Source organism: Pteropus medius, unplaced genomic scaffold, assembly GCF_902729225.1.
Source record: "Pteropus medius unplaced genomic scaffold, Ma_sr-lr_union100, whole genome shotgun sequence".
NCBI lineage: Eukaryota > Metazoa > Chordata > Mammalia > Chiroptera > Pteropodidae > Pteropus > Pteropus medius.
The window spans coordinates 4720708-4792796 of NW_024342471.1; the positions used below are offsets into that span (position 1 = coordinate 4720708).

Genomic DNA, 72089 nt, shown 5'->3' on the forward strand with positions numbered 1-72089 from the left:
TCATAGATTCTTAAATGGAATTCGAACTTCATCTTTTCATCTATAATGACCATAGCGGAAAGAAAGTAAAGATTAGGTGGCTTTCATCTTTCCATTTGTTCTTATGCATGCATGCATCCATCCAAGCACGCATTCACTCATGTGTTCACACTGTCATTTATCGTGCATTTATTTATGCATGCATCAGTTAACCAATACCTAAATCCTCCTCTGTGGTAGGTGCTGGGCAGATGACCTCATACTCAAGGAGCTCCCAAGCTCCCACAGTGGACTTCCTATACTGATTTTTGTTTTTTTATGGGCTGTGTCAGTTCCCCCTGCAGTGACAGTATCCCAGTCTTCACCCTCCTCGTACTTGGTGGCCATTACTTGTCATGTGCAGAGGTTCTACCCACAGAGTGTACATCTCACCTGGCTGGAGAACTGCCGTATGTTCCAGGGAGCTGAGAAACCTACATCCAAGCAGAATAGTGATGGGACTTACACCCTGGAAAGCTTGCAGTTGGTGAATGCGTCATTGCAGGGGTCTGAACGGGTGTTCACCTGTAAGGTGCAACATGAGGCACGGCCTCCCATCCAGGCCAACCTCATACTGTCTGCAACAGCCCACGCCACATACAAACCCACTGGGAGCCCAGGTGAGCTCACCTCCACTCCTGGGATCAATTGGGTACCTTTTGTCTCCAGAGTAGATTCCAGAAGGCATTGGGGGAAGGAATTGGTAATCATTAAAGTCTTGCCCAACTTAAGAGTCTGTGATTCCTTGAATAACCAGAATGTTTTCTGGCCTGTGGCTTCCTTTAGATGTGGCCATCCTGAAAGATTCTTTCCTTTTTGAGGAAAGAGCGAACTCCCAGCTCAACCTCCATGAAAATTACAGAGAGTGTTCAGCTTAGGATGCTCACTTACTGGCAATTGTGCGGTGACCTTTAGCAATGCTCTCTTGTCAAAATAGTGTTTTGGGTTATATGGAGAGACTTTTCCACAACCATATGTAACCATATAAGCAAGTCTATAAGACAGTCTTACCCTGGAGACCCAACGATGTCTGCTCCAATGACAGAGCAGGATCTTCCACTTAATTCTTACATAGGTACTTAACCTCCCTGTGCTTCAGTTTATTCATCTGTAGATGAGCCTAATGTAGTAGAGATCAGTCTAATGAAATTCCAAACTCATAGAGTCCTTATGAGGATTAAATGAGTTAATATATGAAAACTCTACATACATGTCTACAATAAATGTCAGCTGCAATTATTATTTGAATTCAGACAAAGTTATTTTAAAATTTACTTCACGGTAATTATAGCTTTTAAACTCAGACAACTGAGTCAATTATCCTCTCAGAGCCTCAGTTTATTCATCTATAAAATGGTGTTAATGATACTAGCCTCCTAAGATTGTATTAAAGGTAAAGTGAAATGACCAGAAGGTCTGAGGACACTGAGCTGATTGTCCAGGTTTGTACCCCTAGAATCTGGCACATTGGCTGGTGTGTAAAATATGTTCTAAATCAATATTTGTTGAGTCAAATTCAAGGCGGAGCTAAAAGTTCAAGATCATTGCTTATCTCTAAGAGAAAGCTGAGTATAGAGAAAAGAACACGGGCTTGATTGGAATCAGATAGATTTGGGTGCATTTAGTGGCTCTGAAAATTCCTGACCACAAAACATCAGAAAAGGTATTTAAACTCACAGAGTCCCAGTCAATGTCTCCTTCTGCCTATTGGTATTTAGGGCCAGAGATGCCTGCCATTATCTTTGTGATGTTCCTCCTGGGCTTCAAGGTGATGCTGCTGATGAGTTTCACAGTCACTTACATCCATAGGTGGTGGAACATTTAACGGGTAAGTTGAGAGTAGGCCTTAGTCCTTAGGAAGGGAGATCAGGGCCATTGTCATAGGTCTCTACCCTCATGACGCTTCCCTGGACACATATATACAGCCAGGAGAACTCACTCGTGACTGGAATGAGGTATCTGAGCTTCTCTATTATTTTATTGGTCTTTTCCACCCTCTTGAGCCCATGACACTTGCTTGGTGGACTGTTCTCCATGGGCAGCACCCCAGTTACCAGGCCTTCATCCACAATGTCACGTGGTGCCACAAGGGTACTCCAGCCTCAAGAGAAGGTTATGAATACTTATTTCCTCCAATGTCTCTTGGAATTCTAAGAGCTTGCAACACTCACACATTGTGTAGTGCCTTGGAATTTGAAGGTTTTCAAATTAAGTTCTCTGGGACCCTGGACCAAGGGATTGGCGGGGGGGGGGGGGGGTTCAAGGTGTGGAGGTGGGGTGAAGGTCAAAGCTGTGAGACTCAAACTCCAAAGACTACTATATAATTCAGTTTTTATATGATATATCTTTGTAATGAATAAGAAAGTATTGGCAAAATCAACTGTTAGAACCTATGTGAGGGATGTGGAGATGCTATCTAGTGACAAAGATGAATGTATTAAGGAAGGGAGTTCAGATCTCAGAAAGAGGTGTTGATGTATAGTAAGTAAGGGCTTCATTTCTTATCAGTACCATGAGCTCAGGCCAAGCAGAATGCCTGCCACATAGTAGGTGTTCAATAAGTATTCATGGATTTAATACATAAATGAATAAATGAATGCATGATTTCTCCCATAGCTCCTGCATGCCCTGTGATAAACTGCCTCTTGCCCTCTCCAAGGGGCTCAAGTGGGGAGAAGAAGCTGCAAGGACCTGCAGGTTACCCAAGACCACTGTCCTTCACTCTGTCAGCCCCATCTCCACCATGGACATGCTCCCTCCACACACTTGCCTTCTTTCTGATAATAAAGCTGAGTCAAGGATAAACTTTGGTCATGGGGACTTGGGATTCTGGACCCTACTCATGAGCTTCAGGCTGGCCCTGCTCACTCAAAAGAGAACCAAGCAGATCAAGACAACAGGTTTTCATCTCTCTTGATCATGAACAACCCTAAATATTCAGAGCAGATTTTACTTTTTCCAGAGCTTTTGCAAGTAAGATTTCATTATAACACAAATGTATTTTGAAATTACTAAGTTAAAAAAGGATTTTTCTATTCTGAAATATATAGAGAATAAATAAAACTATTCGTGGACCTACCATCCTACCTTTGCAAAATATTAACATTGATACTTTTATAATATATGCATAAATCTTTAAGCAATATTTAATATTACTTTGCATGTTTTAATTTTTATATGAATACTATTATACTGTGTACAGCACTTTGGAACTTGTTTTTTTTATGCTTAACACAGTTTGTGTGACTTAATCATGTGATATATATAGTTCCATTTTTATTAATTTTTCACCGATGTATAGTTTTCTATTGTAAGACTATCCTACAATTTACTGAATCTTCTCACGATAGATATTGAAGCTTTATCTAATATTTTGCTAGCACAGCTTTAGAACAAACAGTATATCCTTGCTTCCTTGGCACGTATGGGAGAGGCCCTCCTGTTCCTCTAATGTGGTCCACAAAGTAACAGTCCTGATATCATTTGGGAGATTTTCTTATACAAACAGAAGTGTTCAATTTTTAAAAAAGTTTTGTTCTTTCCATTTGTGCCTTTGATCTAGCTATATTTTCCTTATGTGTGTTGTGTGTGTGTGTGTGTGTGTGTGTGTGTGTGTGTGTGTGTGTGTGTCTGTGTCTGTGTCTGTGTCTGTGTCTGTGTTTATTATAAGTGGTGGGAAATTTTCTTTTTTCCTCCACAGAGACAAATCATCCAGGATTTAATGGTCTGCACTGCCACTTTTACCATACATCAAGTTACCATAAAAATGTGGTTCTCTTCATGAGCTCTTTGTTCCAATGAGCTATTTGTCTCTTTGTCAGAATTGCCCTGTCTTAATTAGGATAGCTTTATAATAATTCTGATACTTCTTTTGGGTGAAACTTCCCACCATTTTTTGTTGTTCAAAATTGTCATGCTCTTCTTGGCCCAAACTCATTTTAGAATGATTTCGTTAAGTTCCAAGAAAAACTCTTTTAGAATTTTATTTGATTGCACCAAACTTATATATTTATTCAGGCAAATTGATATATTTTCAATATTGAGTTTTCTTATTCATATATAAATATACCTCTATTTATTTAGGTTTTCCTTTATGACTTTCCATTTATAATTTTACATGTTTTTCCCCATAATGTTCTTATATATCCCTAGTTAGAAATATCTTTAACACTTTTTAGTTTATGGAAACTTTTAAAATTATAATTAGTGTTTTCAGTGGTTTTTTTACTACTGCTTAGGATGGTAATTCATTTTGATCATCAATCTTATATCCAGCAAGCTTATAAAACTCTTACTAGTGCTAATACTATGGACATTCTTTCTATTTGCAATGTTTAAAACATTAATTATCTAACATTATTTTTTATCTTTATCAAAGTTACTCATACATATCATTAAAGAGTCAAATAGTTCTACAAGTTCTACATATGACAACACGTCTCCCTAATCGCACACCATTTTCTGCCTCTCATAGGCAACAATTTTCAACTCTTTTAACTGATTATTTTAGATTTTAATGCCGTACTACATAGAGCATGCTTATGTTACCACTTCTTGATTTCTCACTCTTAGGCATTATTATTGACTCCCCACTAAGGAAAATGGGTATGCAGATTCTGTTCCTCCTCACCTCATGCCACACTTCGCTAATCCCCATCATCCTTATATTATTATATCGGAATTTTGGATAACTGAATAGGCAGTGCCTATGTCATAATGACCATGAGACTGCTATTTACAGCTGAATCTTGTAACATTCCCAGCTTTGCTCATGTTCATCTCTCAGGTGTGTGCCTATGTAACCACCACCGTGACCAGGACACAGACCAACCCCATGATCACAGAGGTCTCCTTGTGCTAGCCCTTTATAGTGACCCCATCCCTACCATACCCAACCTCTGCCAATGCCAGTCTACTCTCTATTCTATAGTTTCCAGAATGTGATATGAGTGGAATCATACAACGTGTTGTGTTTTGAGAATGACTTTGTTCACTTTATATAACGTGACCAAGAAACTTACAAGTTGTTGCACATGTAAATAATTCATTCTTTTTTATCACTGAGTAGCATTGCCTTGCATGGAGGCACCACGGTTTATCGAACTGTTCACTTTATTGGACCTTTTCGGTTGTTTCCAGTTTTTTGCTATTACAAAGAAAACTGCAATAAACATTCATACACAGATTTTTGTGGACACAAGTTTTCTTTTTTTTTTTTTTGAAGTAAATGTCTGGGAGTGTAATTTAATGGGTCTTATAACACACCTTCTCTCCTGAAAGAAGAGCAGATATGATTATTTTTGTTGGAGAAACATACAAATTCTAGGTCCACACTGCACTGTGCATTTCACTGTGGTATACCAGTTCCATCAGTAAAGGGTTGGAACAGCGAATCATTTCAGGAGCAGACCTGATTCCATCCCAACACTGAGAAGACCTGCTGAACCCTAGTCCTTCCACCATTTGAGTAGCTCTTGGTGAGTCTGGTGCAGATGAGACCCAAGCTGGCCACATCCTAGGGTCTTGGCTTTTGGAGTTTGAGACATAGCACACAACCCTTCTTGGCCTAGGTTCCCTAATGGGGCATCACCATGATAACCTCAGATGGGGTGAGGGGCACAATGGACAGAAGAGGCCCCAGGCCGGGAGGGAGCACCACTTTCTGTAGGCCTGTCTAAGTTTCTCTGAAACTGTAAGATGAATAACTCCACTTTGCAACCACCTCTACCACCCAGTTCTATTTCACAATCTAAAAGCAGGAACTGTTTAGTTTCTAGAAGCATAATACTGACTCACAGCTATTTCACCCATCCTAGGCCCTTCCTCTTATATCATGGGAGGCAGGGCTTCACTCCCCTCACAGAGCAGAGTCCAGATTTTCCAGCACACATTTGGACAGAGCAGGCTCCTCAGGTGTCCAGGATGCCTGTCCCTGCCTCCTGGACCCATCCTCCTCCTTGCCTGCTGCTGATTCTACTGCTGGGACTCACAGGTGAGCACTCCTTGGGGTAGAATCCCCTCTCCATGCCCCTGGACCTTCCCCTGTCCCTCGACTTTTAGGGCCTCATGGTAAACAAGAGTGAGCCATCCAGGGCTGCCACAGAAGAACAATACTGGGTGTTATCTGAAAGCACGAAATCAGGGGTCTGAGCAATTTTCTGTGGATTCAGTGCCTGAACCTGTTACCAGAGGCACCAAAACAATGATGCTTCAAAGCATAACAGTGACATTGTATGTGTATTAACTCATCTAATCCTCACAACATCCCTGTATGAGTACGATGATTCTTATCCCAGATTTGTCGATGCGGAAACTGAGGCAGAGACAGTGACTTGTCCAATGTCACCTACATAAGGCAGTTGCTCAGCTGCGTTTATTCCAGGCCGACCAGTTCCAGAGTTCATTCTTTAACCATGTTATGCTGCTTGGCTTCTCAGAGGAGGCTGATTGCAGAATAATCAGAAAATACAGTGAAGCAAAGAGAAGAAAGTCTTCATTCATCAGGTCACTCAGAGTCAGCAGAGTTAAAATTGTGCTGTGTACTCATGAACTTTTGTTAATGATGTGTTGGATGGTTCCTGTATGCCATTGTTTTTACTGAGCATTTAATATGTATTATTTCATTTAATCCTCAAGACAGCCTCTATACCAGCATGTTAGACCACATTTATATATATATTTGTGAATGTATGTATCTACACGTGAGTATGTGCATTCAGTGGGTGTGAGGAAATGCACACACACGCACGCACAGGATTTTTGATTAGGTCTTTCCTTATTGTTTCTTCAAATCATTTTCAGTCCACATGAAATGTACATGAACAGATGTTTAGATCTCTGTCTCTCAAACACCGTCCTTTTTCCTACTTCTCAAAATTACCGCTTACCTTCCCACTAACTTAAAACAAAGTTCTCTCTTCATAAAATGAGTAGAATTGTGTGCATTAATATCTTGTTCTTCGTCCATGTGGGATAAGGGTAAGGAGGAAAAAAGGGGATAAAAGATAAAGAGACTCCTTCCTGTATGACCTGTATCTGCAATTGTAATTGTATTTGTATATCTACATCTATATTATCTATATCTATATCTTCTATATCTATATCTTCTATATCTACATCTATATCTATATCTATATCTATATCTATATCTATATCTGTATCTGTATCTGTATCTGTATCTGTATCTGTATCTGTATCTGTATCTGTATCTGTATCTGTCTGTATCTAAATCTATTTCATCTAATACCAATTGAAGCTTCAAGGCTTTAGGAAAATCATGAGTAATGACTTTTCAATTTCGTGAATACCCACCTTGTGTAGATGCTATAGAAAATGCCAGGGCTGTTTACTCATATGACCATTATATCCAAGGTAGATCCTCTTTTCATTCTTACCTACATGTAAGAAACCAAAACGGAAACACATAGAGGTTCAAGGTCACTCAATGGTAAATGGTAGAGCTATGATTTGAACTCGGTTCTAGACTTCATGGGTTTAACCATTGCTTATCTCAAATGCCTGTGGCCCCACTTGAGATTTCTGCCGCTTCTGCCAATGGGGGTGGGCAAAGGTGAGTGTGGGTATCAGGCCTTGTGGTTTTCTACTGGGTTCTTCTGCTTCCTCAATATGCACAACGTACTTTTGTTTTTCACCAAGTCATCTCCATGAGAAACTCAGTTTCTGAGGTAATTTTCACAGAGATTACCCACTTAAAAGACACTTCCGGTTCTCAGTGAGCTGTTGCACTGGGCAATTCAAACATCATACAAAAACTTCCTGGATACATACTAGATGCCAGGAACTGTATCACTAATTTGGGGTGTACTGGTGAATAAAGAAGACAAAGTACCTGGCCTCATGAAGCTTATTACCTAGTGGGGGAAATGAGAGTTAATAATAGACATCATATAGTATATTTAAAAAGTGATAAGTGTAAGAAAAAGATTAATGTATTGCTGGATAAGAGAATTGGGGGGATCTGTAAGGTGCGAGGTCTTTTAGACAGAGTAGTCTGTGTGGACATCACTGAGAGTGGGAAGTTTGAGCAAAGACAAAAAGAGAGTTGGAAGAGAGCCATGTGATGAGACGGGGAAGAAGCCTTCCTGAGAGCAAACAGCAGGTGCAAGGGCCCTGAGACTAGACTCGTCCTCTTGTGTTCAGGGATTTAAGCATTTGCTCTGAGTGGAAAGGTTGCCATTGCAAGATTTTGAAGAAAGAAGCGCCATGGACAGACATGAGTTTTAAATTATTCTAGCATTTGGTTGAAAACAAACTACCACAGGACAAAGAGAGAAGCCGCCAGAGCATTTCAGAGGTCATTTCATTTATGCAAGCAAAAAAAGTGCCTTGCATCAGGCAATATCTAGTAGAGAGAGGGGAAAGATGAAAATTTGAGTCATGCGAAAGTGGAGCCACTGGATTTCCTGATGCATAGGATTCGGGGTGGGAGAGCAAGAAGCAAAATCTTTGGGACCTGAGTACCTAAAAGATTAAAGGTGCCACAGCTAAGAAATAGAGGGCCATGGGAAAATTTAGGACTTAAGTTTTGTACATGTTAACAGTGAAATATTGATTTCCATCCAAGGAAAATGTGAGTAGACAGTTGAACATGCAAATCCAGAGTTTAGGGGAGAGCCCTGGGCCAGAGATGTAAATATGAGAAATAGAGATACACAGATGGTAGATTTTTTGCCATTTCCTGCCCCTCTCAGCCCTCCGATTTCTCTTCTCTCCTCCCTTCTCTATTCCTTCCACTTCTCCCTCCGAGGTTCATTCCTACTTCTTCCCCTTTTTGTCTTATCACTTCAACTTCCCCACCCCCAAGAGACTCCAGACTTAAAACCCAAACCACCGATGTTCTTGGCACCAAAACACCTGCCCTGTGACAGCGTGTGGCCTCTTTAAGAGGCATGTGTGGTTACAAGTGTTGCTAAGTGGGTAGGTTTCACTAGCTCACACCTTGCAAAGGTAACCCACAAATTTTCTCCCTGAGGAGAAGCTAAGTAATAGAAAAGAACAGAGGATTAACTGATGGAGTCACAGCTGCATCTTCCTCTAAGTTATATCCCTGCCACCAGAACCCATGCCTACTTTTTCAGATGCTTCAATTAAGAAGGAAAGTTTTTGTGTTTCTCCGTGTCTCCAGAAACCGGCTAGTAACTGAAGCAGTGAAATCAAAGTGAGAATTTTGCCCCTGCAGTTAAACAGTTGGCTCAACCGTAAACTTATGTCCTTTCAACTTGTAACTCATAGTCTAAACATGGTGAACCACCCACAATTCTTTTCAAAACCCAAGTTCCGTGTCTGATGTTTCTTTGCTTGCTTCTCATGATTCTATTTCCCCATTCCAGTGCAGGCTCTGAGATCTGCCCGCATAAGGTTTATCTTTTTCCTTCAGTCATTTAGTCCAATTTAAACCTCTACATGGCACAATGTGCATGTTTCAATACATACATTTTTGTGGTAAAATATATACAATATGAAATTTACAATTTTGACCACTTTTAAGAATACATTCAGTGGTGTCACGTACACTCACAAGGTTGTGTGTAACCATAAGCACTAAACACTGCCAGAACTTTTCAACAGCCAGAACTTTTCAACATCCTCGGAGGAAATTCTATACCCATTAAAAGTAAATCCCTGTTCTTCCTTCCACCCCAGCACCTGGTAACTTCTATTCTACTTTTTGTACCTATGAATTTGACTTTTCTAGGAACTTCATATAAGGGAACACATATTTGTCTATTTCTATGAGGCATTTTTCACTTAGCATGTTATTTTAAAGGCTTATCTATGTTATAGGACCTATCAGAATGTCATTGCTTTCCTCAGCTGAATAATATTTTATTATGTGTATATATGCACCACATTTTTTTATCCATTCCTCTGTTGATGGATATTTGGATTGTTTCTACTACCTTTTGGTATTGTGAACTGCTGCTATGAACATTGATGTACAAGTATGAGTTTGAATCCTTGTCTGAATTTGGGAAAGAAATATAGCTAAGAGTGACATTGTTGGAAATATGGTATGATTAAGCATTTAAGACACTACCATCATTTTCAATAATGGCTGCACCATTTTTATATTTCTACCAGGAATACGCAAGGGTTTCAATGTCTTTGCATCTTTGCCAACATTTATTTTCTCTATTTATTTTTATTTTTATTTTTTGATGGTAGCCATCCTAAGGAATGTGAATAGGTATCTCATTGTGGTTTCCCTAATTACTAGTTAGATCAAGCATCTTTTCATATGCTTACTGACCAGTTGTATATCTTCTGTGGAGAAATGTCTATTCATTTGTCCATTTTTAGTTGAGTAGCTAGTTATTTTTGTTGAATTGTCGGAGTTCTTTATATATTCTGAATATTTATCCTTCATGAGTATATGCTTTGCAATTTTTTTCTCCCATTCTGTGAGTCGTCTGATCACTCTCTTGATAGTGTCCTCTGATGTACAAAAGTTTTTAATTTTTATAAAGCTTAATTTACATATATGTTTTTCCCTTTTGTCATCTGTGCTTTTGGTGTCATATCCAAGAAATCATTGTCAAATCCAAAGTCATGAAGAATTGCACCTATGGTGTTCTAAGAACTTTATAGTTTTAGCACTAGTATTTAGGTCCTTGATCCATAACGAATTTATTTTTGTATGTGATGTAATATTAGGGCTAACTTTTTCTTTTGCATGTAGCTACCCTCGCATCATATGTTAAAAGACTGTCCTTTCCAATATATACAATATCGTTTCACTTACTTATATGCAGAATCTAAGGAACAAAAAGAATAAATTAATCAAAAACAGACTCACAAATATAGAGGACAGTTTGGTGACAGACAGAGGGTTGAGGGGCTGGGAGGATGGGTTGAAGGGTTAAAGAACTACATATTATAATAGATCGGCTAGGTGGAAAACAATAGGAAAGAAGGAGCAATTAGGGAGATTCTTTTATAAACTATATAAATGTCTATCCAATGTACCTTATACTTGAAACTAATAAAATAAAATAAAATAAAATAAAATAAAATAAAATAAAATAAAATAAAATAAAATAAAATAAAAGACTGTGGTTTCCCCCATGGAATGTTCTTAGCTCCCTTGTTGAAAATCGTTTGACCATATATGTGAGGGGTTTTTTGACAAGCTCCCTATATTCTAGTCATCAGTCTATATATCCGTTTTAATACCAGTACCACACTTTTATTACTGTAGGTTTTTAGTAAATTTTTAGATCAGAGCGTGTGACTCTCCCAATTTGTTCTTTTTCAAGATCATTTCATTATTTGGGTCCCCTTGAGATTTCACATGAACGTTAAAATAGGCTTTTCCATTTCTATAAAAAGACAATTGGGATTTTGATATGTATTTTATTCCATCCGTCAATTGCTTTAGGTACAATTGACCTCTTTACAATATTAACTCTTCCAGTCCATGAATGTGAGATGTTTTTCCATTTATGTCTGTTTAAATTTCTTTCAGCAATGTTTTGTACATTTCAGTGTACAAGTCTTTCATCTCAATGGTTAAATTAAGTCCTAAGTATTTTACATTACCTGATGTAAAAGAAAATTGTTTGCTTTGTTTTCCTTTTGGATTGTTTGGTACCAGTGTATGGAAATGCAGCTGAGTTCTGTGTGTTGATTTGTATCCCACAAGATTATGGAAATCATTTGTTAGTTCTAACAGCTGTATGTGTTTGCATGCATGCCTATGTGTGGAATCTTGAGAGTTGCTACATATAAAATCATATCATGGGTGCCCAGACCTAGTTTTATTGATTCCTTTCAAATTTAAATATTTTATTTACGTTTCTTGTCTAAATGCTTTGTCTGGGAATTGCATTATTGGAAATTGTGTATTAGGAGCAAAAGTGGACATCCCTGTCTTGATCGTGATCTCAGGGGAAAAGCTTTAGATTTTCACCATCAAGTGTGATAGTAGCGATGGGTTTTACACATATGATTTTATCATTTTGTGTTTGTTTCCATCTATTCCTATTTTCTTGATCATTTTTTTGTCATGAAAAATGCTGAGTTTCACTGTCAGATGTTTTTTCTGCATCAAATGAGAATATCACGTTGTTTTCTCCCTTCATCCTATTAATATGGTATATTATATTGTTTGATTTTCATATGTTGAACCATCCTTGCATTCCAGGAATACATCCCAGTTGGTCGTGGTGTATAACTGTTTCAGTAAGCTGTTGAATTCAGTTTGCTACTTTTTTTTTTGAGGTTTACTGCATCCTTATTTATAAAAGATATTGATCTGTAGTTTTCTTCTAATGCTTTTGTGTGGCGTTATCATCAGCATAATGCTGATCTGAGAATGAGTCTCAGAATGACTGAATAAGTGAAGAAGTCTTCCTTTCTCTTGAATTTAAAAAAGAAAAAATTGAAGAGGATTAGTGTTAGTTCTTCTTTAAATGTTTGGTAGAATTCACCAGTAAAGCCACGTGGTCTTGGGCTTTCTTTTGTTGGGAGGTTTTTGAATATTGATTTAATATCCTTGTTATTTATAGGACTGTTCAGGTTTTCTATTTCTTCATGATTCAGTTAAGCATTTCTAGAAATTTGTCCATTTTATGTATGTTATCCAATTTATTACTGTACAATTATTCATACCAACTTTTATAAGCCTTTTATTTCAGTAAAATTTTTAGGATTGCCCTTCTTTCTGATTTTACATATTTGGATTCTCTCACTTTTTCTTTGTCAATCTAACTAAAGGTTTTTCAGTTGTACTGATCTTTTTTAAGGATCTCCTTTGGTTTTGTTGATTTATCCATTGTTTTTCTTTTTATATTTTATTTATTGCTGCACCAATCTTTATGATGTTTTTCTTTCAGCTACCTTCGGTTTTAGGTTTGTTTTAATCTTCTAATTTCTTAAGGTAGAGTTATCGACTTATGACATTTTCTCTTTTTAAATGTATACATTTGCAGCTATAAATTTGCTTCTAGCACCGCTCTTGCTGCATCATTAGTTTTTGTATGTTATGTTTTCATTCATTTGCCTTAAGGTGTTCTTTAATTTTTTTGTGATTTTTTTTCGTTGACCTCTTGATTTTTTAAGAGTGTAGTTTGATTTCTTTGTATTTCTCAATACTTGATTTTCCTTCTCTGACTGCATTCCAATTTTATTTTTCAAACTGTTTCACCAGTGCAATACTTGAATGGTTCTTTATCAGATTTTCATCAGTTGCCTTCTCGTTCATATTGTGTGAAAAGGCCATATATATAGGTGTTTTTACTTACGGCCACTGGTTTCTGTAACAGTCAGAAGAGATTTGTGTGGTGAACAGAACAATGTCCCTTCCCCTCAAACAAGTCCATATCTTAAGACCCAGAACGTGTGAATATATTACTTTATATGAAAATAAGATTTAGGAGAAATGATTTTGTTAAGACTCTTGATATTGAAAGGTTAGCCTAGATTATCAGGTGGACATAATATAATCACAAGAGTCATTATTAAAACGAGGTAGAAATGTCAAATTTAGAGAAGGGCAAATGACACCAGAAGCAAGAGTTTGCAGAGGAAGAAGATGGAAACCATAAGAAAAGACACATGGGCAGCCACTAGATTTTGGAAAGGCAAGGAAGAGAGTCTCCGAAAGCTGGGCTGATACTTTGAATTTATCCAAGTAACACAAATTTGGACTTCTGACCTCCAGACAATATATAAGACAATTTTCTGCTGTCTTAAGCCATTAAGATTTTGGCATTTTCTTAAAGCAGCATCAAGAAACAATATAACATGATTATGCTATGGGAAACAATCTCAGGAACTAGAGCAATGTTTAACTTCTTGTTTACACTACATATTTATTGTGTATTGTGAGCTCTGCAAGAAACTGTCACACCAGTCTCCAGGCCCTTGGAGCAGACTCCATCATGACATGTGGGCTCTGTGGAAACGGAAGTTGACCACAGAGTTTCTTGCAGAAATGTATATCCTAGAAAATATATTCATCAGCTCTTCTCACAACCCAGTTATCTAAAGAAGCCTCATGGTTCCACCAAAAGCAACTTTCAGAAGTGCGTCTTTCCATAAAGCCAGAAAGTGAACAAACAGTTATATTTGGGGAAACGTGACACTTCCGGAGAGGGCTCAGCCCTCACAACCACGTTCTACCAAATCACTTAACCTCTCTGCGCCTCAGTTTTCTCATTTGTAACAAAGTCTCACTTACACAGACTGATTGTTAGGATTACTCATGATGACACATGCAATGTGCTGAGCTCAAGGCCTGTTCATGGTTCAGCTCAGTCAATGGGCTGTTGTTGATAGATAGCTGAAGAAACTTAGAGGATCAACAATGGATGGAAAACTAACTTCTGTGTGTTACCCTCCAGGAGAGGCTGCTGAGAAGGAGCTGCAGGTGATTCAGCGTGACAAGTCGGTGTCAGTCGCAGCTGGAGAGACGGCCACTCTGAACTGCACCCTGACCTCCCTGCACCCCGTGGGGCCCATCCAGTGGTTCAGGGGGACAGGGCCAGGCCGGGAGTTAATCTACAGTTTCAGAGTAGGTCACTTTCCCCGAATAACAACTGCTGCAGACATCACAAAGAGAAACACCACGGACTATTCCATCCGCATCAGTAACATCACCCCAGCAGACACCGGGACCTACTACTGTGTGAAGTTCCGGAAAGGATACCCTGACTCCGTGCTGTTTAGGTCTGGTCCTGGCACTCAGCTCATTGTGAGTGGTAAGTGCTTTGTGGGTCCTTCGTCCCTGGTGTGTGACAAGTCAATAAGAACATCATTCATTCTCTGAGCAGCAACTAAGAATCAGGGGCACAGTGAGTGCTTACGGTCATGATCTGATTCACAATCCGATTTCACCTCTTCTACAGATCAGGGACATTGAGGCCAGGAGAGGTCATACTGTTTACTCAGGTCCCACAGCTGGTAAATAGTGGGAAAAGTCTGGAATCCATGTCTGCCTGGCTCCCCAGCCCTTGCCTTTTCTAAACCAGTCCAGCCCCTTGTTCCCAGGGAGGAGGGAGCTGAGAGTCTGAGCGACTTGCCTGTCACAAGGCCAGACCTCACTCATGTCTCCAGAGAGTGCCCCCCTCAGTGCGCCGAGGCTTCTCCTCACTGACACTTACTGAGCACCTGCTGTGCCAGGCTCTGCTCCGGGTGCTGTGGCAGCAGCAGTGAACAAAGCAGGCGTAGACTTCTCCCATAAAGCTTCGTTCTCTTCCCTCTGGTGAGGAGAAACCCATCCAGGGCAGGAAAGAGGAGAACGTGTTTTTTATTTCACCTTCAGAAACATCAGACTGAGAAGAAATTCCTAAGAGGCACAGACTCACTGTTTACTCTTGACAGCCCTGATGGGAGGAAGTGCCTGTGGGGGGTCACTGTGGGTCTGTCTGGGAAACCCTCCTGCGGTTCAGGGACCAACTCACATAGTCACTGAAGGTTCTAGGCAGAGCTAGGTCATCTCAGAATGCCCCTCACCCGCGGAAGAGGTTAAGGGTCACCCCACTGAGGCGGCAAAGTTGTTTTTGCCAGAGGCCAAGGATCCTGAATCTTGGAATGAAAGCACATGAAGGACCTTTAGACCATCCAGCCCGATCATCAATCTGTGTGGTCTTGGCCCAGTTTCCATGAGGTCCTGTTTCCCCATTCAGGTTTCTGTGAGGATAGGAGAGAATGTCTAGAAAGCCTTAAATCTGGTGCTATCAGGGTATTACCGAGCATGTAGCAGTTGAGAGCATGGGCCCAGCTGACCGCCTGGGTCACATCCCAGCTCTGTCGCTTTCCAGCTCTGCTATGTCTGGCCAGTCACTCTCCACATTGGGCCTCAGTGTCCTCATCTGTCAGTGACAGCACTGACCTCACAGAGCAGCTGCAAGGACTGAGTGAGTGAACATGTGAAGTGCTTAGAGCAGTGCCCAGCATGTAGTAAATGTGAGCTATGATGTGCCAAAGCCATAGGACCTTGGCCGGGTCATGTTCTTCCCCAGGCCTCGAGTATTAATGGGTTGAGAGTTGAGTTCGGTGCCTTTAACCTTGGCTGCTAACTAAAATCACCTGGGAAACATTGACAGGGTACCTAGACTCTGGTTCCACTCTAGAAATTCTGATTTAATTGCCCAGATATGGGCCTGGCAGCTGAATTTTTTAAATATTTAGAGGACTTGAAGGCACAACCGGGGCAGAGAGCCCTGAGCTAGTTGCTCCCTGACGTCACAGAGGAAAAGTTGTATATTTTTTTTCCCTTGGCAGAGGCGGCTCCCCCTGCTGCTGGGGCCGCAATGACAACGTTTAGGGCTTTCAGTGCTTCAGAATAGCACGTGCCTGAGATAGCTCATGGGAGCCCAGGAAAATGAGCCCAGTGGAGTGTCAAGGACACCGTCCAACAGAGCAGACCTGGACTGAGAGTGACTTCCTGTCCTCTCCAGCCCCAAAGAGGGGCAGCCTGGACACCTGTGCGGATCTGAATTCTAGTGCGGGGGATGCCTTCCCATCTTTAAACATATATGTGTCTAAACAGGCACTAGGATCCCTGCAAATACTCACCGCTCAGCCCCAGAGCCCTCTCTGCCGCAACACACCAAAACGCCACTGCTGAAACCCGTCCTCCCTCCTTTCAAAATGCTCCCAGATTCTTTAAAGAGCTAATCTGCACAGAAATACCTGCGATCTCATGTGTGTTTTGAAAGCCAATTCACCAAACCTGTTTCCTGAGGAGATTATTAAAAAAGGAGGGAGAGAACCATAATTTGGTGGTTTCTCTGCTTTTTTCATTGGGGTTTTTGTATGGGAGCTGCAGGGAGCAGGATTCGAGACTTTCCTTGGTGTGTCTACTGTGCATTTACGTTGCCTTCTTACAGCCTAAAGAACAACCAAGTTGTTTCAGAACAAGTAAGACCAGGTCTTATGATAACAATGATAGGCGTTATTTATTAAGCACCCACTATATGCTAGGCTCTGTTTTATACACATCTTCACTCCGCTTACTGGGGTGGTGTTTTGACACACACTTTGTACAGAAACAGACATAGGTTCAAGGATAAAGAATAGAGATGCTAAAATCAATCAGTCCTGTGTACGGTGAGATGAGCTCTATCCTTTACTCACTGCGTGCCCTTGGCCAAGTGGCATTCCTCCCTGAGCCTCCTCGCATAAGAGGGACCACACAGTGCCTCTCTCACAGGGATCAGCCCAGCATCAGGTTCCCAAGACGCTCTCAATAAGTGGTAACTGATCCCAGCATCTCATCCCTGTAGGGGCATCCAGCTACTGGTGTTCTTACGACTCGTCTTATTCAAGTGGCACACTTATATCCTCAAAATGTTTGATGACTTTTAGGACATAAGTTAAGTATTTAAAAATGCAAATATTTGTCATATTCGCTGCATGCCCATTGTTACAGAAGGTGTTGGATAATAATTAACAATTTATAAACACCCTTAGGACACTTCTATAGGGAAAAACTGCCTTCACTTTAATTCACGGGTGTGTGGATGCGTTCAGGACACAAAAGAAGTCCTGCCTGCTTCATAGGCCTGTGTCTGTGTCTCTTCTAATTGAATAACAATTAAGAAATGAACCACATTTGGCTTTCTCAGCGCTCAGTGATCTTTGTTTTCAACCCACAACTGAACCCAGATTCAGAGAACATCCCTTCACCCCTTCTCTCTTAAACTCAGTGATTGGCTCAAATTAGCCCCTACTGGAATATCTGTGGAAAGAATGAAAACTATGAAGTAAATCGATAAATTCCAGAAGGCAGAGCTCTGGATACAAATGAACTCTGGATTCCAGATAGATCTGTGTTTGTTTATTTTCGTGAAGCACCTTCTGTTTTACTCAAAGCAAAAATGCTTCTGTTGCCTGATTTAACCCTTACTGCAGGCCCAGGAATGAAAAATGCCTACTATCCCATTTCACAGATGGGACTGGGATTGTGCCCCAGTCACACCTCTGGTTGACTGGCCAGCCTGGTTCTAGCTTTCACAGCAGTCCCACTGTGCCACCGCTTCCCCAGCATTCACTTCCATAAACACTTTCTCTGAAGTTGAGTTCTCCTAGGGAGGTCACCTAGGAACAATTAATACGAAGAGTGAGACCAATCAGTAATTTTGTTCCTGTGCTCGGCTTGGTGGGAAATCGCCTGGCAGAGGAGAGGAAGTAGACTTTGAACTCAGGCCTGGAATTGCCTCGTTGCCCTGCTGCTACTCAGAGTTCGCCTCTAGGGACCTGTGTATCCTGCTATGTAAGATGAGGATGATGACCCCACCCTCCCAGCATTATTAGAGATTTAAAAAAATAATATATGAGAAGGTCCTTAACAGTGTTGCATGCTTATCCTTAGTGGTGATCATCACAAACATGTTTATTGCTTATTATGCTCCTTTTGTAGCCAAACCCTCTCCCCCCGTGGTATCGGGCCCCACAATGAGGGCGCAGCCTGGGCAGACAGTGAGCTTCACCTGCGAGTCCCACGGCTTCTCCCCCAGAAACATCATCCTGAAATGGTTCAAAGATGGGAATGAGCTCCCAGCCTCCCAGACCACCGTGGACCCAGAGGGAGACAGTGCTTCCTACAGCCTCTCCAGCACAGCCAAGGTGTCGATGGTCCCGGGGGATGTTCGCTCCCAAGTCATCTGCCAGGTGGAACATGTCACCCTGCAGGGGGGCCCTCCTCTTCGTGGGACTGCCAACCTGTCTGAGACCATCCGAGGTAGATGCCCCTCACAACCAGGCCCAGCCCATACCTGGCCCCCGCCCTCCAGGCCTGCTCCTCCCCCTGCTCTTTGCTCCAGGCCTGGAATTGCCTAGAATCTATTTCCTGACACTCCTTTCCATCATCGGGTACCTGAATGTGCTGTCACTCACTACTGTTTAATGGCAGCTGCCAAGTGAACACCTACCATTCTGTAGGTAGTTTCATTTACTTTACAATAGCCACTCCAATTATCGAGCACCTACTGTAAGCGAAGCCCCTGTTCTTGGTCATTTCATTTATTTTGCTACAGTTAGTATGTTCCCACTGCATGCCAGGGGCTGTGTTTGTTGATTTTGTCACATTACCCTAATAGAAGCTACTGGTTCTTGAGCACCTACTGTGTGCAGGGCACTGTGCTTAGTGATTTTATTCCTATGCAAAGAGCACTCTCAGTGTCCGAGGGCCTGCTGCCTGCCTAGCTGTGTCCTGGGTGACCCCTTTGCTGTGGTTGGGGGGAGCTAAGTTATGGAGCCCCCGCCCCTGTGATCTGTCTGTTCCACGAGGTCAGAGCTTCTGCGCTGTGCTGTTTCAGTTCCGCCCACCGTGGATGTTACCCAACACCCCTTGTCAGAGAACCAGGTGAACATCACCTGTCAGGCGAAGAAGTTCTACCCCCAGCGCCTACAGCTGACCTGGTTGGAGAATGGGAACGTGTCCCGAACAGAAACAGCCTCGGCCCCCACAGAGAATAAGGACGGAACCTTTAACCGGATGAGCTGGCTCCTGGTGAATTTATCTGCCCATAGAGAGAATGTGATGCTCACCTGCCAGGTGGAGCACGATGGGCAGCCAGCAGTCACCAAAAACCATACCGTGGAGATCTCTGCTCACCAGAAGAACCAAAGCACAAATGGACCCCCTGGTGAGGCTTCCACTACACTGACCCAGCTTTTTAAATTTTATCTTTATTTTTAATGTTAAAAGTAGTAATTCATGCTTATTGTAGAATGGTCTAGAAGTCTATAGATAGAACGCAGAAGCTCAAAGTGAGCTCCCATCCCCCAAATCCCACACTCCAAGAGTGGCCACAGGTAGAAGTTTGGTACACATTTTTATAGATTTTTGACATCAATACACATTCAAGGCAGAGAGAAGGGAGGAGGGAGATGATCTGTTCACAGCGTCCTGCCTCGTGCTTTCTTCACCAGCTACTGCGTTCACCGTTCCATGTCTGCCCCACCCGCCTCCTTGCTCTTTCTAACCGCTTCCTAGTGTCCCTGGCTGCCACTGCAAGCCTGTCCCACTGGGAATGGGGCAGGGGTTGGAAATGGGGCAGGGGCTTCAGGATGTTTGTACTTTTCTCTAGTATAATCACTGCTGCAATAAATGTCGTTGTACATATTCTGTTACATGTGCAGCTATTTCTGTGGGACCATTTCCCGAAGAGCATTTCTAGGCCAAAGTGCATGCCCATTTAAGATGATGTAATGCTGCCACTCTCATGGGAGAGTAAAAGGTGTCAGAGTTTCATTTTCTCAGCCCCCTTCCAACCTGTTGTCAATATATCTCTCTTCTTCCTTCAAAACGGCAGCACTGTTTGGCATTTCGATGCCACTGTGGAATGCTCCATCACTGTCATTAGCATGGCTATGCCTTATACAGCAGACCCTTTAAACGGATTAGAATAGAGGCGTTTCTTTTCTTCATGCAACCTTCAAGGGAATAGGGAAGCTCTAAAGAAGACTTGGGACCTTGTCAAGGTGTCCCTTTGATGTCACCAATGCTAGTTTTCATAGGAGAAGCACTGCACTGGGAGACAGGATGCGTGGATAAATCTCTGGCTCGGTCACAGATTTGCTGGATGACTTTGGACAAGTCATTGTCTCCCTCTGGCCTCTCCACTTGCTCATGGCAGTGTTGAAGGAAATGGGCTTTCTGACTCTCAGCTTCGAGTCTCAGCTACTAGGGACCATGGCTGTCTTCTGTAGCATTGTAGCTTCAGGACCTGGCACACAGCCCGGCATATAGTAGGCACTCAGGAAATATCTTTGGAAAGGATGAAAGTAGGTTGGTTGGTTGATTAGTTAGTGAGTGTGTTAATCCTCAGAGCTATCCAATGAGGTAGAGATTATTCTTGGCCGCAATAACACGAGAGGAAGCCTGCGTGTAGAGTGAGATTTAAATTACTTGCTCATGGTCACTCAACAACTAGGGGCATTGATTTGAACTCCCGTTTTCATAGCTCAGAACCCTGGTCCCGACTATCCACTATGCTCTAGTGTGGGATCCCCTACCTGTGCCCTGGAGCCAGCCAAGTCCCCATCTCCATTTCATGTGTCCTGGGTTCAGAGTTCCTATGCCCAGGTCCCAGGCACAGATCAGCGGACAGCCCCGAGAGCTCTGCAGTGTCCATTAGTCAGCTGCATGTCTGCTATTCCTCACTGTCCCTCTCTCTGCCCCCTGGCTACTGTGTGATACCCAGTCACAGTTCCGGGTTTTGGATGGGCCTGTGTTGACATGGTGGCCATTCTGGTTCACTCATTTGAGGAGGATGTTTATGTTCCAAGGGAATGAGATTTCTGCCCGCATTCTACAGATCGAGTTCCAGGTGGAGCACGATGGGCAGCCAGCAGTCACCAAAAGCAGTACTATAGAGGCCTCTGCTTACCAGCAGGATCACAGGACAGATATAAACAGTGGTGGGGCCTCCACTCTAACTGAGCTGGCTTTTTAAATTTTATCTTTTTTTAATGTTAAAAGTACTAATTCATGCTTATCATCTAGAATTATCTAGAAGTCGAAAAATAGAAAGTGGAATTTTGAGGTGAGCTCCCCACACTCCCAGATGACCACTAGTAAGAGTTTGGTACATATCCTTACAGATGCCCTGACATCAATACACAATAAAGAAAGGAGGGAGAGGGAGAGATCATCTGTTCACAGCGTCCTGCCTCGTGCTCTCTTCACCGAACAATTACTGCCTTCGTCCTTCCATGTCTGCCCCACCCGCCTCCTCGCTCTTTCTAATCTCTGGCTAGTCTCTATTCTATGCTAGACTTTTCCATTGGGTCCATCAGATGACAGTGACTGGCCACAGCATGGACCTCCTTTGTCCCCTGATTTATGACAATGAACCAGTAATAATCACAATCGCTCCCTGCACATTTACCATATGAAAATTGCATTTCATCTGCGATCTTTCCTGCTTTGACGAGCCTGTGAGTTTTGGAGTCTTACAGAGGGAACTCACAGAGCAATAGTGGTATGTGAAGACTTCTTGTCATCACACCAGGTGATCGGGCTTAACTAATCAAGGTGAATCTGAGAACCGGGGTCCACCAACCTGAACAAAGAATATGTGCTAATTAGAGACACACTCCCCGTCAGCTGGGCATTGTCCCAAGGAGCTACAGAGACCCTTTTCTGTGAACAAAATATGTCTGATTTCTCTCAAGTAACATAAGTCAGGATTCCACGAGTCTTTACCACAAGAAACCTTTCAAAGGCCTACGTTCCTCCCAACCTGTGTGTGGCGTTATAATGTCTGCTGGGTCACTTTAGGTCACCTAGTGTCCATGTCTCTGCCTGTTGGAAGAGCAAACATAAAAAGGGGAGGACAAAGACTTTCCTGGAGATAGGAGGTATCAGATGTTGCATAAATGTTTCCACTAACAACGTAGTCATATGTGCACATCTTGTTGCAAATGGAGCCCTTAATCGTGTGGTCATGATTAAGGACGTTGGTTTTTCTACAAAACCAATGCAATTACACAGTTAATAAAACTGACAAGAATTTCTGGATATCATGTAAAATGAACTAGATAGACAAATATTCCCAAATTTCATTTATAGCTCTTTTTTGTGCACCAAAATTGGTTTTAATTCATCTGTAATAGCTTGGAAGACTCTTCATGTGAAATCACTTGGGTTTCAAGAATCCTTTTCTGGATTTGAAAAAGATTTTAAATACTTCAGAGCTCTTCACATTACTCACTTTATTTCAGGTGAATTGTGGTAGGTTGCACTTTTTAATGAATTGGGTTCATTTTCTCTGTGTTGTCAAATGCCTGTAGACTTGTTCATAACATTCCCTCATTGATGTGCTGATGTCGGCGGGGTCTGCAGTGCTGTCCCTGTTTCATTCCTGATACTGGAAATGTGTCATTTCCCCTTTCTTCTTCATCAGTCTTCGAAAAGTTTTTCAATTTTATTGTTCCTTTCGTGGAATCTGCTTTCTATCACTGATTTTCTCTATCATTTTTCTGTTTTCAGTGACATTGATTTTTCTCTTTATTTTAAATTTCCTACCTTCCCTTTTGGGGTTGATTTACTCCCCTTTTTCTCATTTCTTGAGATGGGAACTTGAATTACTGATTTTAGACTTTCTTTTTTCTAATGCCACACCTGGGACACCTTCTGTGCCTGGGGAGTTAGGCAACTAGAACCTACAACCCTTAAAAAATGCTGCGACATTCCTCCAGTCCTCAGGTCCCTAGCCACTGTGTCTTCCTCTTTTGCCTCTCAGAGTCCTCCTCTGCTTGTACCTGGTGTAATATCCAGGAGTCAGAGTTATACCGGACAGGCGAGCAGGAGAGATGAGTCTCCGTTATATCGTCTGGACTGACTTGGGTTGGATTTGAGTCCCATCTACTGTAGGGGCTCAGACCAGGCTCTTATTTACTGGTACTCTCAGTGTGCATGAACTAGCATGCTTGCTAAGCACTAAGCCTGGAAACAGTTTTTGGGTTGTCTAGATTGGTGAACTGGAGCAAAGTGCAGGAGGCCTATGTGACCCTCTGCACTGGGATGTCACACCTACGCCGACACCTGAGGATGCCACTCAATGCAGTTGTGGGTCCAGTGGGTCTGGTAGAAGGATCTCTTTGGTCGTGTTTATGATGCTGGGGGGAGGGGGTTACAATATTTCTAGATTAATGACTCTCTTCTCTATCAGGATAGCATAATCCAGGTATATTAATGGAAGTTTTGGGTTTGTTGGTCATTTTGATGGCAGGAGAAAGGTCCTGAGTTCTCTAATTTTTTCAGTTCTCCTTTCTGTGTCAGGACCTTGAATTAACCACACTGCCGCCCCAACCTGTCCCCTCCCCAACCACACACTCTGTTTTCCTTTTTCTCATCATCACTTGATTGCCAAACAGTACTTTTTCTTTCCGTTTTGCTTTCTCTCATAAGATTTACACTTTCAATGGTGCCTCTCCTTTTAATCACATTTGTCTTTCTAAATGTCCCTGCTTCCTTGCAGTAGGTGTCTTTTGCTGCTGTGACAAACTACCTCATGTTTAGTGGGTTAAAGCAACACAAGATTATTATCTTACCCTTCTCAAGGTCAGAAGTCTACAATAGGTTGACAGGGTTGCGTTCTTTCTGGACGCTCTAGAGGGGAATCAGTTTCTTTGCATTTTCCAGCTTCTAGAGGCACCAGTTCTCCTGGGCTAAGGTGCCCACATCACTCTGAGCGATCATTCTTTCGTCACATGTCCTCCTCTGATTCTACTGCCTCCCGCTTTCACTGATTAGGAACTTTGTGATTACATTGGCTCCACTTGGATAATCCAGGATACTGTCTCCATTTTACCTCATAACTGAATCACTATTGCTAGACTCTTTTGCCAGGTAAGGTAAAATATTCACAGAGTCCAGGGATCTGGGGCAATCCTTTTAAATCAGGCACACTGTGAAACATTTTCCTATGATCTGAGCTCTGATCTACAGGACATTTCCCCAATATTTTCAAATTTCAGGTAAATTCAATATTGGTGGTGGGATTTTCAAATATCTCTCAGGCCCCTTGGCTGGTTGCCCACGTCTGTTTCTCCAGCACTTTTCCTACAGCTCATGGAGGATGGGCTGACAGCCTAGTGACAGATTGCACACTAGGATTTGATGATTTATTTCTTTTGATTCATGGCTATTTTGCAGTTTGGGCATTTTCTTCTCAATTAATACTGACAGCCAATTTGGGACAGAATGTAATTTCTTTCTGTTTATTTGTTTGTTTGTTTTGTTTTGTTTTTTCCTCTCTAGCTTGAAGAAGATAATTTTGGGGAAAGAAAGCTATGCTGCTGCCATTGTCCTCAGTAGTCCAGAAGTGGACTAAAGATTTTTGAGTGCCTTGATCCATATGTCCCTATCCCGCACCTCAGGGCCCCATACACCCCACCAGGGCCCTATTCAGGCAGAGCAGGCCCATTGAGGTAGAGAATTCAAACCCCTCTGTACTCTGCTATTAATCTAATTAAGTCCTGGGCTTAATTCCCTTTACTCTGATTTCTGCCATAAGCCTGAGCCCAGAGCAGGTCCAAAAGCTTCCAAGTATTGATGGGAGCATACAGCCTCAACTGGAGTAAGTGAGGGCCCCTTGGAATGGTATTCTGTGTGGCCCCTTTAACTGCTCTTCCTGTCCCTTGATTTCCAGGCCCGGACCTGTCTATTCCTCTCATCCTAGGTCTCCTCCTAGGCTTCAAGGCGCTGCTGGCAGTTGGTTTCTTTGCCATCTATGTCCTTAAAAAGCAGAGGGCCTGACTGACTGTAAGTTGGGGGGCAGGGAAGGCAGGCCAAGGTCTGTCCCAAAGGGGTGAGGTAAGCAGGGAAAGACAGTCCACAGGTAACACAGGGTCAGGGTCCATGTGGAGTTAAGGGAAGGTGACACACCTCCCTCAATACCCTCAGAGGTCTCGGGGAATCCCTCTAAGACGGGAGTCCTCAAAGCCCAGGCCCTGGGCCAGTACCGGTCCATGGCCTATAAGCAACTGGACTGCACAGCAGGAAGTGAGTGGTGGGTGAGCAATCGAAGCTTCATTTGTATCTGCAGCCACTCCCCAGCGCTAGCATCACCACCTCAGCTCCATCTCAGATCATAAGGCATTAGATTCTCATAGGATCACAGGTCCCTGGGGCCAAAAATGTTGGGGACCGCTGCTCTAAGAGGTTTCAAACTACCAGGAAGTATGTGGGGTCCTGTAGGAGGGGGACTGGAACAAGAATTTTAAAGGGTGTCCACAGAGTGCTTGGGCTTCTGTGGAGGAAGTGGGCAGAAGGGGCTGAATGAGGGGTAGATCAGTGGTGGTTCCTTTGGAGACCAATTCTAGATTTCTTGATCGCTCAGACTCCTTGGGACGACAGGAATCCACATTTTAGAGCAATGTCTCAAAGTCCTGGATCAGCTGCTCTGAGGGCTCTTCAAGCTCTGTCCGTCTGCGTGACAGCTTGGAAGGAGTGGGGAAGGGTGATCAGGGCCTAGGGAGGAAGGCTGAGGTAGCAGAGTCTTATCTCAGTGGCTACATGTCCTCTAACAATAGGCACCCCAGGAAGAAGAAAGCTCGGGGACATAGGAGGCATGCAGAGAACATTGCTGGAATGATGAAGAGATCATCAAATGTGGACACATTGCCAACGACTCTTCCTCTTCTGCTACGTTCCACCCTCAATCTCTGCTGCCTACTTCCTTCCATGAGAGACCCAGTGTATGAGAAAACGGTGACTAAAGCTTCCACGGCCTCTGCTCAGAATGCCTCCAGCCACTCAGACCTCCTGCCCACAAACTCCTGCTGCTCCTTCTCATGGGCCTTGATGCCCTAGAGCTGGGTCTTCACACTTGGTCCTCTCAGAATCACACGCATACACACAGAATCCCAAATTGTCAGCTGCTCTGTTATCCCGTACATATGACTTAAATGTGATAGGAGGAAAAAAAGTGAACTTTTGAGAATTGAGGTCATGGAAGGGACTGTGACATTAAGCTCAATCAGACTTTTACCAATCAGCATTGACTTAGGAGCCAGAAGAAAAGAGACCAATACTGTGAACGAGTTTTAAAATTTGATGCAGCAAGCTAGCAACATTAAGTTTGGCTTTGGTTCAGTAATGAATATACCTTTTTTTTTTTTTTATGTTTCAGTTGCTCGTTAAGGATTTTATGTAGCTGAGAAACAGTAATTTAAGGAAGCTGACAATTCCGAAATAATTTCAGCTGTGAGCTTGGAGGCGGGAGCCCTGTGTTCTTGGCTATACCAGTCTGGAGTGGAGTTTGCATTGCTGAACGGGAAGGCAAAAGAGGCATGAAGATCTTGATTCAAGTACCACAGACTCTCAGTTTTGTTGCTTAGTTTTAGTAGATTTTCTTGAATACGTGTTTTTTTTCACTTAAAGTATACTTTTAGGATTATTTCCAGAGATTTTAAGTGATATTTCAAAATAGACATTCAATTAGTGTGTGAATGAATGAAGAAATAAATTTTTTCATTTTTTATTTCCTGGTATTAGACTATCCTTTCTTCTGTGAAATGGTATTTACAGTAGCTAGTGGGCTATTTGAAAATATTTTCCCCTTGAAAAATACGGTACATATATATTTTTTAAATTTTGTTGACTAACAATTTCTAAGTATGAGAATCTCTTGATGATATGGTCTCTTAAAGACCGTATGATCCTGTGATCCATCAGACACTGAGTCCGGATGTGTTTAAAGTCACAAATCATAGCATAGATGTTTCCCATCTGAATTCTTACAGGCTGAGAGACTTGGGTTCAGAGGCTGGAAAACACATACTAGCTATGTCATCATGGGCAACTCACTAACACCCTCTGGGCCTATTTTCTCCTCTGGTGGCTTTAAGGGAGAGAGCAATGCATGAAAGCACACAGGGTCTGGTATAAGATTGTGTATGATGTAGATCCTTTTGTTTCTTTGCTTATTGAGGAACTTAGACCATCTGTGTATTTCCAGCACTGTGAAGTAATGACACTGAACGTTTTTCCATCGGCCTGGCTGCCTGAAGAAGTTTTCAAACTTTTATGGGAAAATGCCCAACCTTATAGCATGGCACCTGGATCCAAGAATCCCTTTAAAGACAAAAAGAGCAACATTTCCTTCAATGTTGGGTATGCTCTTGCTAGAACGAGGGGAAAATGGAACAAATCCTATCGTAATAGAAACTGGGTCATAACAGGTTTTTTTCCTCGAAGGTTGTTTTTCCATTTCAGGAGATAACAGCAGGCCTCCCCATAGTGCCCCTGAGACCACCAGACCAGCTAGATCAGACTGGTCCTAGAGCCTTACGCAGGCTCAGAAAGCCAGCAAATGAAATGTACTGCAACTAACCCCAATGGGTGGCCAGACCAAACTCGCCCCTAGCCAGGACCTTTGTGTGTAGACCTTGTCCTCTCAGAAGTATTCAAAAGCGAGGGCTGTCTGGTAACTTGCACTTGGCCAGCCACACCTAGATCTCACCCAGTCAGACTCTGCCAATTCCTTTATACTTTCTCTCACCTTCCCTATATTTGTATTAGATGACTTATCCAAGATTGTCCAATCAAGACTGCTGAATCAGAGTTTTTTAAATTTGCTTTAAGTCTTGATTTTCGAAGACTGAGCTGAGTTTGTCTTCAGTCTTCTGGATTGGCAACTGGACAAATAAATCGGATTTTTTGTTTGTTTGTTTTTTTAAGGAAATCCTATTGCCTCTGATTTTGGCTTCTCTGTGTGTGATGGGCATCAAACTCAATGACATCATGGGTAACATAAAAACCTGAGAAAACTAAGAGTTTTCTTTAAGCAAAACTAGCCTGGTGTGACATGGCAACCGAGGAGGAACCTGAAATCACCTTTGCCCAGAGTCTAAGTGAATCTACAGCTACTAACGAAACAATGCCCTCAGAAAGTAATCCAGAAACTAACTGAGTGACTCCCACACATTGAACAAACAATAGAAAAATACACATCTAAACAAACAGAAAAGACTGAGACATGATGTCACCATAAACCCCGCCCCTAGCACAGGGACATAAGATGCAGAAAGAACTCACAACACTCAGCTTCTCCTCAAAGAGAGAAGGATCTGGACCCAACATCTAGCATTCTAAATTTTAAACTTCCCCATTAGGAGGTTTAGTAACTCTGAAAGTCCCTGGGGCTTGAGTCAACAAGACCCACAGGACTATAGCGAACAAAGAAGCAGTTCTCAATGGGCTGGGAACTGCTACCCGCGCCCAGGACTTGGCAGAGAGGAGGCAGAGAGAAATGCCCAGCTCCCAGTCTTTCCCTGCAAGAAGCCTAGGTGCTTTTTTTCAAAGCTGCAAATGAGAGTCAGGCTCCTAATTTGACACAAATCGAGGGGCCAACAGTCCTCTCCAGAGCAGTATCACCTCTACATTCTCCTGCTGCTGCACTCCAGGTCGCTGGTCTCTCACTGAAGAAAGCTCGTGCACATGATTGACAGCACAGCCTTTGTGGCTGCTTCTCAGGGGATGCTACCACTGATCTCCTGTCTCTGGTGGCCAGTGGGCTTGTGTTACTGGAGCCCACAGGACTGTAGCAAACAGAAAACTGTTCTTAACTGGCTGTTTTCCATTGTTTAGCTCAGAGACAGCAATCAGAAACACCCATCTCCCAGCCCTTCCACGAAGGGATCTATGTGCATATCTAACAAGCTGCTTCCAAAGTAGATGCTGACTGAGATCCTAACTTTGGGGCACTGAAATGTCTCCTCAGCTATTGGGAGCTGCTAAGAACAACGAAGGCAGTTGGACAATCACAAAGTTTGGAGAGACAACCAAGAGCTAGAACAGGCTTGAATGATAAGATTCATCTCCTAAAGGAGACCACTGCATCGAGACTGGAAGAACTAGTTGTTTTATCTAAGGTGCGAAAACCTACAGAAAAGGTTGAGGAAAAGGAAGAAATGGAGGAATGTGTTTCAAACAAAACAATTAGATAAAACTCCGGAAATGCACCTTAATGAAATGGAGGTACGTTCTTTATCAGATGGAGTTTTAAAATGTTCGTTAAGGTGCTTACCTGGCTTGGAGAATTTCAACAAAGCGATAACAAATATAAGAAAGTTTCAAACAGAATTCACAGAGGTAAAAATATAATCACTGTAATGAAAAATTCAATACAAGAGTTTCCACAGCAGTCTAGATGAAGCAGAAGAAAGGATCAAGGAGTTCAAAGATGGACAGTAGAATTCATCTAATCAAAGGACTGGTGCAGCCACTCTAGAAATCAGTATGGAGGTTCCTCAAATAATGAAAAATAGAACTACCATATGGCCCTGCAATGCCACGTCTGGGTCTTTATACAAAGGATGTAAAATCACTGTCTCAAAGGATATCTGCGCTTCCATATTCACTGCCTCATTTTTTTACAATGCCCAAGACATGAAGCATCAGTGAATGAATGGAATGGATAAAGAAAATGTGATGTGATACACACACAGACACACACATACATACAAAGCACATACACACACACACTGATAAAAAGAAAGAAAGGGAAGGAAAACCTACCATTTGCTACAACATGGATGGAACTTGAGGGCATTATGCTAAGTGAAATAAGTCACACAGAGAAAGGCAAATACTGTGTGATCTCACCTATTTTTTGCATCTTTAAAAAAAAATCAAAAACAGATACAGAGAATAAATTGGTGGTAGCCACAGGCAGGGAGTGGGGCCTGAGGAAACAGGTGAAGGTGGTCAAATGTATAAACTTTCAGTTTACCATAAATAAGTTCTCGAAATGTAATGTGCAATATGGTGGCTATAGTTAACAATACTGTGTTGTATATTTGAAAGTTGCTAAAAGAGGAAATCTTAAAAGATCTCATCATAAGAAAAAAATTATTTATGTGAAAAGATGGATGTTAACAAAACTTATTGTGGTGATCACTTTGAAATATAACATAGGTCAAATCGTTATGCTGTACCCTTAAACTAATATATGACGTTATCTGTCAATTATATCTTAATAAAACTGAGCAGAAAAGCTAAACCTATTTCATGTAAAGGATTTTTTTATTATATGTTTCTGGCATTAATGCTTTTATTTCATTATGAAATGATCACGAGAGTAATGATATAGTTGCTTCTTTATAGTAATCAATAAAATTTTAAATTGTCAAACTAAAAACGGAATCTACACTATTATTCCCAACTCTAGACCAGGTTGACCATACGCGACTATTAAGTGCTTTTAGATAAGAATTGGTAGCCTCCATAGTTGAGATAGGAAAACGCTCTAGAATTCTTCCCTCACAACCTTACCACCAAGTCCTATATTACAGTGAGAGGGAGTCACAATCTAAATTCTGTTACACACACACACAAACATGGGCAATTAGATGTAAGGCTGGATAGAGCCAATTCGGTGAGCTCTATAGAGTTGAAACTCTCTGTCCTTTTCCAGTCTGCCTGTCTGTCTGTCTGTCTGTCTTCCTTGTTTGCTTGCTTGCTTCTCTTTCTTCCTTCTTATCCTTCCTATCCTTCTTCCTTCCTTCCTTCTTTCCTTCCTTCCTTCCTCTCTTCCTCCCTCCCTCTCTCCCTCTCTGTCTCTCTTTCTCTCTCCCTCTCTCTCTCTTTTTCTTTCTCTCTCTTTCTCTCTCTCTTTCTTTCTTTCTTTTTCTCTTTCTTTCTTTCTTTCTTTCTTTCTTTCTTTCTTTCTTTCTTTCTTTCTTTCTTTCTTTCTTTCTTTTCCTTCTTTCTTATTTTTAACAAACTAACCATTTTTAAATGTACAATTTAGTGCCGTTAATTATATTCACATTATTGCCAAATATATCTAGAAATTTTCATCTTGTGAAACTGAAACTTTAAATGACTTACATTTTTCCCTTCCCTCCACCTAGTAAGCATGATTCTGCTTTCTGTCTCTGTGTGACTATTCTTCACATCTCGTATTAGTAGAACCATACAGTATTTGTCTTTTTGTGGTGACCCTATTTCACTTAGCACAATGTCCTCAAGTTTCATCCATTTCATAGCCTGTAACAGGACGGTCAAAGTGGAAAAGAAAGAAAAGCTTACTATTGCTTTCATCTTACTCAGAACACCATTCATTCTCCACCCATGCTTCCATTCATCCAAGCATAGATTTACTCGTGCATTCAGCTCTCATTCATGTTGCGCTTAGTCACGTTTGCATCGGTTAACCAGTACCTACATCTTCCTCAGTGTCAGGCCCTGGGCAGATGGCCCCATCTTCAAGGAGCACCCAGGCTCCCACAGTGGACTCTCTGGAGTAATTGTCCACTTCCTCTGGGCTGTCAGTTTCCACTGCAGGGTCCCAGTCTTCACCCTTCTCAGACCTGGCGGTTACCCACAGAGTGTGCATCTCACCTGTCTGGAGAATGACCATATATTCAAGGGAGCTGAGCTACCCATGTCCAAAAACAATAGCGATGGGACCTATACCCTAGAAAGCTTGCAGCTGGTGACTGTGTCATTGCAGGGGTCTGAGTGGGTGCTCACTATAAGGCTTACCATGACACACACCCACACCCACACCACAAAATCGTACTTCCACAGCAGCCCATGCTACCTACAAGCCCACTGGGAGTCCAGGCAAGCTCACCTCCAGTCCTGTGAGCAGCTGGGCCACCTCTGTCTTCTGAACAGACTGAAGTACTTAAACTCACAGGGCCCCGGTAAGGGCTTCTTCTGCCATTGGTATTTAGGTCCAGAGATACCCGTTCTCATATTTGTGCTGTTGCTCCTGGACTTCAAAGTGCTGCTGTCAATGACGTTCGCAATCACTTACATCCACAGGTGGCAGGATCTTTAACAGGTGAGTTGAGGGCAGGCCTTAGTCTTTAAAAAGGAAGGAAAGACCATCGTCCTGGGTTGGCCAAAGTATCCAAGGCACATTTCCACTGTCACAAGGTGCCACAAGCCTGTTTCAGCCTCAAGAGAAGGTTGTGAACACTTATTTTCTCTAAATATCTCAGAATTCTCAGAGGCTTCCAAATCTTAAGCCTTGTGTAGTGCCCTAGAGTTTGAAAGTTTTTAAATTCAGTGCCTTGGGACACTGGAGGTGGGAGTCTAAGGTGTGGTGGAGGGAAAAAGCTTTGACCCCAAACTGAAGTCTGCCCATTAACTGCTATATATTTCAGCTTTTCTATGATATATCTTTGGAATGAATAAGATACCATCAAAATCAACTAATAGAACCTATCCGAGGGACTTGGAGGTGCTCACTAGAGGCAGGACGAGTGTGGATATGTAAGGGAGTTCAGATCTCAGAAAGAGGTGTTGTGGTGTACTGAGTAAGGGCTTCACTTCTAATCTGCACGATGAACCCAGGCCAAGCAGAGTGCCTGCTGCATAGTAAAAGCTCAATAAATATTTGTGGATTTAATACATGAATGAATGAGTGAATGAATGAATGAATGATTTCCCCCACAGCTCTTGTGCCCTGTGATACATTGTCTCCTTTCCTCTCCAAGGAGATCAAGTAGGGAGAAGAGGCTGCAAGGACCTACAGGTTACCTAAGACCCTTGCCCTTCACTCTGCCAGCCCCATCGCCACTACCAATATGCTCTCTCCACACACCCTTCTGATTTCCTTCTCTCTGACAATAAAGCTGTGTCAAGGATGGACTTTCATCAAGGGGCTTCAGGGAAGTCTGGACCCTGCTCATTGTGCTTTAAACTGCCCCTGCCTTCACCTAAAAGAGAATCAAGCAGTACAAGAAAACATGAGCAACTCTTAATTTTCAGAGCAGGTTTTCCTTTTATCCAGAGCTTTCGTAAGAATGATTTTGTATTAACACATACATATTTGGAATCACTAAGTGAATAAGCATTTTTCTATTCTGAAATATATGAAGAATAATTTTAAAAATATCCATGGACCAATCATGCTATTTTTGCAAATTTTTAACATTATATATTTGTATAACACATGCATAAACTCTTAAGTAATATTTAATATTACATTGCATATTTTAATATAAATACTGTATAAGGCATTCTGGAACTTTATTTTATTTTATTTTATGTTTATCTTTTGCAATGTTTTTAATCCATTTCACTAAATACAAGGTTCAGTTCACAAAGAGGGATATAACAGTTTTAAATTCGTATGCACCCAATAATGTAAACTCAAAATATTTAAGCAAAAATTGATAAAATTACAAGAAGTCGACCAATTTACAATCACAGTAGATTTTAATATACCCTTCTGCATATATATATATATGTATGTATATGTATATATATATATATATATATATACACACACACATATATATATTTACACTGTGCGTTCACCTCCCATATTTAGATTTCTTTCTGTCACCATATATTTGACCCCTTTTACCCTGTCTACCTCCTCCCTCCTCACCCACCCCCTACCCTCTGGTAACCACTAGTCTGTAGTCCATGTCATGAGTCTCTGTTTGTTTGTCCTGTTCACTTGTTGCTTTTAGGTTTATATCCCACATATAAGTGATGTCATGTGATTTGCAACTTTTTCTGTCTGGCTTATTTTGCTTAACATGAGTATCTCGAGGTCCATCCATGTTGTCACAAGGAGCAGTATTTCACCTCTTCTCATGGATGAGTAATATTCCATTGTATATATGTACCACAGCTTCTTTAGCCAATCATCTATCATAGAACACTTCAGTTGCTTCCATGTTCTGGCCATTGTGAATATTGCCGCTATGAACATCAGTGTGAAAATATATTTTCGAATATGGGTTTTCTAGTCTTTGGGGTAAATACCCAGTAGAAGGATTGCTGGATCATATGGTAGATCAATTCTTCATTTTTTGAGGAACCTCCATGCTGTTTTCCATAGAGGCTGTACCAATTTGCAGTCCCGCCAGCAGTGTATGAGGGTTCCATTTTCTCTGCATCCTCTTCAACATTTGTTATTACTTGTCCTGTTGATTATAGCTATTCTAACAGGTGTGAGATAGCATCCCATTGTGGTTTTGATTTGCATTTCCCTAATAGCTAGTGATGTTGAGCATCTTTTCATGTATTTATTGGCCATCTGCATGTCCTCTAGGGAGAAGTGTCTGTTCAGGTCGTCTGCCCATTTTTTAATTGGATCATTTGTTTTTTGTTGTTATTGAGTCGTATGAGTTCTTTATATATTTTGGATACTAGACCCTTATCAGAGGCACTGTTTGCAAATATATTTTTCCATTCGGATGGTTGTCTCTTTACCTTGTTGACAGTTTCTTTTGCTGAACAGAAGGTTTTTAGTTTGATATCATCCCATTCATTTATTTTTGCTTTTACGGTCAAATTCATAAAATCCTCTTAAGTCTAAGGTCCTTGAGTTTTGTTCCTGTTTTCTTCTATGCATTTTATTCTTTCAGGTCTTATATTCAGGTCCTTAATCCATTTTGTCTTAATTTTGGTGTGTGGTGATAGACAACAGTCTAGTCTCATTTTTTTGCAAGTGGCTTCCCAGCATCATTTATTGAAGAGGCTTTCCTTTCTCCACTGTATGTTTTTTGGCATCTTTGTCGAAAATTATTTGCCCATATAAACATAGATTTACTTCTGCCTCTCAATTCTGTTCCACTGGTCTGTGTATCTGTTTTTCTGCCAATACCATGCTGTTTTGATTACTGTTGCTTTGTAGTATAATTTGAAGTCGAGCAGAGTGATGCCTCCAGCCTCATTCTTTTTCTCAGGATGGCTTTGGCAATTCGGGGTCTTTTGTGCTTCCGTACAAATCTGATGATTTTTTGTTCTATCTCTTTAAAAAATGCCAATGGGATTTTGATGGGGATTGTATTAAATCTGTATAATGCTTTAGATAATATGGTCATTTTAACTATGTTGATTCTTCCAATCCAAGAACATGGAATATCTTTCCATTTCTTTGTATCTTCTTCGATTTCTTTTAATAGGATCCTGTAGTTTTCATGATATAGGTCCTTCACATGTTTCCTTAGATTTATACCTAGGTATTTTATTCCTTTTGTTGCGAATGCAAAAGGAATTATTTTTTCCACTTTTTCTGACACTTCATTATTAGAGGATAGGAATGCTATGGATTTTTTAACATTGATTTTGTATCCAGAAACTTTGCTGTATTTGCTTATTGTTTCTAGTAGTGTTCTTGTGTAGTCTTTAGGGTTTTCTATATAGAGAATCATGTCATCCGCAAATAGTGACAGTTTGACTTCTTCATTTCCTATTTGGATGCCTTGTCCGATTGCACTCATTAGGACCTCCAATGTTATATTGAATAATAGTGGACATCCTTGCCTTGTTCCTGATCTTAGAGGGAAGGTTTTTAGTTTTTCACCATTAAGTGTAATGTTGGCTGAAGCTTTGTCATATATGGCCTTTATTATGTTCAGGTACTTTCCTTCTATACCGATTTTGTTAAGTGTTTTGATCATAAATGGATGCTGTATCTTGTCGAAGGTTTTTTCTGCATCTATTGATATGATCATACGATTCTTATTTTTTAAATTGTTTATGTGGTATATCACATTAATCGATTTGCATATGAGGAACCATCCCTGTGTCCCTGGGATGAAGCCCACTTGATCATGGTATATAACCTTTTTAATATGTTGCTGTATTTGCTTCGCTAGTGTCTTCTTTAGGATTTGTGCATCTGTATTCATGAGAGATATCAGTCTGTGGTTTTTGTGTCTGTGTTATCTTTACCAGGTTTTGGTATCAGGATAATAATATTAGTCTCATAGAATGAGTTGGGAAGAATCGCCTCTTCTTCAATTTTTTGGAAGAGTTTGAGAGGATAGGCATTAAATTTTCTTTGAATGTTTGGTAGAATTCACTGGTGAAGCCATCTGGTTCTTGACTTTTACTTTTTTGTTAGGTTTTTGATGATTGTTTCAATTTCTATACTTAGATTTTCCAGTTCTTCTTGATTCAGCCTAGGAAGGTTGTATTATTCTAAGTACTGGTCCATTTCTTCTCGGTTATTAAATTTAGTGTTACATACTTTTTCATAGTATTCTTGTATGACCCTTTGTATTTCTGTGATGTCACAATTTTCCCTCTTTCATCCTTGATTTCGTTTATTTGTGTCCTTTCTCTTTTTTCTTTAGTGAGTCTAGCCAGGAGTTTGTCAATTTTATTAACCTTCACAAAGAACCAGCTCTTTGTTGCATTTATCATTTTTTTGTTTTCAATTTCGTTTATTTCTGTTCTAATTTTGATTATTTCTTTCCTTCTGCTGACTTTAGGTTTCATTTATTCTTCCTTTTCTAGTTTTTTTATGATGAAGCATTAGATTGGGCTCATTCTTGTTTATTTGGGCTCATTCTTGTTTTTGGAGATAGGCATGTAATGATATGAACTTTCCTCTAATGGCCGCTTTTGCCATGTCCGAAAAGTTTTGATATGTTGTACTGGCATTATCATTCATTTCTATGTGTCTCTTGATCTCTCGTTATTTCTTCTCTGACCTAGTTATTCTTCAGTAGCATGTTGTTTAATCTCCATGTATTTGTGGTTCTTCCTGATTTCTTTTTGCAGCTGAGCTCTAGTTTCAAAGTATAATGATCAGAGAATATGGTTGGTATGATTTCAACCCTCTTATATTTGTTGAGATTATCTCTGGTACCCAGTATGTGGTCAATTCTTGAGAATGTTGCAGGTGCAGTAGGGAAGAATGTATAAGCAGCTGTTTTGGAATGGAAGGCTCTGTAAATGTCAATTATGTCCAGTTGGTCTAATGTGTCATTGAAGGGTGTTATTTCCTTATTGATTTTCTGTTTGGATGATCTGTCCATATCCAACAGTGGGGTATATAGGTCCCCTACTACGATAATGTTTTGGTCTGTTTCTCCCTTCAGTTCTGTTAATAATTGCTTTACATATTTTGGGGCTCCCTGATTGGGAGCATAGATATTAATAATTGTTATGTCTTCTCAATTCATGATTCCCTTTATCATTATGAAGTATCCCTCAGTATCTTTCTTTACCTTTTTTATTTTGAAGTCTATTTTGTCTGATACTAGTACCACTACTCCTGCTTTTCCCTGAATATCATTCGCTTGAAATATCATTTTCCATCCTTTCACTTTGAGTATATATTTGTCTTTGAAGCTGAGATATGTCTCCTTGAGGCTGCATGTGGTTGGGTTTTGTTTTTTGAATCATTCTGCAACTCTGTGCCTTTTTATTGATAAGTTCAGTGACTTTATATTTAGGGCCATTATTGAAATGTGAGGTCTTCTTATAACCATTTTATCATTTGCTTTCTGACAGTTTGGCATTTCGTTGCTTCCTTGTCCTTGTGTTTCTGTTTTCTTTATTTTGGTTTGCTATTGTAGGTTTTGCCTCTGGGTCTTCTTGTTTTATGTTATATACTTCAGTTCTGAATCTTCTGTTACCATTACCAATATGTAAACGATAGTTTTATATATATACAGTGGTCCATTTTCTTCTGTATGTGCCTTATCTCCATTCCTCTTTGCAAATTTGGATCTTCGAATCCTCCCCTTTTCAGTCATTGTTATCTCAATTTGTCTCTATGTATGTTGCACGTTCATTACTATCTTGCTATAGTAATTCTCTTCTTATTATTTAAGCTTATAATGCCCCCATTCTTAGTAAGGGTTGCAGTCTTCTTCTTCTATTTGCCTGATAGTATTTTACTCCTAATTATATATTTTTTTGTCATTTTGTTTTAGGTGAGTTGACCTCTGTCAGTATTTCCTGTAGTGCAATTCATATTGGAGAATTCCCTCAATTTTTGTATGCCTGAGAAGGTCTTAATTTCTCCTTCATATCTAAAGGAGAGCTTAGCTGGATACATTATTCTAGGCTGGTAGTTCCTTTCACTTAATAGTTTAAATATTTGATTCCATTCCTTTCTGGCTTGTAAAGTTTGTGCTGAGAAGTCCAATGATAATCTAATGGGTTTTCCTTTATAAGTTACCGATTTCTTCTCCCTGGCTGCCCTGAGAATTCTGTCTTTGTCATTGATTTTTGGTAATTTTAATACGAAGTGTTTTGGTGAAGGCCTTTTTGGGTTGAGGTAATTGGGTGTTCTGTTGGCTTCTTGAATTCCAAGCTCCAGCTCATTCCTTAGATTTGTCTGAAAATGCTTTCTAGTCCCTACTCCTTTTCCTTGCCTTTGATAATGCCTATCATTCTTATGTTTCCTCTCTTGATGGTATCAGCTAGTTCTTGATTTTCTCTTTCATTATTTTTCATTCTTCAGTTCCTCTCTTCTTCCTTCTGATTTATTTCTAGATTTCTGTCTTTGATATCACTGATCCTTTTCTCCATTTGGTCAACTCTATTTCCCAAGCTTGCTATTTCATTTTTCAACTCTTGCAGTGTGTTTATTTTATCTCCAGAAGATCTATTTGGTTCCTTTTGAGGGTTTCAATCTCCTTGCCCTGCTCATCTAGGTGTATTTTCAATTCCTGAAATTATTGATATGACTCGTTTCAGAACTCACTGAGTTTTTTAAGAAGTACCATCCTGAATTCTCTATCATTTAAGTTGCATATTTCTATGTCTGTAAACTTATTTTCTGGAGATTATTATCTTTCTTTCTGAGATGTCTTGTCACCTTGGTTGTTCATGGTGTTTAATGGACTATTTCTCTGTCAGGGCATTAATGAAAATGTATTCTGTTCTTTTTTCCAGAAAGAAGATTTATTATATAAAGGTCTCTCTTTAGCCTGCTGCAAAGAAGGCACTTTTCTTTTGGTTTCCAGTAGGTGACATATAAGCCTCTTGGATCCCTGCTTTATATAAAGTCTTAATAACGCTTTTTAAATTTTCTTGTAGATATTTAATCACGTTCGTTACCCTCAGTCCCTGTCAGTGTTAACAATAGTTTCGGTAACTTTTGCTCAGATTCGCCTGGGGCTCCACAGTGTTCGGTCTAAGAAGGTATGGAGTGAGGGGCCTTCTGGGTTGAGGTATGGGAGCTGAGGCTCAGCCTCGGTATTGTAACCTCGGCTGGTAAAAATCAACTGTTGTTTTTCTGCCATCTCACTTCTCTGTTTTCTGCCCTGATGACTGGGCCCTGCCGGCTGGCTGCGTGGAACTCAAACTCTCCCAGGCAGGGCTGTTCAGGGAACTCTCCGCATGAACTTGCCGCAACTTCTTCTCTCCCCTTCCTTCTACAGGTAGCTCCAGCAGCTGCAAGAGGCAGCTTTTTTATTTCTCCCAGTCCACCACCTGACACCCAGGGTTCTGATCTGCGGTAGCTCTTATGTGTAGATCCCATGCTCAGACATGCTTGTGTGCAGTTTGGTGTTTTTTGTTGAGTTTTAGATATTCGGCTTATTGTTGTTTCAACGGGAGAGATCTGGGGACATCTCTCACTCCACCATGTTTCCAAAAAATAGTTCAAAATAGGTTTTGTACCATATAGAAGCCTGCTTATCCAACTCTGGCCAAATAAACATTGAGATATGCATTATCAATGATAGCTCAACACTATTCAACAAAATCTCTTTTCTTAGTACTAATTGCTCTTGTTATGTGTTCTAAGGTATTACACAAGCAGCACTGACATTGAGTTCATGGAAGATACACAAAATGTATGCAAGGTAAGTTCTACAAAACTGTGGAGGACTTGATCAACTTCTCAGTCTTAGTGTATTTGTTTTCTGTTATAACAAGTTACCATAAACTTAGTGGCCTAGAAACACATATTTATTATTTCATTATTTCTATGAATCAGGAGTTCAGGCCCAGGACTGTCATGCACAGAGGGAAAATGATGTAAAAATACAAGGAGAATGTCACCTATAGCCTGAGGAATGTTTGAGATTACCAAAAGCTAGGAGAAAAGTCTGGAACAAATTCTGGTTTATGGTTTATAGCAGCTTTATTCATAATTGCCAAAACTTGAAAGCAAACAAGATGACATTCAGTAGCTGAACAGATAAAGAAATTATAGTATGTCCAGACAGAGGAATATTTATTATTCAGCAATAAAAAGAAATGGGCTATCAAGCCCTGAAAATATAGGGAAGACTCTTAAGTGCTTATTACTAATTGAAAAGAAAAGCCTACATACTGTGATCCCAACTATGGGACATTCTAGAAAATGCAAAACTAGAAAGACAGTAAAAATGTCTGTGGTTGGTAGGGGTTTATGTAGAAAGAGAGATAAATAGGCAGAAGACAGAGGATTTTTTTTAGGGCAGTGAAACTACCTTGTATAATATTGTAAAAGTGGATTCATGTCATCATACATGATGGGTATTACTGATGTCAGTATAGGTTTATAGATTGTAATAAACATACCACTCTGGTGGGGGATGTTGATAAAAGGGGAAGCTATGTTGTGTAGAGACAGAAATGAATTTTGAAAAATCTCTGTACCTTCTACTCAATTTTTCTGTGAACCCAAAACTGCTTTAAAATATAAAGTTTATTTATTTAAAAAGTCATTGCCATACCAAAGGTCATCTAGATTTTCTACTACATTGTCTTCGAGAAGTTTTATAGTTTTGTGTTTTATATTTAGACTTGTGATCCACTTTGAGTGAACTTTTGTGAAGGTTATTATGTCTGTGTCTAGACCCTTTTTTTTCACACGTGGATGCCTAGATTTCCAGTAGTGCCAGAAGCATTTATTGAAAAGAGTAGTCTGATACTACTTTATTATATTGCTTAAATTGTTCCAGTTTTAGCCTTTGGGAGCTCTTTTAATTGGTTTCTACACCCCTTTGATACACTCCAATCAGTTGGTTTATGTTTTATTTGCTGTTATATTTCTCCACTTTCTTATTTTCTAAAGAACGTTGAATTTTATATGAGATTTTTTTAAACTCAAAGAAGAGAGATAAATAGTTGTCTTTAACAAAATGACTTTAGAATATAAGAGCCAAGTGATTGAATAAAGAAAAATATTATTTTAAAATCCATCATCTAGTAGAAACTAATGTAAGTGAAGTATTCATTCATTTACTTAAAAAAAAAAATTTGATGGCTTAGTATATGACAGTCACTATTCTGGCAAATGAGTATACAGATAGTACCTTCTCTGTTAGATGTGACATCCAATTTGAGGAAGAGACAAACACATAAAGGTAGTTCTCACTTTGTTTAGTGCTGATATGCATGAATTCAAGTTACTAGTTTCATTAAATAACATCAGTGCCTTAATACATGGTTCAAGTTTCAGTTACCACAGTAAATTTACTGTGAGCAGTTGCATAAAGTACACACTTTGCTGCTACCTCTTTTTCAGTCCACGAATCACTATGTAACCAACAAATGCACATCACGTTACTTTTTTCAGACTTTGTAATGATTGATCTCTGTGATTCTGTCACTGAGTTTACATACAGACATTAGTAGTTGTGTTGTCTCTTTGTCTCTCAATGATGAACCCACATGACATTTTATAGAAATGAATAATTATAAAAATTGACAACAAACATAAAAGTGCAATGGAGAAACAAAAAATAATATTGCCGGAAGTGATATTCAAATTGAATGTTAAGTAAAATTATAGAATAAATAGCTGACTGTGGGAATGTTGGCACTGATACTGTTAGAAAAATTTTAGATATGCAGCCAGAGGAGCTTAGTGAAGGTAAACTTACCACATAAATGAGAAAAATGATGAAAAGGAAGTGACACCATCAAAGACTTTAAAGGAATTTTTGTAAAGATTTCATAACATCAAAAGCACAGGGATAAAATGTTGAAAGGTGATTCAAACTTAGAAAGGAGTTTGATAGTTCACCAAGGCATAGAAAAGATGATTGCTCTATATTGTAAATTGTACAAGAAGAAGGCAAGTACTGTTCAAAACACTCTTGATAGGTTTTTACAAGGAAATTAAAACACTTCAATTCTCAATGTTTTAATGTTTCAAATTACAGTATACTAAATAAACAATAGTTTCACTCCCCCCCCCATATCATCTACATTGGGAATGTTTACACCACAAAAATTGGAATAGGGAGAGTAAATCAATCCAAAACAAGCAGAAGGAAGGAAATTTAAAGTAAAGAGGAGAAAAGGAATGATATTGAAAACACGAAAACAACAGAGAATATCACTGAAAGAAAGCCTGTTTCTTGAAAAGAGCAATAAAACTGAAAAACTTCTACCAAGACTGATGAAGAAAAAAGGAGAAATGACACATTTCCAATATCAGGATGTGCAAACATGACTAAGCTATTAGTGGACACATTTATGCAACTTCTGTATATCTCTTATTTTCAGAGAAATTGTTTGTCCTCCCCTTCCTATGTTTACTCTTCTGGCAGGCAGAAATATGGACACTAGATGATCTAAACTGACCCAGCAGATAGGACATCATAAGACATGTTAGGAGCAACGTAGGCCTTTGAAAGTTCTCCTGTAGTAAAGACTGAAATCCTGACCTGATCCCATCCTGATGTTAAATGAGAGAAAAATCAGACATATATTGTTCACATAAAGGAGTCCTCTGTAGGTCTTTAGGACAATGCCCAGCTGAGGGGGAGTGTGTCTCTAATTAGCACATATTCATTGTACAGGCTGATGGTCCAAGTCCTCAGAGACTCAGATGTAGATTGATTAGTTTAGCCCAGTCACCTGGTGTGATGATAAGACATCTTTACAACACCCCTCAATTGCTCCCCGAGTCTCATCTATAAAGCTCCAAACTCATAGGATGGTTGAAGCAGGAAGGGAGATCACAGATGAATGGAAATTTTCATATAGTAAACGGGCAGGGAATGATTGTGATTATTGGTGGTTCATTGTCATATATCAGGGGACAAAGAAGGCCTGTGCTGTGACCACTCACTATCACCTTGGTGCTTTGTCCAGACTCATCTTTGTCTAAACTACATCTTCAGGGCCCCCTTTCTAGAATTTCACAGAGCAGTAGGTGTGGGTATTTGTTGGGGTGACATTACTGATGGGAATAAAAAAAAAATCTAGGATGGAATAGAGACTAAATAGTGTTTAGAAGGAGCAAGGACGGTGGGTTTGACATGGAACAGTGAACGCAGTAACTGTTAGATGAAGAGAGCAAGAGGCAAGATGCTGTGAACAGATGATCTCCCTCTTCCTTTGCTCTTTCTTTAATGTGTATTTATGTCAAGAGATCTACAAAGATATGTAACAAACTCTTACCTGTGTTGACTTGGGATTTGGGAGAGGGAGCTTAATTCAAAATTGTACTTATCTATAGACTTCTAGATAATTCTATAATAAGCAGAAATTACTACTTTTACCATTAAAAGAAAAAGATAGCATTTAAAATGCCAAGACTGTAGTGGAGACCTAACCAAAGTTTCTACCTGTGCCCTGGTCCTGCTGGTGAGCAAATGCCTCCAGGGTAAGGTGTTCGGTGACCTCCAGGTACCCATTGTGCTCCACCAGGCAGGTGAGCACAACATCCTCCCTGTGGGTAGTTAAAATCGCCAGGACTTACTTTGTCTGGTAAAAGATTCCATCGTAGTTCTCTATGAGGATTGAGGCAATTCATGTTCCGGACATCTTTACGTTCTCCAATCAGGTCAGCTTCAGGGTCTGAGAGCAGAACTTCTTCACCTGCCAGGTCACATTCACCTGATTCCCTGACAGAGTGTTGGGGGATCCATGGTGGACAGAACTGAAACAGCACAGGGCAAAATGTCTGACCTCGTGGAACAAACAGATCATGGAGCGGGAAGCAGGGCGGGGGCGCTCCATAACTTAGCTCCTCCTACTTCTTCAAAAGGGTCACCTGGGAAGACACTGCTAGGCATGCAGTAGGCACTCGAACACTGAGGATATCTTAGTACATTAGTAAAATCCCTAGGCACAGTGCCCTGCACACAGTGCTCAAGGACTAGTAGCTCCTATTAGGGTAATATGAGTGAAATCAACAAGTACAGCCCCTGGCATGCAGTTGGAACATACTGCAGGAAAATAAATACAATCATCAAAAACATAGGGCTTGGGTTATAGTAGGTGCTCAGTAATTGGAATTGCTATTGTAAAGTAGATGAAACTATGCAGCTCAGTGTAAGTGTTTACCTGCCAGCTATGATTAAACAGTAGTGAGTGATGAGCACATCAGGGCACCTGGTGATGGGAATGACTGTCAAGAATTAGATTCCAGGCAATTCCAGGCCTGGAGCAAAGAGCAGGGGGAGGAGCAGGCCTGAGGGTGGGGCAGGTGTGGGCTGGGGCTGGGTGTGAGGGGCATCTACCTCGGATGGTCTCAGACAACTTGGCGGTCCCACGAAGAGGAGGGTCCATCTGCAGGTGGGGAACAAAGGAATGTTTTTCTAAACCTGAATTCTTCTCTTGGGTCAGTTTTGGGGTTGGAAACAAAGATCACTGAGTGCTGAGAAAAACAAAGTTTCTGAATCCTTATTAAATTAGAAGAGACACAGACACATTCTGCCAGTGAGGAAACTGAGGCTCAGCAATGGGAACTGAATCACGATCTTGAAATAACACCTGATTTGAGGTGCGCCTACTCTGTGCAGATGGTTTAGACAAAGCACCTCAAATCCTTTCAGTTCTCCTAAAAGGAATCCATGATTATCACCATTTTACAGATGATAAATCTGAGGCTGAGAGAAAGGAAGAGACTGACCTCTCACTTCCCACTGTGTCCCATGGATATTTCTCGGGAGTCCCCAAACTTTCACGACCAGGAACAGAGCAAGTGCCCCACCTATAGGATCCCCAAACTGACCACTACCCTCTTCTTTGCCTTCTCAGATTTTTGCCTTCAAGTAATTATAGGGAGGATCACCTCCCAGTGCCCAGGCCTGGTGACTCTGTCCCTATAAACTACAGACTTGGGTTCCTAACAACTGAGTCTAAAATATGAACTGTTGTCCACAAGGGTCCTCAAGCATCCTCAAGGAAATGCCTCCCCCTCCTCATCCTCAGTCTGTAGAGACGGGAAAGAGGGCGAACGGTGTTGCTGGGGTTGCAGTGGCCCCTCTGTGTTCTCTCCAGGCTACTGTCTCCAGGCTGTTCCTGAAAGTTGCTTAGTGAAGGAAAAACACCACATTGAAGGGGGAAAAAAAAGACTTCAGAATGATTAAAAATTTTTTATTTGGCATACAATATTATATTAGTTTCAAGTATATTTATAAGATATTTATATATCTTATGATGTGATCATCATGGTAAGTTTAGTAACCATCTATCATCGTGGAAAGTTATTTGATATTACTGACTATATTCCCTGTGCTGTACGTTACATCCCCGTGGCTTATGTATTTTATAACTGGAAGTTTCTATCTCTTATTCCTCTTCACCTTTATTATCCATTCTCCAACCCCTCTCCCATCTGGCAACCATCGGTAAATGACGATAAGTGAAATCCTATGGCATTTGTCTTTTTCTGTCTCACTCACTTCACTTAGCATAATACCCTCTAGTCCATCCATGTCGTCACTCATGATAAGACTGAATACTTTTAAGTATACTGAGCCATGTCTTTTAGAAACAGGTTGAGTAAATCATGAGACATGTGCATTATCTGTCTGACCTGAGCCATAAAGTTGCCCCCTTCCCACACAGAACTTTTTTTTTTTTTTTTTGGTAAAGAACAGAAAAATATAAGATATTAAAAGGAGAGGGTTGGAGATTTCTCTATACTTTGACAAGCAAACAGAAGTGTTGCAGAGAGCAGCGGTAGCGAGTTATACTGCTTGGATTCAAATTCTGATTTCCCTTCCTGCTCACGTCAGGTCCCCTCTCTGAGCCTCACGTATCTTCATTTGTCAAAGGGACAACAGAAGGCCCCTCCCTCACAGCACTTGTTATAAGTACTAAATGCCATGAAGAAGATACAGCACTTGTCATGTGGCTGCTCTCCCTGTTCCCCCCACCCCCAGCCTCCCTGCTTTCTTATTCAGGGCATCATCTGGGCAGGTATCTTGGAGAAGAGGAATGGGCGCTCTGCCAGGAGGCAGTAGATTTGAATGGTGATGAAGCCACCTACTACCTGTTAATAACAAGGCATGGAAAGCACTATCTTGGAAATTTTGTAATATCTGCAAATTCAGGACAAAGTCACCTTCCCTGCCTATTTCCAAGGGTTGTGGGGAGGTTTTAATGCTATGATGTCTTGGAAGGAAATTTGGCAATATTCACACTAATTAAAATGCACATACCCTCTGACCTAGCAATGCTACTTCCATTGGGCATATCCCTCTTGAGTAAAGTGACACTAGCACAAGTTTATCTGCTGCATCACTGTTTTAATAGCCCGAGGTTGCAAACCATTTACATCCATCAACAAAAGACTGTAAATGAAAGATGCTATCCCCCTATGCTGGAGTGTTAAGCAGCTGTGGAACAATGGGCAGCTCTAGGTGCTGATATGGATGCTTGATTTGAGCAATGTGGCTGAAGGTTGGAACAGGTTCCCAATCACCTTGCACCTCAGAGTCTGAATTCAAGGGGCATTCTGAAGCTTTAGGAAACCAAATAAAAGAGAAATACTGGTTTCCTATTCAATGGTTTGCTATAATGAGCTTTAATTCAGTGCTTATATGCACCAGGCTTTCTAATGGAAGGAATGTCTATTTCTGGGGCAGGAAGAAGCTGGTCTAGAATCAGATCGGGTTCTAAAACAATCCCCTCATTGTCACATTGTCACAAATAATCCAATCTTTAGCCATGTGACTGTGGGCAATGTGCCCGTCACCTTTTGGCCTCAGGTTCCCATCCATACATGGGAGTTGGACTGAATATATGCTGACATTTCAGGATTCAGGTTTCTGGACCTCTGGCAGAAAACTCTAAATGAGCACTTCGTTGTCGAAATGTAGACACCTAAGTCACTCACATGGGCATTCTCTTCCCTGGGTGAGGGATAGACATTTTGAGATGAGTTAACTCTTCTCAGAGGCTTCAGTGACTGTGTGACTTGGTCCCTGAATGACAGGAGGGTTTTTCGGACAGACCCACATGTAGGACCAACCTCTAGACACCTCCTCCCATCAGGGCTGTCAGAATAAACAGTGAGTCTGTGCCTCTTACAAATTTCTTCTCAGTGTGATGTTTCTGAAGGTGAAATAAAGAAACACATTCTCCGCCTTCCTGTGCTGGATGAATTTCTCCTCATTGGAGGGAGGAGAACAGAGCTTTGTGGGAGAAGAGCTTTTGCCTGCTTTGTTCACTGCTGCTGCCACAGCACCCAGAACAGAGCCCGGCCCACACCAGGTGCTCAGAAGTGTCAATAAGAAGACTCAGCCACATTGAGGGGGGCACTCTCTGGAGGCAGGGGTGGGGTCAGGCCTTGTGACAAGCAAGTCACTCAGACTCTTAGCTCCCTCATCCCTGGAAACAAGGGGCTGGACTGGCTTAGAAAAGGCAAGGGCTGGAAAGCCAGACAGATGTGGGTTCCAGACTTTTTCCACCACTTACCAGCCATAGGGCCTGAGCATATAGCACGACCTCTCTAGGCCTCAACTTTCCTGATCTGTAGAAGAGGTAAAACCAAACTATGAATCAGATCATGAATGTAAGCACCCACTGTGCACCTGATTCTTAGTTGTTGCTCAGAGAACGGAGGGTGTTCTTATTGACTTGTTATATACAAGGATACGAAGGATGCCCACACTGTACTCACCACTTACTATGAGCCGAGTACTTGGTCCAGACTTAAACAATTTCCAGAACTTCACAGAGTAGTAGGTACTGGCATCTGCTAGGGTGGTGTTACTGATGTGGATGGAAAAGTCCATGTTGTTTTTCTTCGTATTGTCTGAAACACTTGTTACATGGGGAAAGTGGCCTTCTTTGAAACTGGATTCACTCTTGGCCTGGCCTGGTTCCCCTGAACCACTGTATAAGCCCCATGGTGAGCAAGGAGGTCATGGTACAGTCCAGAGTGGCCATATTTCTCTGACTGTGCAACCAACACTGATTTCTCAGGCTGAATCACCTACAACTCTTCACCTGCCCTTCCTGGAGGAAAACAGAAAGCAGTTATTTATTCATCCTTATTTATCCTAGGTTTTGTCAAATGTTTATCAACAATAGCTTTCATTGGCTGATTGCACACCATCAGTGGGTCTTGAGCTCAGCAGATTGCATGTATCATTGTATATACATCTTCACAATAAATCTCTAATGTGAGACCCTGTATAAATGATGAACCTGAGGCAGAGAGGTTAAGTGATGTGACAGAGAGTGTGTTTGAGTGCCTGAGCCCTCTCTGAAAGTGTCATGCTTTCCCAAATATTTCTGGCTGTCCACTTTCTGGCCTCATGGAATGTTGTACTTCTGGACCTTTGCATGATGAGACTTCTTTAGATAAGTGATTTGTGAGTAGAGATGATGAATGTATTTTGTGGGATATGCATTTAACTGCAAGTCAACTTCCTGCTTCCATAGAGATCCTGTAGTGATGGGTTCTGTTCCATCAACCTGGAAACTTGAGTGGCAATGATGTGCAGAGCTCCCTACACACAATAAACATGTTATTTAAATAAGAAGTAAAATATTATTTCTGGTTTCTGTTTTTGCCCCCCATAGTATAATAGTTATATTAGTTTCTTAATATGGCTTTAAGAAAATACCAAAATCTTAGTGCTTAAAACAACAAATTTCTTATTTTATGGTTCTGGAAGTCAGAAGTCCAAATTGATAGTACTTTTTCTAAATCAAGGTGTCAGCTGAGCTGTATTTCTCCTCAAAAATCTGTTCCATGCTTTCTCAAATTCTAGAGGCAACTCATGTGGACTTTTCTCATGGGTCCCATCTTCTATTCCTTCAGCCTCTTGTTTCCATTGTCACTTGTCCTTTAACTTTGACTTTTTTCACCTTTTTTTATAAGGATCCTTGTGATTATATTGGGCCCACATTGAATATCTAGGATAATCTCCCCATACAGAGAGTCTTAGGCTTCTAGTCAAAATTGCAGAGTAGCTAAATGCTGTGCTTGCTTCCTCCCACGACCACATCAAAATTACAACTAAATTACAGAACATCATGAAAAACGCCTGACATCTAGCTGAACAGAAGTCCTATAATTAAGAATATGCATAAGAAGCCACATGGAGATTGGTAAGAGGGGCAGAGACACAGAACGGGCTGGTCCCACACCCATGTGTGGCAATTAAAAATCGGGAGGGATATCTCAACTGCAGAGGTCCCCCTGAGGAGCAAGGGGTCCCACCTCAGACCAGGATCACCAGCCAAGGGGTCCAGTTCTAGGAATAGAAGTCTCCATAACTTCTGGCTGTGAAAACAAGTAGAGACTGTGACTTTGTGAGACGGAGGGCAGCGGGAGTCCCAGACATTCCTCTTAAAGGGGTTGCCTGTGGACTTACTCACTGATGGACTCACTTGCTCTGAGCTCCAGTGCTGGGCAGTTTGAAAAGTTCCAGGGACATAGGAGGAGGAACTGAATTATTTGGCTTTAGGGCAAAGGTGGGAGAAGCAGCTTTCTCCCAGACAGAAGTATTGGAAAAAGCCATTTTTCCTTTGTTGAGGCCTTCCCCTACTCAGTCTGCACATTCAGGCAGCACCATATCCGAGTCTCCATCAAGCTGTCTAATGCTGTTCATTCCAGCCTGGTGATTCCCTGAGACCCTGCCCTACTCAACTTGTGAGTCTACTCAAGCCTCTTCCAGTGGCTTTTCCATGCATACAGCCCAGCTTAACTTATGCTACGGACTTTCCTAAAATCTCTCAGAGGTTTACAAACCCCAAACAAGCAGTGTTTTACCTGAACATGACTCATACCTCTTGCTAAACAACCCCAAGCCTGGCACCAGTGGCAGCTACACTCAGTTTTCAACTTAGGCTCTCCCAGGCACCTCCAAGCCCAGCACAAGTGGCAACCATTTGCAGATCACTTTGTAGCTTGCAGGGTATAGGCAGTGGCTGGCCTTGGCCTGCACCAGAGCTTCTCCCAAGAGGCCCCAGAACCAACCTATAAGAGGATATTTGGAAATGCAAATGCTTGGTAATTAATAATGTATTGGAATTACTCTAAAGATCATTGCTTTATTCTGTGTTATTCTAAAGATCATTGCTTTATCTTAAGCATGGATAAAGTCCTGAAAAAAGGATGAAAAACTTTCAATATTTAATATTGTTATAAAACTTTTGCAAATCACCATCTAAGGAGTATAAGCAAATAATAACATCTATTAATTAAGTGGCTAATATTTTCCTAACTGTAATAACTTCATACCTATGTTTTAAGTTGGGTATTGTTTTCTGAGTTTTATAAACCATAAACAATAAACCTACAGTATGAAATTTTTTAAAAAGGTCTTGATCACTTCTGCAAAATCTCTTTTGCTGTATAAAGTAAAATATTCATAGGCTCTGGGTATTAGGACATGGACATCTCTGGGGAGCCATTGTTCTGTCTATAACACATATCTCTCCTGACTTAATAGCAACAAGTTGCCATAACAGAAAATAAGTTTTAGCCAAGATGTGGAGAAATGGAAACCTTTGTGCATTGCTGGTAGGATTATAAAAATGATACAGGCACTGTGGAAAACAGTGATAGTTTCTTAAAAAGTTAAATATAGAATTTATCATATGAGCTAACAATTCCATTCTTAGGTATATACCACCACCACTCTCATATTAAAAGCAGGAATGCAAACAGATACTTGTACATCAATGTTCATAGCAACACTATTCAAAATAATTGAAAGGTAGGAAAAACAACCAAACTTCCATCAACAGATAATGGATAAACGAAATGTGGTATGCATATAAAAGGAAATATTATACAACCCTTAAAAGCAAGGACATTTCCATACGTCCTTTAACGTGGTTGAATCCTGAAAATACGTTAAATGAAATAAGCCAAATACAAACAGACAAATATATGATTCCACTTGTATGAAGTACCAAGAATACACAAATTTATAGAGACAAAAAATGGAAAAGAGGTCCCCTACCAAGGACTGTAGGGGAGAGGAATGGGAAGTTACTGTTTATTGGGTAAAGAGTGTCCATTTAGGATATTGAGAAGGTTCTGGAAATCTATAGTGGTGATGGTTTCACATTATGAATGAACTTAATGCCACTAAATTTTATCCTTAAAAATCGTTAAAATGGTAACTTTTATGTAATGTATACTTTACTGCAATAAAAATATATACTAAAATAAGGTGATTACTCCATGAAGAGCCTTTGTATTGAACTAAATGACTTGAGGGAAAAGATGAAATGTGTGGTTCTGGAGGCTGGTGGATTTGAGAACCTACACTGGAATGGGGAGGAAAACCATGAGGACAAGCAAGCAAGAAAATAGCAGAATTTAAACTTGGATTCTCAAAAGAATCGTGGGCAGTCAACTAGGTTTGGACAATGCATTATGAGTTGAAGAGACACAAGTCACATTTGGGCCAATTATTTAACATTAGCTGCAAAGTTTTTCAGTTTGATTTCACTACCTCAGTGACTAGCCAGTTTCTGGACACACAGAGAAATGCAAAATCTTTCCTTCTTATTTGAAGTGTCCTAAAAACAGTCATGGGTTCTGGTTGCCGGCATATAAATCAGAGGAATAGGCTATTGTGTCACTGCAAATAAATCCTGTGTTCTTTTCTATTTTTTAGTTTTTCCTCAGGGAGAAAATTTGTTGCTCACTTCTGTAGAGTGTGAGCTGGTGAAAGCCACCCACTTAGCATCATTTGTAACCACACATACCTCCTAAGGAGTCCACGTGCTGTCACAGGGCAGGTTCTTTAGTACCAAGAACAGTAGTGGTTTCAGTTTTTAAGTCTGGAGAAGAAGATTGAGGGCAGGGAAACTGAACCACTAAGACAAAACCAGGAAGAAATATGATTGGACCTTGGAGGGAGAAGTAGAAAGAATAGGGGAGGGAAGAGAGAAGAAGCATCAGTGGGTTGAGAAAAGCAGGAAATGGCAAAAACTGACATCTGTGTATCTATAATTCTCCTATTTACATCTCTGGCCCAGTCTTTCCCCCGTGAACTCTGGACTCGTATGTCTGAATGTGCACTCATATTTTTCCTTGGCTGGAAATAAACATCTTAGTTAACATGTATAAAATTGAACTCCTGAATTTCCCCCACTGCCCTCTATATCTTACCTGAGGCATCTTTATTCTTCCAGATTCTCATGTCCTAAACAATTGGGTCTTCCTCTCCCACCCAAATTCTATGCATCAGAAAATCCTGTTGACTCTCCTTTACCATGCACCCAAATCTGACACCTTTCTCTTATCTTTACTAGCTACTCTCTTGATGCAAACCACTTTTTCTTATTTACATTAATGCAATGACCTCTTAAATGCTCTAGGTGCTCTAGTTGCTTCTCAGTATGTCCTATTCTAAATAAGAAATAATCTATTCTAAACCTAATGCTAAAACAATTTAAAACTCATGAGAGCTCTTGCCACTTCTTTCTTCAAAACTTTGTAACGACAAACATTTTCCTCGGAGCAATAGTCCAAATCCTTGAACACAGCAGGAAGATTCTAATCTCAGGGCCTTTGCATATTCTGTTTCCTGTCAAGCTCTTCCCCTACGTAACCACATGCCTCACCCCCTACCTTCTTTTAATCTTGACTCAAATTTTCCGTACTCAGTGAAGCCCACCCAGACTGTCCTGTTTAAAATACATCCTACCTTACAGATTCCCCCAATTCTCTTATCCAGTAATACTTTAATATTCTCTTATCACTTATCACTTTCCAGTATACTATTTTATTTATTTATTTATTTGTTTGTTTGTTTGTTTGTTTGTTTGTTTATTGTCTATTGTTTACTATAATTTGCCTACTAGGACATAAGCTCCATGAGGGCTTTTATTCACCAATGCACCTCACATTACTATAATCATTTCTGACACATATTTAGTACCAATTAATAATTGTATGATGTGTGAATTGCCCAGTGCCACACCACCCTGAGACCCTGAAGACTATTTTAAGTGGGTAAATCTGTGGAAATTATGTCAGAAACTGAGTTTGCCACGTAGAGAACTTGGTGAAAAACAAAAGCAACTTATGCATACAGGGGAAGCAGAAGAGCCCAGGAGAAGAAAACCACAAACTCTTACCCTGACACTCACCCTTTCCCACATCCAATGGCAGGAGCCCCTAAAATCTCATGGGATGCAAATGGGGCCACACGCATTTGATAAGAGTAATGGTTAAACTCATGAGGTCAAGAATCAGACTCCCTGAGTTCAAATCATAGCTTTTCCATTTACCATTGAGTGACCTTGAACCTCTCTGTGCTTTCGGTTTCTTATCTGTAGGTAAGGATGAGAAGAGGATCTACCCTGGATATAATAGTCACATGAGATAATAGCCCTGGGCATTTCCTAAAGTGTCTAAACATGGTGAGTGTTCAAGAAATTGAAAAGGTATTACTCATTAGATTTCCTGATGCCTTGAGGCTTCAACTGGCATTAAATGATACAGATATGGATAAAGATATGGATATCTATATGGATATAATTACAGATATAGATCATATAGTCAGGAGTCTTGGTGTCTTTCATCTCTTTTCTTCTTTCTTCCTCACCTCCATCCATCATGGAAGAGGGACTCTAAGATGGTAAAGTACAAAAGTTCTACTCATTTTACTAAGAAAGAACTATGCTTAAGAGTTTGAGGGGTTACTGTTGAATGATACACTTGAGACTTATTTGATTTTATTAATCATTGTCACCCCAACAATTAAAAAAAAAGAGCTAATAGACTGTTTGAAAGATAAATTATATAAAACAATAAGGAATTAAAAACTAAAAAAGAGAAAGTTGGAGGGAAGATAAGAGATAAGTTTGGAGATGTAGAAAGGAGGGAGGGTGGTTGAGAGAAAGAGAAGCTAAACATCTGTTCACGTGCATTTCACATAGACTGAAAAATAATTTGAAGAGAACAATAAGGAAAGACATTTCAAAAATCCCATGTGCGTGTATGTGCACTCCTCACAACCACTCATCAACATCCGTATGCACATCGATATATGCATTTACAAATACATACATAAAAGTGTGGCCTAGCATGCTAATATACAGGTTGTTTTGTGGATAAAATGAAATTATAATACATATTAGGAGCTTAGAAAAAATCTGGCACATAGAAACCATCCAACTCATCATCAACAATAGTGTGTGAGTAAACAGAGGAGAGTTTGAATTCTCCTGACCTGAGTGGCATGGTGGGTGATAATATTCTGTTTGCTTCTCTATGTATCTGATTTTTCTGAAATCAGCTTCCACTTAGAAGCTGAGCAGCATAACATGGTTAAAAGAATGAACTCTGAAGAGGGCTGGCTTAAATCCTGGCTGAACCACTGCCTTACATAGATGATATTGGACAAGTTACTCTCTTTGCCACAGTTTTCCCATCTGCAAATCGGGCACAGTAGTCATAGCTATCACACAAGGATGTTGTGAGGATTAGTCAAGTTAATATGTGCAAAGGTGTTGCCGTTATGGTTTGAAGCATCATCTGTTTTGATGCCTCCAGTAACCAGATGCAGGTAATGGACCCACAGAGAAAAAGCTCAGATCCCTGATTTCATGCTCTCAGATAAGGCCCAGTCCTTCGCCTTCTGTTGCAGCCTTGGGTGACACAACCATGTTTTCCTGGAGGCCCTAAAAGGCCAGGGCCTGGGGATCAGAAGTGGGAGAGGGGATTCTACTCCAAGTCATGCTCACCCATGAGTCCCAGCAGTAAAATAGGCAGAAGACAAGGAGGAGGGTGGGTCCAGGAGGCAGGGAAAGGCATCCTGAGAAGCCTGCAATGTCCAAATGTGTGTTGGGATGATCCCAACTCTGCCGTGTGAGAGGAGTGGAGCTCTGCCTCTCGTGATATAAGAGAAGGGCCTAAGACGGGGTGAAAGAGCTGTAACACAGTAGCCTGCTTCTAGACTCCAGACAGTTCCTATTTCTACATTGTAAAATAGAATCAGGCGGTGTAGGTGATTACAAAGTTGAGTTGTTTATCTTACAATTTCAGAGAGACTTGAATAGGCCTATAGGAAGTAGTGCTCCCTCTTGGCCTGTGGCCTCTTCTCTCCAGGGCCTCTCGCCCTATCTAAGGTCTTCATGGTGATGCTCCATTTGGGAACCTAGGCCGAGAAGGCTCTGCTGTTGTGGGCTATGTCCCAAACTCCCACACCCAGGAACCTAGGATGTGGCCAGTTTAGGCCTCATCTGCACCAAAGTCACCAAGAGCTATTCAGATGGAGGAAAGACTTGGGTTCAGCAGGTCTGCTCAATGCTGGGATGGAATCAGGTCTGCTCCTGAAATGAATCCCTATTCTAACCTTTTATTAATGAACCCAGTAAAACTTAGTCCAAATGTGTCATGTGGGTCTCAGAAATTTTTAAGTGCCTGCATCCAACAAAAAGAATTGTATCTTGACTTTTCTTTAGGAGAGGAAGTGGGTTATATGACTCAGCAATTACTCACTAAGGCATTTATCTCAGAGAAATAAAAACTTATGTCCACACAAAACCTGTACACGATTGTTTATAGCAGCTTTTTTTGTAATTGCAAAAAAACAACCAAAAAGGTCCAATGATAAGTGTACAGTTCAACAAACCATGGTGCCTACACACAAGGAAATACTACCAGGCAATACAAAGAAATGGTTTATTTACATGTGTAAGAACTTGTAAGTTTCTTGGATGCATTATTTGGAGTGAATAAAGTCACAGGCTGTATGATTCCACTTATACCACATTCTGGAAACTATGGAATGGAGAGCAGATTGGCATTGGCAGAGGTCAAGTATGATGGAGATGGGGTCACTATAAAGAGCTTGCACAAGAAGACCTCTGTGGTCATGGGGTTGGTCTGTGTCCTGGTCACGGTGGTGATTACACAGACACGCACCAGAGAGATAAACATGAGCAACGTTGGGAATGTCGCAAGATTCAACTGTAAATAGTCTCATGGTCATTATAAGATAGGCACTGCCTATTCAGTTATCCAAGATTATGATATAATGATATAAGAGTGATGGGGATTAGAAATGTGTGGCACGAGGTCAGGAGGAACAGAACCTATATCCCATCTTCCTTAGTGGGGAGTCAATAATAATGCCTAAGAGTGAGAAATCAAGAAGTGGCAATATAAGCATGCTACATGAGATATGGTAATGGAATCTTAGAAAATCAGTTAAAAGTGTTTAAAATTGTTTCCTTAGAGGTTAAAAATGGAGAGAGGTTAGGGAGACTCTAGTTTTCATATGGAAAACTTTAATAACTATTTGACTCTTAAAATACATGCATTGTAACTCTGAAAAGGTAGAAACCAATTCTAGATAATTGATTTTGTAAGTGTTGCAAATAAAAAGATTGTCCATACTATTAGTACTAGTAAGGGTTTCACGAACCTGCTGGATCTAAAAGTGATGAACGAAATCAATTAGCATCCTAAATAGTAGTCAGAAACTAATGAAAATAGTCACTTCAACTTTTAAGGAGTCCATGAACTATATATAAAGTGTTAAGAATAGCTCTAATTAAATTTGCGTAAAATGATATGGGGGGAAAACATGTAAAATTGTGACTTGAAAGCCAGAAAAGAAAATCTAAATAGAGGTATATCACTTCCATGAAAAGGAAAACTTGATATTGAAGAGATTGTTAAGAATAAAAAGTAAAGTTCCAGAATGTTATAAACAGTATAACAGCATTTATGTAAAATTTAAAACATGCAATTTGATATTAAATACTGCTTAAGGATTTACACATGTTATAAAAGTATGAAATCATGCTGGAGAATGAAAACACAAAATTCAGGACAGTTTTTTCAAAAAGAATAGAGAACATAAGGCCCAATGTTACTATTTTACAAAGATAGGATATTTTTCCCTATTTTGCTTTACATATTTCAAAATACAAAAATGCTTCTTTAACTTAGTGATTTCAAATATCTATGTGTTAAAATGAAATCACAATTGCTCTGGATAAGGTAAAATCTGCTCTGAATATTAAGGGTCGTTCACAATCAGGGGAAGATGAAAACCTGTTTTGATCTGCTTGGTTCCATTCTGGGTGGAGGCAAGGCCATTTTGGAGCTCAATGCATAGGATCCAGACATCTCAGAGTCCTCAGGACCAAAATCCATCCTCGACTCAGTTTTATTATCAGAGAGTAGGAACACCAAGAGGGTGTGTGGAGGGAGTATGTCTGTGGTAGAGGTGGGAATGGCAGAATAAAAGGTAGGGGTCAGTCAGGTCTCGCAGCTTCTTTCCCTACTTGAGCCTCTTAGAGAGGGCAGGAGGCAATGTATCACAAGGCATGAAGGAGCTGTGGGGAAATTCATTCATTCAGTCATTCATTCATTCCTGTATTAATTCTACAAATATTTATTGAGCACCTACTAAGTGGCAGGCATTCTGCTTGGCTTGGGTTCATGGTACAGATCAGAAATGAAGCCCCTACTCATTACACCCCAACACTTCTTTCTGAGAATGAACTCCTTTTCATACCTACATTCATCTTCACTAGTATTGAATACTTTTAAATCCCTATTATAGGTTCTATTAGCTGATTTTGGCAATACTTTTGTATTCAATTCAAAGATATGTCATATGGGGGTGGCTCCATAGTATAGTGGTTAGCACAGAAGGTCCTGGATTCGCGCCCCAGGTGGAGCTATGAACCATATCCCGGCTACCCCAGGCCCTGGGTGCTCCAGGCCCCGGGTGCGTGCTGTGAGCGTGTGGGAGGACACGTCCCACCTTCAGAGATCCAGTTCTTAAGGGGAGATGGCAAAATCCGTAGGTCATGGGTGGAAGTGGGGGTCACGAGAATTAAAGAGGGGAAAAAAAGATATATGAAAACTAAAATATATAACAGTTTAAGGGACAACCTTCGCAGTTTGAGTCTCAAAGCTTTGACATTTATCCCACCTCCACACCTGGACCATCATCTCCAGAGTCCCAAGGAACTTTTAAATTTGAAAACCTTCATATTTCAAGGTACTACACAATGTGTGAATGTTAGAAGTCTCTGAGTATGGCAAAAAAACATTTAGAGAAAATAAGTGTTCACAACCTTCTCTTGAAGCTGAATCAGGCTTGTGGGGACCATGTGACATTGTGGGCTCACCGCAGATACTTTTGCCAGCCCATGAAGATGGCCCTGACCTTCTACCTTAAGGACGAAGGCCTGCACCCAACTCACCTGTTACAGGTTCCACCACCTGTGGATGTAAGTGACTGTGAAACTCATCACCAGCAGCACCTTGAAGCCCAGCAGGAACACCACAAAGGTAATGGCAGGTGTCTCTGGACCTGAATACCAATGAACAGAAGGAGACACCAAACGGGGCTACGTGAATTTAAATACTGCACTCACTCAGGAGGCAGAGGTGACCCAGCTGCACCTAGGACGGAGGCAAGCTTGCGTGGACTCCCAGTGGGCTTGTATGTGGCATGACTGCTGTGGATAGTATGATTCTGCCAGATGGGAATATGGGCCTCATGGTATACCTTATAGGTGAATACCTGTTCAGCCCCCTTCAATGACACTTTCACCAGCTGTAAGCTTTCTGGAGTTTAGATCTCATTGCCATTCTGCTTGGACATGGTTGCTCAGCTCCTTTGAATATATGGCAGTTCTCTAGCCAGGTGAGATGCATACTCTACTCTGTGTTAGAATCTCTGCACGTGGCAAGAGGGGAATGAAGACTGAGATATTGTCACTGCAGGAGGAACTAACACAGCCCAGAGAAAACAAAAACGACTCTAGGAAGTCCACTGTGGGAGCCTGGGAGCTCCTTGAGAATGGGGCCATCCGCCCAGGGCCTGACACAGAGGAGTATGTAAGTATTGGTTAGCTGATGCTTGCATAAGTAACTGCATGATGGATGAGAGTGTGAATGCATGAGTGAATGAATGCATGGTTGGATGGATGAATGTATGTGTCGAAAATTAAATGAGAATATGAATGGGATCAAAGCCATCCTACTCTTTCCCATGTTTTCCTGTTGGTCATCCTGTCATAGGTTACAACATGGATTAAACTTGAGGACGTTGTGCTAAGTGAAATAGGCTAGTCAAAAACTGACAAATACTGTATGGTTCTTATTATAAGAGGTACCAGATGAGTCATACTTAGAGACTCTCCCCTAGATGTTCCAGAAGGAATGTGGACCTGCCAACCCATTGTAGACTTCTGACCTCCAGAACTGTAAAATAATAAATTTGTCTTGTGTTAAGCCATTAAAATGTGGTTACGGTGGCAATAGGAATTTAATCTAGGAAGACAGGAATATTTAAAAGGACAGATAATTAAAGGGAGAGCAATGATTTAAAGTGCATAACTTCCGGAGTGGGAGAAGGCAAAAAATAAGAAAGAAGTGCTGTTTGGCAATTGAGTGATGAAGAGAAACAGAAAAAGGGGAAGGAAGAAAATTTAGGGTCCTGAAAAGGAGAAGAGAACCAAAAATTTTAAGGAGTCAGAACCTTTCTCACAATATCAAACCCAACCAACAAACCAAAATGGATTATCCTGTAATGACAGAGAGAGATTTATTAAGATAGAAATATAAAGGACTCCAATACCATAAACATGAACAAAAAGATGTGCATTCTTATTCAGGCCTATTGGACCAGGACCGCAGTGGCTGGATCCCTCAGACACCGAGGTAGACTGTAGCATCCTGGTGCAGAGGGTCACATTGACATCTTGCACTTTGCTCCAGCCAGCCAATCTAGACAATCCCCCAAAACATTTTCTGCCTTAGTACTTTGCAAGTGTGCTGGTCAGTCATACTGAGAGAACTCAGAAGTAATAGCCTGATCAGAAGAGACAGAGACTCTAAAGCAAAACCAGGCTGATCCAGACAAAATGACTTGGACTCATTTCTTCTGCTCTTCTGTTCAGTACAACTCTAACTCCTAGAAATTATACCAGGTTCAAGCATAGGAAGATGGTGGAAAGGGAAGATGAAGGCAGACTGGCTAGGGACCTGATATCTAGAGGAAAATCACAGTGTCCAGGCATTGTAGGTTTCACTCTCCTAACTCCCCAGGCACACAATGTGGCCATGTGTGGCATTAGCAAAAAGAAAAAGCCTAAAATCAGTCATCTAGGTTCTCATCTCAGAAATGAGAAAAGGAGGACCAAACTCAACCCAAAACAAGCAGAAGAAAAGAAATAATAAAGAGGGGGGAAATCAGTGACATTGAAAATAGAGAAATAATAAAGAAAATCACTGAAACAAAAAGAAGGTTCTTAGAAAATATCAATAAAATAAAAAATTTCTATCAAGATGGAGGAATAAAAAGGAACAATGGCACATTTTCAGTATCAGGAAAGAAACAGGGACATCACTGCAGACCCTGCAGACATCAAAGGGATAATAAGGGACTATTATGAATAATTCTACATGCAGACATTTTTAGTAAGTGCTGGTCCATTTTCCTAAATTAGGGAACAAAGGAGAACTGTACTGTGATCACTTGCAGTCACTTGGGTGCTTTGTTCAGACTCAAACTCTATGTTCTCGAGGCTCACCTTCCAGAATTTGAGAGTAGTAGGTGCAGGCATCTGCTGATGCAGTTGGAAAAGTCTAGCATGGAATAGAGACTAGGAAGCGATTAGAAATAGCAAGGAGGTGGGTGGGGAGCTGACACGTAAAGCAAACACAGTAACAGGTGAAGAAATCCAGAAGCAGGACGCTATGAACAGATCATTTCCCTCTTCCCTTCTTTATTTCTTCAGTGTATGTATATTGATTGTCAAAAGATCTGCAAAGATAAGTGTTTGTACCAAATTCTTATTAGTGGTGACTCTGGGAGTGTGAGATTTCTGGAAGCAGAATTCATTTCAAAAATCCTTCTATCTATAGATTTCTAGATTATTCTGTAAGTATAAATTCATACTTAAAATGTTAAAAAAAAAAAAGGATAAAATTTAAATAGAGCTGGGTCAGTTAGAGTGGAGGCCTCACCGTGGATTTTAACTGTCCCCTGAGAGGTCTTCAGGGTAAGGTTCTTGGCGACCACTAGCTGCCCATCGTGCTCCACCTGGCAGGTAAGCACCACATCTTCCCTGTAGGCAGATGAAAACACCAAGAGCCGGCTCGTCCAGTTAAAGGTTCCATCCTTGTTCACTGTGAGAGTCGAAGCAATTTCTCTACGAGACACGTTCCCATTCTCCAACCAGGTCAGCTGTAGGCGCTGGGGGTAGAATTTCTTCACCTGGCAGGTGATGTTCACCTGGTTCTCTGACAAGGGGTGTTGGGTAACATCCACGGTGGGCAGAACTGAAACAGCACAGGGTAGAAGCTCTGACCTCACAGAAAAGACAGATCACAGGGGTGGAGGCTCCATAACTTTGCTCCCCCCACCACAGCAAGGGGTCACCCAAGACACTGCTAGGCATGCAGCAGGCCCTCAAATGCTGAGGGTGCTCTTTGCATGGGAATAAAATCACTAAACACAGTGACATACACACAGTAGGTGTTCAATAGTGGTAACTCCTATTAGGGAAATATGGGTGAAATGAAAAAGCACAGCCCCTGGCACGCAATTGGAACAACACCATAGCAAAATTAATGAAATCGCCAAGGACATAGGGGCTTAGCTGTTAGTAGCTGTTCAGTAATTGGAGTCGCTGTTGGTAAAGTAAATGGAAGTACTGAGTACAGTGCTTGACATGTGGTAGTTAGCTGTCACCAGCAGCTGCCATTAAAGACTAGTCAGTGACCAGGACATCCAGGTACCTAGTAATGGGAAGAACTGTTGGGAATTAGAGTCCAGGAAAATCAAACTCTGGAGCAAAAAGCAGGAGGAAGAGCAGGCTTGGAGGGTAGGGGCCAAGTGTGGATCGGGGCTGGCTGTGAGGGGCATCTACCTCGGATGGTCTCAGACAGATTGGCGGTCCCACGAAGAGGAGGGCCCCCCTGCAGGGTGACATGGTCCACCTGGCAGATGACCTGGGAGCGAACATCTCCCGGCACCAGCAACAGGTTGGCCGTGCTGGAGAGGCTGTAGGAAGCGCTGTCTCTCTCTGGGTCCACGGTGGTCTGGGAGGCTGGGAGCTCATTCCCATCTTTGAACCATTTCAGGATGATGTTTCTGGGGGAGAAGCCGTGGGACTCGCAGGTGAAGCTCACTGTCTGCCCAGGCTGTGCCCTCATTGTGGGGCCCGATACCACGGGGGGAGAGGGTTTGGCTACAAAAGGAGCATAATAAGCAATAAACATGTTTGTGATGATCACCACTAAGGATAAGCATGCAGCACTGTTAAGGACCTTCTCATGTATTATTTTTTAATCCCTCTAATAATGTGTGGAGCCTGGTATCATCATCCTATCTTATAGAGGAGGACACACAGGTCACCAGAGGTGAACTCTAAGTGAGGGGCAGGGCAGACAGAGAATTTTAGTCCTAAGTTCAAAGTCTAGTCTACTTTCTTTATAGGCGATTCCCACATAACTGGCCATAGGAACAAAATTATTGATTAGTCTCACTCTTCCTATTAACACTTCCTCACTGGTCTCCAATGCCTCACAGACCCCTGAACAGTAGCGTGATTATCACCACTTCACACATGGAACAACTAAGGACCGGAGGGAAACTGAGACTTGCCAAGACCACACAGTGTTGAGATGACAGCAACTCCACTCACTGAGGGTCTGTTCTCTCACCAGGCTCACTGTATCCTCAAACCATTCTAAAGATTGATGTGCTCACCCGATGTCTGCAGGTGAGGAAACCGAGGGCTAGCATGGGGAACGTTCATGTCCATGAACAGGGCAAGTGCCCCACGTTCATGGGCCCAGCACTGACCACCGCCCTACCCTTTTCCCTATGAGATTCCTGCTTTCAAGGAATGATAGGGAGATTCACTTTCGAGCGCCCAGGTTTGGGGACCCGGGAGCAATAATCAGAAGTTGTGGGCTCCTGTCAGCTGAGTCTAGAATATGAACGCTTGCTCATGAGGGGCCTCTGGCAGCCTCTGGGAAATGCTCCCTCTTCTCATCCTCAGTCTGTGGCGTCAGGAACTAGCATGCATGGTGTTGCGGGGGTTGCAGTGGCTCCTCTCTGCTCTGTTCGAGCCACTGTCCCCAGGGTGCTCCTGCAGACTACTCAGTGAAGGAAAATCATCATAACAGCGGGGGCAGGGGAAAGCTACTGGATGTTTAAAGATTTTTTAATTAAAGTGTATTTGGCATCCCATATTCTCTTAGTTTAGGGTACAACACAGTGATTAGACATTTATATACTGTACAATATGATCACTACAGTAAGTCTCGTAACCATCTGTCATGGTGTAAGTTATTACGATATTACCGACCACATTCCCTGTGCTGTATACTACATCCCCGCGGCTTCTTTATTTATAACGAGAGGTTTGTACCTGTTATTCTCCTTCACCTTTTTCACTCATTACTGAACACCTCTCCTCTCTGGCAACCATCAGTTTGATCTGTTTCTGAGTCTGGTTTTTTTGGTTGGTTTGTTTTATTTCCTTGTTTGTTTTGTTTTTTTAGATTCCACATATAATTGAAACCTTATGTTATTTGACTTTCTCTGTCGAACTCATTTCACTTAGCATAATACACTCTAGGTTCATCTGTTTTTGTAAACGGCAAGAGTAAATGCTTATGGTTGAGTCTTGGCTCCCATACAGGTTGGCTGGTAAGGTCCCCTATATGAACCTTAGTGTCCTCATCTGTAAAAATGAGCAACAGCTGCCCTCACAGCAATGGTTATAAGAGTAAATTCCATGAGAAAGATGCAGCATCTCTCATGCTGCTACTCCCTGTCCCTGCCACCCCCTGCTTTCTCATCCAGGGAATCATCTGGACAGGTGCTTTGGGGAAGAAGATGAGCACTTGATCAGGAGACAGCCGATCTGAGTGGTGATGGAGTCACTTACTAGCCGTGATTGCCTAGGAAAAGAATGCTGCATTGAGAACTTTGGTAATATCAGCAAACTTAATATCTAGACACCTTCCCGGGCTATGTCCAGGGGTTATGAGGAAACGCGATTGCTACCATATGTAGGAGAGAAATTTGGCAATATCCACACAAATTACACTGCGCATAGCCTCTGACCTAGCAATGTCACTTTCAGTGGCATCTCCCTCGTGAGTAGAGTGACACATGGACAAGTTTATCTTCTGCATCACTGTTTTAATAGCCTGAGGTTAGGAACAACATATTCATCAACAGAAAGCTGTCAATGAGCGATGCAGTGTCCATCCACTGGAGTGTATGCAGCTGTTGAACAATGAGCAGCTCTAGGTGCCGATATGGATGCTTGATTTGGGTGATACGGCTGAAGGTTGGAACAGGTTCCCAATCATCTAGATCCTCAAAGTCTAATGTGAGGGGTATCTGAACCTAAAGGAAACCAATAAAAGGATAAGACTGGCTTACTGTTAAATGGTTCTATGTAACGGGCTTTTATTCTGCACGTACTATGTGCCAGGCTTTTCCACAGGGAGAGAGTCCAAAGCCCAGGCAAGAAAAAACGAGCCTAGAATCAGATTGATTTCTGGAACGATCCCCTTACTTTCCAGCCATGTGACTGTGGGCAAAGCCCTGTCATCTTTCGGCTTCAGGCTCCATCTGTACATGTAGATTCAGACTGGATGATCTAAAATTTTTCGTGTGCTAACATTCCAGGACTCAGGATCTTGGGCCTCTGGCAGAAAACCCTAAAGAAGCATTGTTGCTGCCTCAATGGGCCAACATAGGGAACCTCTTCCCTCAGTGAGGAACAGTCTGAGACAACCCAGCCATTCTTAGATACTTCAGTGACTGTGTGAGTTGGTCCCTAAACCAGAGGAGGTTTTCCCAGACAGAACCCCAGAGAACATGCAACCTCTGGGCACCTCCTCCCACCAGGGCTGTCAGAGTAAACAGTGAGTCTGTGCCTCTTAGGAATTTCTTTTCAGTTTGATGTTTCTGAAGTTGAAATAGAGAAACACTTTTCCCCTTTCCTGCCCTGAATGTGTTTCTTCTTACTAGACAGAACAGAACAAAGCTTCATGGGAGAAGAATCTTTGGCAGCTTTGTTCACTGCTGCTGCCACAGTACCCAGAGCAGAACCTGGCCCACAGTGGGTGCTCAGCAAGTATCAGTAAGAGAAGCTCGGCCACATTGATGGGAGCACTCCTTGGAGACATGAGTGAGGTCTATCTTTGTGACAGGCAAGTAACTCAGACTCTCAGCTCCCTCATCCCTAGAACCAAAAGGCTGAACAGGACTACAAAAGGGAAGGGCTGGGGAGCCAGACAGACGGGAGCTCCTAACTTTTCCCACCATTTACCAGCTTTGGGGCCTGAGCAAACAGCACAACCTCTTCAGGCATCAACACCCCTGATCTGTAGAAGGGATGAAATCAAACTGTGAACCAGATCATGACCGTAAGCACCCACTGTGCCCTTGATTCTTAGTTGCTGCTCAGAGAATGAATGGTGTTCTTATTGACTTGTCACACACCAGGGACGAAGGACTCACCCTATACTCACCACTCACAACAAGCTGAGTGCCAGGACCAGACCTAAGCGGCACAGCGTCAGTGTCTCCTTTCCGGAACTTCACACAGTAGTAGGTCCCAGTGTCTGCTGGGGTGATGTTACTGATGTGGATGGAATAGTCCATGGTGTTTCTCTTTGTGGTATCTGCAGCAGTTGTTATTCGGGGAAAGTGACCTCCTCTGAAACTGTAGATTAACTCCCGGTCTGGCGCTGTCCCCCTGAACCACTGGATGGGCCCCACGGGGTTCAGGGAGGTCAGGGTGCAGTTCAGAGTGGCCGTCTCTCCAGCTGCGACTGACACCGACTTGTCAGGCTGAATCACCTGCAGCTCCTTCTCAGCAGCCTCTCCTGGAGGGTAACACACAGAAGTTAGTTTTCCATCCATTGTTGATCCTCTAAGTTTCTTCAGGTATCTATCAACAACAGCCCATTGACTGAGCTGAACCATGAACAGGTCTTGAGCTCAACACACTGCATGTGTCATCATGAATAATCCTCACAATCAGTCTGTAAGTGAGACCTTGTTACAGATGAGAAAACTGAGGGGCAGAGAGGTTAAATGATTTGGTAGAACGTGGTTGTGAGGGCTGAGCCCTCTCTGGAAGTGTCACTTTCCCTCAAATATATCTGTCTGTTCACTTTCTGGCTTCATGTAAAGTTGCACTTCTGAAACTTGCACTTGGTGGAACCATGAGGTTTCTTTAGGTAACTGGGTTGTGAGAAGATCTGATGAATATATTTTCTAGGATATGCATTTCTGCAAGAAACTCTATGGCCAACTTTCCTTTTCCACAGAGATCCACATGTCATGATGGGGTCTGCTCCAAGAGGCTGGTATGACCGTTTTGTAAAGAGCTCACAATACACAATAAATATGTAGTGTCAACAAGAAGTTAAATATTGCTTCAAGTTTCTGGGATTGTCAAATCATGTTATATTGTTTCTTGATGCTGCTTTAAGAAAGTGCCAAAATCTGAATGGCTTAAGACAGCAGAAAATTATCTTATATATTGTCTGGAGGTCAGAAGTCCAAATTTGTGTTATTCGGATAAATTCAAAGTATCAGCCCAGCTTTTGGAGACTCTCTTCCTTGCCTTTCCAAATTCTAGAGGCTGCCCACCTATCTTTTCTCATGGTTTCCATCTTCTTCTCTCTCCAAACTCTTGCTTTTGTTGTCACTTGCCCTTCTCTAAATTTGACTTTTCTAATAATGACTCTCGTGATTGTACTGTGTCCACCTGATAATCTAAGATAACCTTTCAATATCAAGAGCCTTAACAAAATCATTTCTCCTAAATCTTATTTTCATATAAAGTTATATATTCACAAGTTCTGGGTCTTAAGACATGGACCTCTTTAAGAGGAGGGGACATTGTTCTGTCTACAATACAAGTCTCTTCTGACTGTTACGGAAACCAGTGGCCATAAATAAAAACACCTATGTATGTGGCATTGTCACACAATGTGAATGACAAGGCAACTTATTAGAATCTGAAAAAAAACTATTCAAGTATTGCACTGCTGAAATGGTTTGCAAAATAAAACTGGAAAGCAGTCACAGAAGGAAAATTAATTATTAACCAAAAAAAGAAATCAAACCACACTCTCAAAAAATCAAGAGGTCAAAAAAAAAATCACAGGAAAAATTAGAGAATACTTTGAGGCAAATGAGAATGAAAACACAACATACAAAAACTAATCATGCAGCAAAAGCAGTGCTCGAGGCAAATCTATAGTTGCAGATACATACATTTAAAAAGAGAAAAAGTCATAATCGATAACTTTACTATCTACTTTATGAAATTAGAAATAGAAGAGTAAAAGAAACTTAAAACCTAAGGTATCTGAAGGAAGAAAATAATAAAGATTGTTGCAGAGACAAAATATAAAAAGAAAAACAAAAAAGAAATCAACAAAAGATCGATACAATTGAAAAACCTTTAGCTAGATTGACTAAAGATCAATACAATTGAAAAACCTTTAGCTAGATTGACTAAGAAAAAAAGTGAGAGAATCCAAATAAGTTAAATCAGAAAGAAGGGCAATCTTAACAATTTTACAGAAATAAAAAGGTTTAGAAAAGGTAGTATGAATAATTGTACACTAATAAATTGGATAACCTACATAAAAGAAACAAATTTCTAGAAGTATTTAACTGAATCATAAAGAAATAGAAAATCTGAATAGACCTATAAATAACAAGGAGATTAAATCAATAATCAAAAACCTCCCAACAGAGAAAAGCCCAAGACCACGTGGCTATACGGGTGTAGTCTACCAAAAATTTAAAGAAGAGCTAGCACTAATTCTCTTCAATTTTTTTTTTAAATTCAAGACAAAAGAAGACTTCTTAACTTATTCAGAGTCATTCTGAGACTCATTCTCACATCAGCATTATCCTGATGACAATGTCAGAATGAAGAACTAGAAGAAAACTACAAACCAAAATCTGTTATAAATACGGTTTCGGTAAACCTCAAAAAACAGTAACAAACTGAATTCAACAACTTATTGAAACAAATATACTCCACGACCACCTGGGCTGTATTCCTGGAACGCAAGGATGATTCAACATATGAAAATCAAACAATATAATGTACTGCATTAATAGAATGAAGGGGAAAAAACAACATGATAATCTCATTTGATGCAGAAAAAGCATCTGACAGTGAAACTCAGCATTTTTCATGACAAAAAATGATCAAGAAAATAGGAATAGATGGAAACAAACACAAAATGATAAAATCATATGTGTAAAACCCGTCCCTACTATCATACTTGATGATGAAAGTCTAAAGGCTTTTCCCCTGAGATCACGAACAAGACAGGGATGTCCACTTTTGCCCCTAATACTCAACTTTCAGTAATGCAATTCCTAGACAAAGCATTTAGACAGGAAAAGTAAATAAAAGACATTTAATTTGAAAGAAATCAATAAAACTAAGTCTGTGCACCCATGATGATTTTATATGTAGCAAATCACAAGATGCCACATACAAGCATGCACGCAAACACATACAACTGTTAGAACTAAGAAATAATTTCCACAATCTTGTGGCTTACAAATTAACACACAGAACTCAGCTATATTTCTATACACTGGTACCAAACAATCCGAAAGGAAAATGAAGCGAACAGTTTTCTTTAAAATAACATCAGATAATGTAAAATACTTAGGAGTTAATTTAGCCATTGAGATGAAAGACTTGTGCACTGAAATGTATGAAACGTTGTTGAAAGAAATTTAAACAGACGTAAATGGAAAAACATCTCCCGATCATGGACTGAAGGAGTTAATATTGTAAAGATGTCAATTGTACCTTAAGCAATTGACACATGAAATAAAATCCAAATCAAAATCCCAATTGTATTTTTATAGAAACGGGAAAGCCTATTTTAAAGTTCATGTGAAATCTCAAGGGGACCCAAATAATGAAATGATCTTGAAAAAAATATAGTTGGGAGATTCACACTCTCTGATCTAAAAATGTACTAAAAAGCTACAGTAATCAGAGTGTGATACTGCATTAAAACAGATATACAGACCAATGCACTAGAATAGAGGGCCTGGAAATAAACCTTCACATATATGGTCAAATGATTTTCAACAAGGGAGCTAAGAACATTCCATGGGCGAAACCAGTCCTTTTTTTTTTTTTAATTTTTATTTTATTAGTTTCAAGTATACAGTACATTGATTAGACATTTATATAGTTTATAAAATGATCCCCATAATTGCTCCTTCTCTCCTATCGTATGCAACCTAGCCAATCTATTAATGCTAACTGCATTCCCTATTCCTTGCTCTCCATCCCTCTGACCAACTATCAACTACTAATTTTACGTCATTAACTCTTCACCCTATCCTCCTAGCCCCCAGCTCTCTGTCTATCACCAAATTGTTGCCTATATTTGTGAGTCTGTTTTTGATTAGTTTGTTCTTTTTGTTCATTAGATTCCACATATAACTGAAATCACATGGTATTTATCAGAAAAGACAGTCTTTTAATGCAAGATGTGAGGTAGGCACATGAAAAAGAAAAAGGTTTTGCACCCTAACCTTACATCACATACAAAAATAAATTCATTATGGATCAAAGACCTAAATACTAGTGCTAAAACTGTAAAATTCTTAGAAAGAACTATAGGCGTAATTTTTCATGACTTTGGATTTAACAATGATTTCTTGGATATGACACCAAAAACACAGGTGACGAAGGGAAAAAATATATATCTAAATTAAGCTTTATAAAAATTAAAACTTTTGTACATCAAAGGACACTATCAAGAGAGTGATCAGACAAGTCACAAAATGGGAGAAAAAATTTGCAAAGCATATACTCATGAGGGATAAATATCCAGAATATGTAAAGAACTCCTAAAATTCAGCAAAAATAACTAATCACTCAACTAAAGATGGACAAAGGACTTGAATAGACTTTTCTCCACAGAAGATATACAACTGGTCAGTAAGCATATGAAAAGATGCTCAATCTAACTAGTAATTAGGGAAACCACAATGAGATACCTCTTCACATCCCTTAGGATGACTATTATCAAAAACAAAAAAAAAGTAAAAAGAGAAAATAAATGTTGGCAAAGATGTGAAGAAATTGAAACCCTTGCGTATTCCTGCTAGAAATGTAAATACAGTGCAGCCACTGTTGAAAACAATGGTGGTTTCTTAAATACTTAATCATACCATATATCCAACAATTTGACTCTGAGGTATATACCTTTCCCAAATTCAGACAAGGATTCAACTCGTACATCAATGTTCATAGCAGCAGTTCACAATACCCAGAGGTAGTAGAAACAATTCAAATATCCATCGGCGCATGAATAAATACAGAAAATATGGTATGTATATACACATAATAAGATATTACTCAGCCGGAGAAAGCAATGACATTCTGATAGGTCCTATAACATGGAATGGCCTTGAAAATAATATGCTAAGTGAAAAATGACAAATAGAAATGGACAAATATGTTCACCTATCTGAAGATCCTAGAAAAGTCAAATTCATAGATACTAAAAGTAGAATAGAAGTTACCAGGTGCTGGGGTGGAAGGAAGAACGGGGATTTACTTTTAATGGGTATAGAATTTCTGCCGAGGATGTTGAAAAGTTCTGGCAGTGTTTAGTGCTTATGGTTACACAACCTTGTGAGTGGACTTGACTCCACTGACTGTATCCCTAAAAGTGGTTAAAATTGTAAATTATACATTTTGTATGTTTTACCACAAAAATATGTGTTTTAAAACATGAATATGGTGCCAAGTAGAGGTTTAAATTGGACTAAATGACTAAAGATAAAAAGATTAACCTTATGCTGGTAGATTTGAGAGCCTGCACTGGTATGGGAAGATAGAATCATGAGAAACAAGCAAGGAAACATCAGACAAGGAACTTGGGTTTTTAAAAGAATTGTGGTTGTTCACCATGTTTGGACAATGAGTTATGAGTTGAAAGGACATGAGTTTACCATTGAGCCAACTGTTTAACTGCAGGGGCAAAATTTTATTTAGCAGCACTTGTAACTAGACATGCCTCCTAAGGAGGCCACACACTGTCACAGGGCAGGTCCTTTGGTGCCAAGAACATCCATGGTTTGGGTTTTAAGTCTGCATATGATTAGAGATGAGGAACTGAGAAGACAAAAATGGGAAGCAGTAGGAATGAACCTCGAAGGGATACTGGAGGGAAAAAATAAGGGAAGAGAGAAGAGGAATCAGAAGGTTGAGAGGAACAGGAAATGGCAACAACTCTGCTATCTGTGTATCTGTAATTCTCATTTACATCTCTGGTCGAAGGCTTTCCCCTAAACTGTGGATTTGCTTGTTCAACTGTCCACTCACATTTTTCTTGGTTGGAAATCAATATTTCGCTGTTAACATGTATAAAACTTAAGTCCTAATTTTCCCATGGCCCTCTATTTCACAGCTGTGGTACCTTTAATCTTTCAGGTACTCGGGTCCCAAAGACCTTGCTTCTTGCTCTCCCAAATCCTATGCATCAGGAAATTCAGTGGCTTCACTTTCTCATGACTCAAGTCTCCATCTTTCCCCTCTCTACTAGATTTTGTCCTGATGCAAGGCACTTTTTTGCTTGCATAAATGCAATGACCTCTTAAATGCTCTGGCTTCTCTCTCTTTGTCCTGCGAGTCTATTATCAACCAAATGCTAGAATAATTTAAAACTCATGTCTGTCCATGGCGCTTCTTT

The 72089-nt window shown here is 40.8% G+C and overlaps 2 protein-coding genes and 1 pseudogene across 7 annotated transcripts in view; 1 reads left to right on the forward strand and 2 right to left on the reverse strand.

Moving 5' to 3' along the window:
* Positions 1 to 5866: 5866 nt before the first annotated feature.
* Positions 5867 to 26884, forward strand: LOC120603476 (signal-regulatory protein beta-1-like). Of its 4 annotated transcripts, none has more exons than XM_039863910.1 (6): positions 5867 to 6010; positions 14382 to 14738; positions 18404 to 18724; positions 19302 to 19631; positions 25146 to 25258; positions 26628 to 26884. In XM_039863910.1, the coding sequence occupies exons 1-5, from the start codon at positions 5941 to 5943 to the stop codon at positions 25250 to 25252; spliced, it is 1185 nt and encodes a 394-aa protein (XP_039719844.1). In that variant the 5' UTR covers positions 5867 to 5940; the 3' UTR covers positions 25253 to 25258; positions 26628 to 26884. The 4 variants fall into 4 exon arrangements, with proteins under 4 accessions (XP_039719844.1, XP_039719843.1, XP_039719846.1 ...); XM_039863909.1 differs by lacking the exon at positions 26628 to 26884 and adding an exon at positions 26029 to 26576; XM_039863912.1 differs by lacking the exon at positions 25146 to 25258 and having other exon boundaries at positions 5868 to 6010; positions 26628 to 26881.
* A 17571-nt stretch (positions 26885 to 44455) lies between these two features.
* On the reverse strand, positions 44456 to 55861 carry LOC120603358 (signal-regulatory protein gamma-like; annotated as a pseudogene).
* The window catches only part of LOC120603478 (signal-regulatory protein beta-1-like), a 26152-nt gene continuing 2286 nt past the window's right edge, over positions 48224 to 72089 (reverse strand). Inside the window, exons 2-6 of one of the 3 annotated variants that reach the window (XM_039863914.1) lie at positions 65853 to 66209; positions 62222 to 62542; positions 61317 to 61631; positions 58544 to 58653; positions 48224 to 48355 (exon numbers count right to left, since the gene is read on the reverse strand). In XM_039863914.1, the coding sequence (XP_039719848.1) occupies positions 58547 to 58653; positions 61317 to 61631; positions 62222 to 62542; positions 65853 to 66209 (1100 nt within the window). In that variant the 3' untranslated portion in view covers positions 48224 to 48355; positions 58544 to 58546. Of the gene's footprint in view, positions 48356 to 57025; positions 57665 to 58543; positions 58654 to 61316; positions 61632 to 62221; positions 62543 to 65852; positions 66210 to 72089 lie in introns of those variants that run through there. The other 2 variants (XM_039863916.1, XM_039863913.1) reach the window with 2 other exon arrangements.

What these genes read in the sequence shown, in the direction of transcription:
- LOC120603476 (XM_039863910.1), top strand. Translation starts at nt 5,941, where the DNA reads ATGCCTGTCCCTGCCTCCTGGACCCATCCTCCTCCTTGCCTGCTGCTG. An exon ending in TCTACTGCTGGGACTCACAG is followed by an intron (nt 6,011 to 14,381) that starts GTGAGCACTCCT and finishes GTTACCCTCCAG; the next exon opens with GAGAGGCTGCTGAGAAGGAG. An exon ending in CCTGTCTGAGACCATCCGAG is followed by an intron (nt 18,725 to 19,301) that starts GTAGATGCCCCT and finishes GTGCTGTTTCAG; the next exon opens with TTCCGCCCACCGTGGATGTT.